The sequence below is a fragment of the Bombina bombina genome, chromosome 9, assembly GCF_027579735.1.
Source record: "Bombina bombina isolate aBomBom1 chromosome 9, aBomBom1.pri, whole genome shotgun sequence".
Classification (NCBI taxonomy): domain Eukaryota; kingdom Metazoa; phylum Chordata; class Amphibia; order Anura; family Bombinatoridae; genus Bombina; species Bombina bombina.
The window spans coordinates 106,448,307-106,520,395 of NC_069507.1; the positions used below are offsets into that span (position 1 = coordinate 106,448,307).

At 40.3% G+C, this 72,089-nt stretch overlaps 1 protein-coding gene across 1 annotated transcript; it reads right to left on the bottom strand.

Annotated features, from left to right (window-relative positions):
* Window positions 1-1,523: 1,523 nt before the first annotated feature.
* Window positions 1,524-60,047, bottom strand: PATL1 (PAT1 homolog 1, processing body mRNA decay factor). Its single transcript, XM_053692309.1, has 18 exons — window positions 59,938-60,047; window positions 57,656-57,746; window positions 55,138-55,331; window positions 52,061-52,138; window positions 51,714-51,917; window positions 51,066-51,125; window positions 48,132-48,215; window positions 47,770-47,963; window positions 47,607-47,690; window positions 47,168-47,348; window positions 40,055-40,178; window positions 38,664-38,761; window positions 38,028-38,087; window positions 37,491-37,639; window positions 36,732-36,891; window positions 36,344-36,484; window positions 36,174-36,262; window positions 1,524-2,366 (listed from the first exon to the last, which is right to left on the bottom strand). Exons 1-18 carry the CDS (start codon window positions 59,950-59,952, stop codon window positions 2,213-2,215), a joined length of 2,160 nt encoding a protein of 719 aa, XP_053548284.1. The 5' UTR covers window positions 59,953-60,047; the 3' UTR covers window positions 1,524-2,212.
* Between the last annotated feature and the right edge of the window lie 12,042 nt (window positions 60,048-72,089).

The window sequence follows — 72,089 nt, forward strand, 5'->3', positions numbered from 1 at the left end:
TTAGAGGCGCGAAAATGAGGCTCTGTCTATGACTAGAAAAGGCCCCCAGTGAAAAAGGTGTCCAATACAGTGCCTGCCGTTTTTATTAAAACAATCCCCAAGATTTAACAACTATTAAAAGTAATAATCTGCCAAATATACTTAGTAAAGTAATCGTTTTAGCCCAGAAAAATGTCTACCAGTTTTTTAAGCCCTAATGAAGCCCTTTATTCTTTTACTTAAACTAAGAAAATGGCTTACCGGTTCCCATAGGGAAAATGACAGCTTCCAGCATTACCGAGTCTTGTTAGAAATGTGTCATACCTCAAGCAGCAAAAGTCTGCTCACTGTTTCCCCCAACTGAAGTTAATTCCTCTCAACAGTCCTGTGTGGAAACAGCCATCGATTTTAGTAACGGTTGCTAAAATCATCTTCCTCTTACAAACAGAAATCTTCATCTCTTTCCTGTTTCAGAGTAAATAGTACATACCAGCACTATTTTAAAATAACAAACTCTTGATTGAAGAATAAAAACTACATTTAAACACCAAAAAACTCTAAGCCATCTCCGTGGAGATGTTGCCTGTACAACGGCAAAGAGAATGACTGGGGAAGGCGGAGCCTAGGAGGGATCATGTGACCAGCTTTGCTGGGCTCTTTGCCATTTCCTGTTGGGGAAGAGAATATCCCACAAGTAAGGATGACGCCGTGGACCGGACACACCTATGTTGGAGAAATTGTATATCTTCTCAGTACTCTAAAATTTATATATATATATATATATATATATATATATATATATATATACACACATATACATACACACACATATATATATATATATACATATACATACACACATATATATATATATATATACATATACACAATACACATATATATATATACATACATACATACATACATACATACATATATACATATATATACATACATACATATATACATATATATACATACATACATATATACATATATATACATACATACATATATATACATACATATATACATATATATACATACATACATATATACATATATATACACATACATATATACATATATATACACATACATATATATACATACATATATATACATACATATATATACATACATATATATACATACATATATATACATACATATATATACATACATATATATACATACATATATATACATACATATATATACATACATATACATACATATATATACATACATATATATACATACATATATATACATATATATACATACATACATATACATACATATACATACACTTTACATATACACATATATACATACACACAATTATGGTATATAATGAGAAAAGAAAATGGGGATCCCCTTCATTGTACAAAATATTGATCTCAGGTTACAGGAATAGTACTTGCTCAGTTCTCATAAGAGCATTATTTTAAAAAAGCCCCCTTAGCTATATATGAACTAATTTTATCACAACTTATTTATGAAAACCATAGATTGATACACACAATGATTTAACAGTCTGGTTTAATAATACTTTATATTTATTTACATTGAGCTATATAAAAAGAAATCAGAATCCTCCTTCGATGGAGATGTCTCACTGTTTAAAATCATACACAAAAAAATGAGACTTGTTCCAGCCGGTTTCCCAGTGCCTCAAAGTGACACAGTTGCTTCCTCTTGAATTTGGATTCTGTTATTTGAAACAGCTTGGCTACGGTGTCTTGTGCAACAGGAGGAGAGTGGCCATCCCTCCTTTTCAAAATATTAGTCTCATTGTAACTTAAAATTTCACATAAAATGTTTGAAGCAAGACAGGGTTGGTTTTTAGAAGGGATCCTGGATAATTGCTCTTAGAACTATAAAAAGCAGGAGACTGGCACACTTGTCATGCCCGGTGATAGACCCGATTGTGGCAATAAAACCATAAAAACTGAAGAGGCCAGCCAAATGAATTTAGCTCTGCTCTCCCTGCCAGTTTACCAATAATGGCCTACATACCACTTCCTGGGCAATTATAAATTACTGAGAGCATTTGCAGGTCAGCTCAGGTTGTCCAAGTCAATACACTGAACATGCTGCCCCAACAATGTATTACCCTTTTCAGAACTCCAAGAATCCTTCCTTTCTTCATAAAATGTGGTCTCCTTTTAAGCATTTTCAATACCAACCATTAAATGTGTATTACACCAAAGCCAACACCCTGCCATCCTCACCTAAGCTTAGACTGCAAAAGGCTTAAGTTCTCGGCATCAAGGTATCGTGAGAAGTGAGCTAAGACCGGGAGTGGTGAGCAAAGAGGCTGAGGCAGTGAGAGAGCAGGGGCATGTAAAAGGCTCTGGGCAATCTGCACAACTAGAGGATTCCTGGCAAACAGAAAAAAAAGAAAAAAAGAAAAGAACAATTGCATTAAATCTTTACAGTAAAAATGTATCTGGTAAATTTGATCACTTTTATTACAAAGTCAGATAACTTTACTTAAAAAAAAAAATAAAAAAAAAAATTGTTCTTATCATCTAGTTCACAGAACTACACTTCATACCAAAGCACACAAGGACAGGAAAAAAACAAGACAATCATCCAATTTTTTTTTTTTTTTTTTTTAAATTGAACCCACTGCTGCTGTATTTTTTGTGTTTTTATTATTAGGAACAGGAGAAATACAGCCTTATTGTGAATGCATCTCCCTACTCTTTCTTCCAACCCAAATCATCAAGATTTTGACAGACACTTCAATAACAAAATTGATTCCATCAGAAACTAAATCATCTCTCACCACAGTAACAGTGTTGCTTGCAATCATCCAAAACCCATATATGCAACAATTTTGCCCCTGTTACGGAGGAATATGTTCCTGCGCTTATACTGTCCTCTTACCTCAATACCTGTCCCCTCAATCACTTTCTCTCACAGCTACTCTCCTCCCTCTCTCCTACCCTTAGCCCTATCCTCACACACATTTTTAACCTTTTAAGCACCAATATATTTCCCTCATCTGCTAAACATACACTGGTCACACCTAACCTCAAAGAAAAAAAAAAAAAAATCTCAATCCAACCTCGGCCCTATTTCCTTACTACCTCTCGTCTTAAAACGTATAAAAACGCTAGTATACACACACACACGTCTATCCCATTTCCTTACATTAAACTCCCTCCTTTACCCACTGCAATTTGGATTTCGCCCACAGCACTCCAGAGACCGCAATTGTTAAGGTTACGAACAACATACTTGCAGCAAAATCAAAAGGCTACTTTTCTCAGCAAACCCTCCCCGATCTGTCTGCAGCCTTTGATACTGTTGACCACCCTCTTTTGCTCTAAACCCTCCAATCCTTCTGCATTTGTGCCACAGACCTCTTGTGGTTCTCTGCCTTCCTGTCTAGACGTATCTTTAGTGAAGCCTTCTCTGGTACATCCTCTGCCCCCTTTACCACTTTATGTTGGGGTACCACAAGGCTACATCCTTGGTCCTCTTCTCAATCTATAGGTCATCATTAAATTTCTAAATAATTAATCAAAACTGAACTCCTTGCCCCCCCCCCACCTTCTTCCAAAATCTCCACCCTCATTTTCCTATAACGGTTAATAATTCCGTCATTATGCAAACTCGCATAACACTATGTCTTGGGATAACACTTAACTCAGATTTTTCTTTTAATGCTCACCTTTAGTCTTTGGCCAATTCCTGCCACTGCCACCTTAAAGTGATGGTAAATCTTAGCGTTTTTTGAATGCTAGGATTGACCAGTGTTAGAAATAACAGAATTTATGTTTACCTGATAAATTTCTTTCTCCTACGGGGTGTCCGGTCCACGGCTTCATCCTTACTTGTGGGATATTCTCATTCCCTACAGGAAATGGCAAAGAGAGCACACAGCAAAGCTGTCCATATAGCCCCCCCTCTGGCTCCGCCCCCCAGTCATTCGACCGACGGTTAGGAGAAAAAGGAGAAACTATAATAAGGTGCCGTGGTGACTGTAGTGTACAGAAAAATAAAAATTTTAAACCTGACTAAAAGCCAGGGCGGGCTGTGGACCGGACACACCGTAGGAGAAAGAAATTTATCAGGTAAACATAAATTCTGTTTTCTCCTACATTGGTGTGTCCGGTCCACGGCTTCATCCTTTACTTGTGGGAACCAATACCAAAGCTTTAGGACACGGATGAAGGGAGGGAACAAGTTAGGTAACCTAAACGGAAGGCACCACAGCTTGCAAAACCTTTCTCCCAAAAATAGCCTCCGAAGAAGCATAAGTATCGAATTTGTAAAATTTGGCAAAAGTATGCAGAGAATACCAAGTCGCTGCCTTACAGATCTGTTCAACAGAAGCCTCATTCTTGAAGGCCCATGTGGAAGCCACAGCTCTAGTAGAGAGCTGTAATTCGTTCAGGAGGCTGCCGGCCGGCAGTCTCATAAGCTAATCGGATGATGCTTTTTAGCCAAAAGGAAAGAGGTAGCAGTAGCTTTCTGACCTCTCCTCTTACCAGAATAGACAAACAAAGAAGATGTCTGTCTGAAATCCTTTGTTGCTTCTAAATAGAATTTTAAAGCACAAACTACATCTAGGTTATGTAACAAACGTTCCTTCTTCGAAACTGGATTCGGACACAGAGAAGGAACAACTATTTCCTGGTTAATATTCCTGTTGGAAACCACCTTTGGAAGAAAACCAGGTTTGGTAAGTAAAACTACCTTATCCGTATGGAATACCAGATAGGGTGAAGTACACTGCAAAGCAGATAATTCAGAAACTCTTCTAGCAGAAGAAATAGCAACCAAAAACAGAACTTTCCAAGATAGTAACTTAATATCTATGGAATGCAAAGGTTCAAACGGAACCCCTTGAAGAACTGAAAGAACTAAGTTTAGACTCCATGGAGGAGTCATAGGTCTGTAGACAGGCTTTATTCTAACTAACGCCTGTACAAACGCTTGTACATCTGGCACAGCTGCCAGACGTTTGTGCAACAAGACAGACAGAGCAGATATCTGTCCTTTTAGAGAACTAGCTGACAAACCTTTATCCAAACCCTCTTGGAGAAAGGAAAGTATCCTAGGAATCCTAATTTTACTCCATGAGTAACCCTTGGATTCGCACCAACAGATATATTTTTGCCATATCTTATGGTAAATTTTCCTAGTCACAGGTCTTCTGGCCTGAACCAGAGTATCTATAACAGATTCCGAAAACCCACGCTTAAATAGAATCAAGCGTTCAATTTCCAAGCAGTCAGTTGCAGAGAAACTAGATTTGGATGTTCGAATGGACCTTGTACTAGAAGGTCCTGCCTCAAAAGGTAGCTTCCATGGTGGAGCCGATGACATATTCACCAGGTCTGCATACCAAGTCCTGCGTGGCCATGCAGGAGCTATTAGAATCACCAAAGCCTTCTCCTGTCTGATCCTGGCTACTAGCCTGGGAAGGAGAGGGAACGGTGGAAACACATAAGCTAGATTGAACGACCAAGGCGCCACCAATGCATCTACTAGTGTCGCCTTGGGATCCCTGGATCTGGACCCGTAGCGTGGAACCTTGGAGTTCTGACGAGACGCCATCAGATCCATATCTGGAATGCCCCATAGTTGAATTAACTGGGCAAAGACCTCCGGGTGAAGTTCCCACTCCCCCGGATGGAAAGTCTGACGACTCAAATAATCCGCCTCCCAGTTGTCCACTCCTGGGATGTGAATTGCAGATAGATGGCAGGAGTGATCCTCCGCCCATTTGATGATCTTGGTTACCTCTCTCATCGCCAGGGAACTCTTTGTTCCTCCCTGATGATTGATGTACGCTACAGTCGTCATGTTGTCCGACTGAAATCTTATGAATCTGGCCTTCGCTAGTCGAGGCCAAGCCAGGAGCGCATTGAATATCGCTCTCAGTTCCAAAATGTTTATCGGGAGAAGAGACTCTTCCCGAGACCATAGACCCTGAGCTTTCAGGGAGTCCCAGACCGCACCCCAGCCTAAGAGACTGGCGTCGGTCGTGACAATGATCCACTCTGGTCTGCGGAAACTCATTCCCTGAGACAGGTGATCCTGAGCCAACCACCAGAGGAGTGAGTCTCTGGTTATCTGGTCCACTTGAATCTGGGGAGACAAGTCTGCATAATCCCCATTCCACTGCTTGAGCATGCACAGTTGCAATGGTCTTAAATGAATTCGAGCAAAAGGAACCACATCCATTGCCGCAACCATTAGTCCTATTACCTCCATGCACTGAGCTATGGAGGGCTGAGGAATAGATTGAAGAACTCGACAAGCGTTTAGAAGCTTTAACTTCCTGACCTCTGTCAGAAAAATCTTCATTTCCACAGAGTCTATTATTGTTCCCAGAAAGGGAACTCTAGTGGACGGGGACAGGGAACTCCTCACCTTCCACCCGTGAGATCTGAGAAAGGCTAAAACAATGTCTGTATGAGCCCTCGCTTTGGGAAGGGACGACGCTTGAATTAGAATGTCGTCTAGGTAAGGTGCTACTGCAATGCCCCTCGGCTCTCGGCCTTAGGACCGCTAGAAGGGACCCTAGCACCTTTGTGAAAATTCTGGGAGCAGTGGCTAAACCGAACGGAAGAGCCATGAACTAGTAATATTTGTCCAGAAAGGCGAACCTCGGGAACTGATGATGATGATGATGATCTTTGTGGATAGGAATATGCATCCTTTAGGTCCACAGTAGTCATATATTGACCCTCCTGGATCGTTGGTAAAATCGTCCGAATGGTTTCCATTTTGAATGATGGAACTCTGAGGAATTTGTTTAGAATTTTTAAATCCAGAATTGGTCTGAAAGTTCCTTCTTTTTTGGGAACTACAAACAGGTTTGAGTAAAACCCCAGACCTTGTTCCGCTGATGGAACTGGGTGTATCACTCCCATCTTTAACAGGTCTCCTACGCAATGTAAGAATGCCTGTCTCTTTATCTGGTCTAAAGATAAACGAGACATGTGGAACCTTCCCCTTGGAGGAAGTTCCTTGAACTCTAGAAGATACCCCTGAGAGACCATTTCTAGTGCCCAGGGGTCCTGAACATTTCTTGCCCAAGCCTGAGCAAAGAGAAAGTCTGCCCCCTACTAGATCCGGTCCCAGACCAGGGGCTACTCCTTCATGCTGTCTTAGTAGCAGCAGCAGGCTTCTTGGCCTGTTTTCCCTTGTTCCAGCCTTGCAATGGTTCCATGCTGGTTTAGGCTGGGAAGCGTTACCCTCTTGTCTAGAGGCTGCAGTTAGAAGCCGGTCCGTTCCTGAAATTGCAAAAGGAACGAAAATTAGACTTATTCTTAGCTTTGAAAGGCCTATCCTGTGGGAGGGCATGGCCCTTTCCCCCAGTGATGTCTGAAATAATCTCCTTCAATTCTGGCCCGAAAAGGGTCTTACCTTTGAAAGTAATATTAAGCAATTTTGTTTTGGACAACATCTGCCGACCAAGATTTTAGCCAAAGCGCCCTGCGCGCCACTATTGCAAAACCTGAATTTTTCACCGCTAATTTAGCCAATTAAAAAGCGGCATCCAAAATAAAGGAATTAGCCAACTTTAGTGCGTGAATTCTGTTCATGACCTCATCATATGGAGTCTCCTTTTGGAGCGAATTTTCTAGTTCATCAAACCAAAAAGACGCCGCCGTGGTGACAGGAATAATGCACGAAATTGGTTGAAGAAGGAAACCTTGCTGAACAAAAATCTTTTTAAGCAATCCTTCCAATTTTTTATCCATAGGATCTTTGAAAGCGCAACTGTCTTCTATAGGAATAGTTGTGCGTTTAGCTAATGTTGAAACTGCCCCCTCTACCTTAGGGACCGTTTGCCATGCATCCCTTCTGAGGTCGACAATGGGGAACATTTTCTTAAATATAGGAGGGGGAACAAAAGGTACGCCTGGCTTCTCCCACTCCTTAGTCACTATGTCCGCCACCCTCTTGGGTATCGGAAAAGCGCCAGCGTGCACTGGGACCTCTAAGAATTTGTCCATTTTGCACAACTTCTCTGGAATCACCAAAGTATCACAATCATCAAGGGTAGCTAGCACCTCCTTAAGCAGAGCGCGGAGATGTTCTAGCTTAAATTTAAATGCCACGATATCAGGTTCTGCCTGCTGAGAAACTTTTCCTGAGTCAGAAATTTCTCCCTCAGACAGACCCTCTCTCACTGCCAACTCAGATTGATGTGAGGGTATAACAGATAAATTATCGTCAGCGCCTACTTGCTCATCCTCTGTATTTAAAACTGAGCAATCACGCTTTCTAGGAAATGTTGGCAGTTTGGATAAAAGAGCTGCTAGAGAATTATCCATTACTGCTGTTAATTGCTGCATAGTAACAAGCATTGGCGCGCTAGATGTACTAGGTATCGCCTGCGCGGGCAAAGCTGGTGTTGACACAGAAGGAGAAGATGATGAACTATCTCCACTACCTTCATTTAAAGAATCATCTTGGGCAACATTATTAAATGTGACAGTACTGTCCTTACTCTGTTTGGACGCCATGGCACAATTCGCACATACATTTAATGGGGGAACCACCTTGGCCTCCATACACACAGAACATAGGCTATCTGAAGGTACAGACATGTTAAACAGACTTAGGCAGGTTGTTAATGCAATAAAAACAATTTTAAACAAAACCGTTACTGTCTCTTTAAATAATAAAAAGAGCACACTATTCCTGAATGATCGAAAAAACATCAAGGAAATATCCGATCTTTATGAAATTTATACCCCAGTGTCTTAATGCTTTAAAAGTATTGCACACCAAATTTCAAGACTCTTAACCCTTAAATGACCAAACCGGAGCCAATAATCCCACTTGACCGGTTTAAACACACTACAGTCCCTGCCACAGACTTTGCTGCAGCCTTTACCTTCCTTAGGGGTTATTAACAACAGAAATAAGCCTCTCTGAGTCCTTTTCTAAGCCACTGGACCTCCTCACGTGAAGCTGCATGCACTGCCTAGAGAAAGTAACTGCGCAACTGAGGCGCGAAAATGAGGCCTCCTCCCATTCCAGAGTGAAGGGGCCTTTCTGACAAGATTAGGTGTCTAAACAACTGCCAGGCGCAAATAAACGTCCCCAAAAGTGTTTCAAAGTTTGTCAAACACTCCAAATGTCAAATAAAGATGATAAAAATCAATCGATTTAGCCCACAATAGTGTCAACCAGCATAGAGCCTAAGTTATAAGCCTTAATTCTGTAACTGAGTCTAAGAAAATGGCTTACCTATCCCATAAGGGAAAACTGACAGTCTTCTAGCATTACAAGGTCTTGTTAGAAAAGTGACTGATCATACCTGAAGCAGATAAGCCTGCTAACTGTTCCCCCCAACTGAAGTTCTCTGGTTTCAACAGTCCTGCGTGGGAACAGCAATGGATTTTAGTTACTGGTGCTAAAATCATACTCCTCTTTTAACAGAAATCTTCATCACTTTCTGTTGTAGAGTAAATAGTACAAACCGGCACTATTTTAAAATAAACTCTTGATAGAAGAAATAAAAAACTACAACTAACACCACATACTCTTTACCATCCCCGTGGAGATGCTACTTGTTCAGAGCGGCAAAGAGAATGACTGGGGGGGCGGAGCCAGAGGGGGGGCTATATGGACAGCTTTGCTGTGTGCTCTCTTTGCCATTTCCTGTAGGGAATGAGAATATCCCACAAGTAAGGATGAAGCCGTGGACCCGACACACCAATGTAGGAGAAATAGGGGACTTTAACTCATGAAGTATAAACTACTTCATACTGAAAGTTTATTTGCCTGCAGGGTATGCCATGAAAGCCTCCGGCAAAATGCTATTTTCTCAATGAGGTCATTTTAGCCAATAGTGTGCTAGCCATACAGCAGAATGCCAACTGGGTCATATGGCTATTGGCTAAGAGGTGGAAACATCACCTCATTGAAAAAAATAGCATTCTGCAGTGGGAGGGGTGAAGCGCTCAGCGCAGCATAGGCTACAGGCAAACAAAGGAACTTTTATACTTCATGACTGAAACCGCCTTTATTTCTAACAATGGTAAATCCTAGCATTTTAAAAGGCTGGGATTTACCATCACTTTAAAAACATCTCCAAAATTAGACATTTCCTCACACAAGCACAACTGAGATTTTAATCCACTCTCATCCTTTCCTGCCTTGACTTCCACAACTTCATCTTCTATGGTCTCCTTACTTGCCATCTAGCTCCTTTACAATCCATAATAAATGACTCTGCAGGCTAATCTTCCTTACAATTCACTCTTCATCTGATGCACCTCTCTGCCAATCCCTTCACTGGCTTCCTCTAGCCTCCAGAATAAAACCCAAAACTCTGACTGACATACAAGGCCCGCAATAGCACTGCTCCCTACTATATCTCAAACCTTGTCTCCAGATGCTCTCCCTCCCATCCTTCGCTCTGCTCATGAGCTCCTCCTCCAGTTACCTCCTCACATTCCAGTAAACAAGACTTCTCCAGAATGGCCCCTATTTTATGGAACTCTCTGCCTTACTCCACAATACTCTCCCCTAGTTTTGAAAATTTCAAGCGCTAGCTAAAGAGACTCTACAGTTCAGGGATGCATACAACCTATGCAAACCTTTACTAACCTCAGTTCCTCTTCTATTTGGCTATACCCTTGAACCCCTAAGCATGTAAGCCTATGAGCCCAGCTGTTTGTAGATCACCTTCATGAGAGCTAACTACAACAGTGCAACTCTTGGCAGGGCCCTCTACCCACTTGATCCCTATAAATGTTAACTGCATATCATGCTTATATTTGTAGCAACATGGGTTAAGAGCATTCACAGTGCAGTGCAACCAATTTTTAAATTACAATAATTAAAGGATTTGTCAATTTTTATTGTGGCAGCTGCAATGCAAGTCAAGTTAATATATTTTTTTCAGAAAAAAACAAACACTTACTTGCATTGTAGCTGCCACAATAAAAATTGGCAAAACCCTTTAAGAATGTCCCTTTAAAGAGTGTGCTCAAGGCACCCCATGTACAATATGCTCTACAATAGGAGCACCAAAACTTTGTTTTTATTGCTGATTACCATAGTTGGAATGGCTAGATTACATTATGCTGCTATATAAAAAATATATTGTTTTTCACATTAGTTAAAATGACATAAGAAAACAATTTATATAAGAACTTACCTGATAAAGTCATTTCTTTCATATTGGCAAGAGTCCATGAGCTAGTGACGTATGGGATATACATTCCTACCAGGAGGGGGCAATGTTTCCAAAACCTCAAATGCCTATAAATACACCCCTCACCACACCCACAATTCAGTTTAACGAATAGCCAAGTAGTGGGGTGATAAAATGAGTAAAAAAAAAAAAAAAACATACAAAAAGAGAAACTGGAAATATAATTGTGCTTTTATACAAAAATCATAACCATCAAAAAAAAGGGTGGGCCTCATGGACTTGCCAATATGAAAGAAACAAAATTTATCAGGCAAGTTCTTACATAAATTATGTTTTCTTTCATGTAATTGGCAAGAGTCCATGAGCTAGTGACGTATGGGATAGAAATACCCAAGATGTGGAAGTCCACAGAAGAGTCACTAGAAAGGGAGGGATAAAATAACTATTTACACTGAGAAATTAAATCTACACAATAAATAAGTCTCTCATAAATTTCAAGAAAAAAAAAACTTAAATCATAAGCAGAAGAATCAAACAGACAGCTGCCTGAAGAACTTTTCTACCAAAGCCTGCTTCAGAAGAAGCAAATACATCAAAATGGTAAAATTTAGTAAATGTATGCAAAGACCAAGTTGCTGCTTTGCAAATCTGATCAACCGAAGCTTTATTCTTAAAAGCCCAAGACGTGGAGACTGATCTAGTATCTGTAATTCTCTAAGATGGAGACTGTCCCGTCTCCAAATAAGCCTTGTGAATCAAACGTTTTAACCAAGATCCCAAATAAATGGCAGAGGCTTTCTGACATTTCCTAGGACCAGAAAAAACAACAGACTAGAAGTCTTCCTGAAATCTTTAGTAGCTTTGACATAATATTTCAAAGCTCTAACATCCAAAGAATGTAAAGATCTTTCAAGAGTATTCTTAGGATTAGGACACAAGGAAGGAACAACTTCCCTACTAATGTTGTTCGAATTCACAACCTTAGGAAGAAATTTAAACAATATTCAAAGAATGCATAGGCTCAAAAAGGAGGAGCCTGCAAAGCCTTCAAAACCAAATTAAGACTCCAAGGAGGAGAGATTGATTCAATTACAGGCTTGATACGAACCAAAGCCTGAACAAAACAGTTAATATCAAGAAGTTTAGCAATCTTTCTAAGAAATAAAACAGAAAGAGCAGAGATCTGTCCTTTCAAAGTACTTGCAGACAAACCTTTATCCAAACCATTCTGAAGAAACTGTAAAACTCTAGGAATTCTAAAAGAATGCCAAGAGAACTTATGAGAAGAACACCATGAAATATAGGTTTTCCAAACCCGATAATAAATCTTCCTAGAAACAGACTTACGAGCCTGTATCAGAGTATCAATCACTGAGTCAGAGAAACCTCTATGACTAAGCACTAAGCGTTCAATTTCCATACCTTCAAATTTAGCGATTTGAGATCCTGATGGAAAAAACGGCCCTCGAGACAGAAGGTCTGGCCTTAAAGGAAGTGGCCAAGGTTGGCAACTGGACATCCGAACAAGATCCACATACAAAAACCTGTAAAGCCATGCTGGTGCCATCAGAAACAAATGAGATTGTTCCATTATGATCTTGGAGATCACCCTTGGAAGAAGAACTAGAGGCGGAAAAATATAAGCCGGTTGGTAAAACAAGGAACTGCTAACGCATCCACCATCTCTGCGTAAGGATCCCTGGACCTGATAAAGGTACTTGGGAAGCCATCAGATCTATTTCGGGAAGACCCAACATCTGTACAATCTGACAAAATACATCTGGATCGAGAGACCACTCCCCTGGATGTAAAGACTGACGACTGAGATAATCCGCCTCCCAATTGTCTACACCTGGGATATGAATCCCCGAAATTAGACAGGAGTTGGATTCCCCCCAAGAAAGTATCCAAGATACTTCTTTCATCGCTAAAGGACTGTGAGCCCCTCCCTGATGATTGACATATGCCACTACTTACTGAAAGACACTCATCCACATATAGCCAAACCAGTACTGAAAACTATCAGCAGAGGTAATGGTATATAAGAGTATATCGTCAATCTGAAAAGGGAGGTAGGAGATGAATCCCTACGACCGATAACGGAGAACCCTTGAAATATTTCCCGCAAGGAAAACCATAAAAAAAAAAAAAAAAAAAAAAAATCAATAGGCGATACTCTGAGTACAGTGTTTTACAGAGGGATGTGAACAGAGGAATTGGGCTTCAGAATGCTTAGAAGCACTTATCTTAGAGGAAATCCTAAAAATCAAGCACAAAAAAACTTACTTCACGGGGGCGGAGCTAGCCATCGTGGAGGAAAGACGTATCTTAATAGAGCTCCTGGACAATATGTGCTTTTATTGGACTTTTTTCACAAAATATTGCTGATAGTGCAAAGTAAATTGTACAACTGAAACTGGCAGACAGAGCGCTAGTCACAGCTTCAAACAATAGTTATTCAGATCGGAAGTTTAACCTGAGCTCTGTGAACTACTCCTACGCAGCCATTTTTAGCTGGTCCCTATCGACTTTCAACGCTATTTGTGCCAGAGTTCTGAGAGGATAGATGATGGAACCTAGGATTTCTACAGTACTGAAGCCACTGGAGGACCTGATATGCAGACGCTTAGATATGTTTGAAAATAATATCCAAGCGGCATTACGGGGAGATCGCAGTGAGGGAATGCAGGTCTGTGGCCCAGCGGCTCCAGAAAACATTTCAACTGCGCAACTGACAGTGATGATGCACCCGTGTACGAATGCAAGACCCACTTCACAGCCTGACCAAGGAAATATAGTACAACCACATACGGCTAAGAAGGAAAGAAATCAGGCCAAGTAGTAAGCTGTACCGACTTCAGTCCGGAGGGTAAGGAGCAGGAGGGACACTAAAAGATCCTAGCTATTTGAGTCATCAGCGGACTATAGTTACCGAGTGCATGGCGGGACAAAGCACCCAGAATGGCGCCATGGTGACACATTGCCCTGTAGGGCCTCCACAGTTACTGTTAACGGCTTTGGAGAGTTTGAATAGACTTGGCATCGGTTAGAGATCTGCTAGTTTGTACAAACGTTTTTTGCAGTTCGTTAACGTGACTACATCCAGGTCTTATGATATATGATGGCTCGCCAGCCTAATCTACCTGCACATATCATTCTGTATTAGGATATTGTATTTATAATGTTCACATACATGTTGTTCTTATAACTGGTTAAATGTTTTATGTTATATAAGATACACCTTGGGGACCATAGTTTGCTTGTTCTCTTTTTGACCGGTCAGTTCTGGGCCTCCCCTCTGTGGGGGTGGGGTCCATGATATGCGGGTCTATATGACTCCTATGTTTATTATTAAACCCTGAAAGTTTAGTTGCTAATTCTCTCCATATACCCTTGTCACCAATCAGCCAATACTGTGTGCAAAATTATGTGGGTGAGTGTAAATCAATGTTTGAGTTACTGCTAGGTCTGGGACATTCCAATATTTGTTTATCTATTTAGCGATTTGAGATCCTGATGGAAAAAACGGCCCTCGAGACAGAAGGTCTGGCCTTAAAGGAAGTGGCCAAGGTTGGCAACTGGACATCCGAACAAGATCCACATACAAAAACCTGTAAAGCCATGCTGGTGCCATCAGAAACAAATGAGATTGTTCCATTATGATCTTGGAGATCACCCTTGGAAGAAGAACTAGAGGCGGAAAAATATAAGCCGGTTGGTAAAACAAGGAACTGCTAACGCATCCACCATCTCTGCGTAAGGATCCCTGGACCTGATAAAGGTACTTGGGAAGCCATCAGATCTATTTCGGGAAGACCCAACATCTGTACAATCTGACAAAATACATCTGGATCGAGAGACCACTCCCCTGGATGTAAAGACTGACGACTGAGATAATCCGCCTCCCAATTGTCTACACCTGGGATATGAATCCCCGAAATTAGACAGGAGTTGGATTCCCCCCAAGAAAGTATCCAAGATACTTCTTTCATCGCTAAAGGACTGTGAGCCCCTCCCTGATGATTGACATATGCCACTACTTACTGAAAGACACTCATCCACATATAGCCAAACCAGTACTGAAAACTATCAGCAGAGGTAATGGTATATAAGAGTATATCGTCAATCTGAAAAGGGAGGTAGGAGATGAATCCCTACGACCGATAACGGAGAACCCTTGAAATATTTCCCGCAAGGAAAACCATAAAAAAAAAAAAAAAAAAAAAAAAAAAAAAAAAAAATAGGCGATACTCTGAGTACAGTGTTTTACAGAGGGATGTGAACAGAGGAATTGGGCTTCAGAATGCTTAGAAGCACTTATCTTAGAGGAAATCCTAAAAATCAAGCACAAAAAAACTTACTTCACGGGGGCGGAGCTAGCCATCGTGGAGGAAAGACGTATCTTAATAGAGCTCCTGGACAATATGTGCTTTTATTGGACTTTTTTCACAAAATATTGCTGATAGTGCAAAGTAAATTGTACAACTGAAACTGGCAGACAGAGCGCTAGTCACAGCTTCAAACAATAGTTATTCAGATCGGAAGTTTAACCTGAGCTCTGTGAACTACTCCTACGCAGCCATTTTTAGCTGGTCCCTATCGACTTTCAACGCTATTTGTGCCAGAGTTCTGAGAGGATAGATGATGGAACCTAGGATTTCTACAGTACTGAAGCCACTGGAGGACCTGATATGCAGACGCTTAGATATGTTTGAAAATAATATCCAAGCGGCATTACGGGGAGATCGCAGTGAGGGAATGCAGGTCTGTGGCCCAGCGGCTCCAGAAAACATTTCAACTGCGCAACTGACAGTGATGATGCACCCGTGTACGAATGCAAGACCCACTTCACAGCCTGACCAAGGAAATATAGTACAACCACATACGGCTAAGAAGGAAAGAAATCAGGCCAAGTAGTAAGCTGTACCGACTTCAGTCCGGAGGGTAAGGAGCAGGAGGGACACTAAAAGATCCTAGCTATTTGAGTCATCAGCGGACTATAGTTACCGAGTGCATGGCGGGACAAAGCACCCAGAATGGCGCCATGGTGACACATTGCCCTGTAGGGCCTCCACAGTTACTGTTAACGGCTTTGGAGAGTTTGAATAGACTTGGCATCGGTTAGAGATCTGCTAGTTTGTACAAACGTTTTTTGCAGTTCGTTAACGTGACTACATCCAGGTCTTATGATATATGATGGCTCGCCAGCCTAATCTACCTGCACATATCATTCTGTATTAGGATATTGTATTTATAATGTTCACATACATGTTGTTCTTATAACTGGTTAAATGTTTTATGTTATATAAGATACACCTTGGGGACCATAGTTTGCTTGTTCTCTTTTTGACCGGTCAGTTCTGGGCCTCCCCTCTGTGGGGGTGGGGTCCATGATATGCGGGTCTATATGACTCCTATGTTTATTATTAAACCCTGAAAGTTTAGTTGCTAATTCTCTCCATATACCCTTGTCACCAATCAGCCAATACTGTGTGCAAAATTATGTGGGTGAGTGTAAATCAATGTTTGAGTTACTGCTAGGTCTGGGACATTCCAATATTTGTTTATCTATTTTGCTGGGTTGCCTGCGGCCAGGGTGACCTAGTAAAGTTAATACACAGGTACTGTCATAGTTGTACTTTAGGGTATACTATATACACAACTCTACTAATGTCTCCTAGATCATTAACATTACGGTAAACAATTGTAGTATAGAGATTGTTTTGTCTAGCTAATTATTACCATAGCTATAGCTTTCCCAGTTGGGAAAGTATATATTATTTCTTCTATGCTACCATATAAGAGTAATCTAAGGCTATATATATCTACGCAATAAGCTATATATCTCTCTCTGTTCCTTATGTGCATAGCCAGGTCATAAACAATTTAAATGCAGGTAGAGGTTTGAGTGGTAATATCCCTACATGTTGGTAAGGCACTATAGGCGATCATAGTCTACTAGGCATTTTGCCATTATGGTACTCTCATTAGCAATAAATTCCATTCCTCCACAGTTAGAGTTGAAGCCTGTTAACTCAATATTAACACCTATAGGCTTGCTTGTTTTAATGGGACAAAGGATATATTTAGATATTGCCATACAAAGTTATTCTGTACTGTACAGTTTTACGTTGTTATTGTGTATTTCATGTGATTTGTTATGTGCCCCATATTCTCTTCTCTATCATATATAGGTACACCTGTCCAAAATAATTATATGGATATGCATTTTGACACAGCATTAAGGATGCCCCTCAAATGTCTCTCTCCTTGTTCTCCCAATATGAGTTATATACGTCAGTTGCAGATCCTCTTCCTCCATAGTTTTAGTGGACTAGTTATACGCTATGAGACGTTCCATTGGACTGGTCTCATTCTATAAGTTGGTTGGCTCCGCTTCCCCAACCCCCCGTAAGGGTCTTACCTGGACCCCTGTTTACTAGGTAAACTAAGGAACACAGATTCCATAAAATTCCCCGGCTTTTTATAATCTGTCTGTTACAATTAAGCGGCAGGTAATATTCCCACCCTTTTACTACATAAAGATAGCTTTGCTCTTCTCCTCTTTGTTTATTGAACATATATCCTAGTGGTTAGAGGCCCGCGGGCGGCCTTTATAGTTTGAGGAGATTGCTATAATTATGGGCTTATATATGGCCCTATATGATATATATTTGAAATCTTTTCATAACTATGGGTAATTATAGGTACATGGGCATTAAAGTGGCCCTCTATACTAAATTAAAAATCTGAGGGTTTTTTTTTGCTTTATATCCCTTAAACTACAGATAACCACTTTGTATCCAAGTCAGAACAGTTACTGTGTCAAAGCACTTACTACATAAGGGATAACAGAACATATCAATATTGGATTATACTAAATAAGCTACGGTTATGCATATCTGTTGGGAGATGGACTCAAATGGATCATGGATCTCATAGAACTCAGACTGGTATTTATAGGAACACCTGCCAGTCAAGATGGGTATTTAAACCCTTGAGTGCTAATGTATCCAAATAGAATGTCCATTTGGCCTCTCTTTGTAGCAGCACTTTGTTGCGATCACCCCCTCTGATCATCGGGAGAACATGATTTAAAGAAGTTCCCTTCTTTAAAGCCGTACGGATAGCGGAGCGATGATTAGCCATCCATGTCTGTAGGTCATCGGAGGTCTTTCGTATATAGAACAACCCACAAATGAAGGGCGAAAGAGGGTGAAAGAGCGCGAAAGAGCGCGAAAAAGAGCGCGAGAAAGAGAGCGCGAGCAAGAGAGAGCGAGAGCGAAAGAGAAAGAAAAAGAGAAAAGAAAGAGAAAAAGAGAAAAGAAAGAGAAAAAGAGAAAAGAAAGAGAAAAAGAGAAAGAAAAAAAAAGGGAGAGAAACAAAAATAGAGAGAGAGAGAGAAAAAGAGAGAGAAAAAAAAGAAAAAAAAAAGAGAAAGAAAGAAAAAAAAAGAAAGAGAAAGAAAGAGAAAAAAAGAGAAAGAAAGAGAAAAAAGAGAGAAAGAAAGAGAAAAAAAAGAAAGAAAAAGAAAAAAAAGAGAGAGAACGAGAAAAGAGAAAGAAAAAAGAGCGAAAGAGAAAAAGAATGAGAGAACGAGAACACGAGAGAAAAAAAAAAAGAGCGAAAACAGAATTTATGCTTACCTGATAAATTACTTTCTCTTACGGTGTATCCAGTCCACGGATTCATCCTTACTTGTGGGATATTCTCATTCCCTACAGGAAGTGGCAAAGAGAGCACACAGCAAAACTGTCCATATAGCTCCCCCTAAGGCTCCGCCCCCCCCAGTCATTCGACCGACGGTTAGGAGAAAAAGGAGAAACCATAGGGTGCAGTGGTGACTGTAGTTTTACAAAATAAATTTGAACCTGACTTAATTGCCAGGGCGGGCCGTGGACTGGATACACCGTAAGAGAAAGTAATTTATCAGGTAAGCATAAATTCTGTTTTCTCTTACTTGGTGTATCCAGTCCACGGATTCATCCTTACTTGTGGGATACCAATACCAAAGCTTTAGGACACAGATGAAGGGAGGGAACAAGTCAGGTAACCTAAACGGAAGGCACCACTGCTTGCAAAACCTCTCTCCCAAAAATAGCCTCCGAAGAAGCAAAAGTATCGAATTTGTAAAATTTGGCAAAAGTATGCAGTGAAGACCAAGTCGCTGCCTTACAAATCTGTTCAACAGAAGCCTCATTCTTGAAGGCCCATGTGGAAGCCACAGCTCGGGTGGAATGAGCTGTAATTCGTTCAGGAGGCTGCTGTCCAGCAGTCTCATAAGCCAATCGGATGATGCTCTTCAGCCAGAAGGAAAGAGAGGTAGCAGTCGCTTTCTGACCTCTCCTTTTACCAGAATAGACAACAAACAAGGATGATGTTTGTCTGAAATCTTCAGTTGCTTTTAAATAGAATTTTAAAGCCCGAACCACATCAAAATTGTGTAATAGTCGTTCCTTCTTCGAAACTGGATTAGGACACAGAGAAGGAACAATGATTTCCTGGTTAATATTCTTATTAGAAACAACTTTCGGAAGAAAACCAGGTTTGGTATGCAAAACAACCCTTTGCAAACGCCTGAACGTCTGGTACTGCTGCCAGCCGCTTGTGTAACAGGATAGACAGAGCAGATATCTGTCCCTTTAAGGAACTAGCTGACAATCCTTTCTCCAATCCTTCTTGGAGAAAAGACAAAATCCTGGGAATCCTAACTTTACTCCACGAGTAACCCTTGGATTCACACCAACAAAGATATTTCCGCCATATCTTATGGTAAATTTTCCTGGTGACAGGCTTCCTGGCCTGGATTAAAGTATCAATAACCGATTCAGAGAACCCACGCTTAGCTAGAATTAAGCGTTCAATCTCCAAGCAGTCAGATGCAGAGAAACTAGATTTGGATGCTTGAATGGACCCTGTATTAGAAGATCCTGCCTCGATGGCAGTTTCCATGGTGGAACCAATGACATGTCCACTAGGTCTGCATACCAAGTCCTGCGTGGCCACGCAGGCGCTATCAGAATTACCGAAGCCTTCTCCTGTTAGATTCTGGCTACTAGCCGAAGGAGAAGAGGAAACGGTGGAAAGACATAAGCTAGACTGAAGGACCAAGGCGCTACTAGAGCATCTATCAATGCCGCCTCGGGATCCCTGGACCTGGATCCGTAAAGGGGAAGTTTGGTGTTCTGACAGGACGCCATCAGATCCAATTCCGGAATGCCCCATAGCTGGGTCAGCTGAGCAAAAACCTCCGGGTGGAGTTCCCACTCCCCCGGGTGAAAAGTCTGACAACTCTGAAAATCCGCCTCCCAGTTGTCTACTCCTGGGATGTGAATAGCAGATAGGTGGCAGGAGTGATCCTCCGCCCATCTGATGAATTTGGCCTCCGCTAGTTGAGGCCATGCCTGGAGCATATTGAATATCGCTCTCAGTTCCAAAATATTTATCGGGAGAAGAGATTCTTCCCGAGATCATAGGCCCTGAGCTTTCAGGGAGTCCCAGACCGCACCCCAGCCTAACAGACTGGCATCGGTCGTGACAATGATCCACTCCGGTCTGCGGAAGCACATTCCCTGAGACAACCACCAGAGAAGAGAGTCTCTGGTTTTCTGGTCCATTTGTATTTGAGGAGACAAATCTGCATAATCTCCATTCCACTGTTTGAGCATGCACAGTTGTAGTGGTCTGAGATAAAATCGGGCAAAAGGGACAACGTCCATTGCCGCAACAATTAATCCGATTACCTCCATGCACTGAGCCACAGAAGGCCGAGGAATAGAATGAAGAACTCGGCAAGTAGTTAAAAGCTTTGACTTCCTGACCTCTGTCAGAAATATTTTCATTTCTACCGAGTCTATTAGTGTTCCCAGGAAGGGAACCCTTGTGAGCGGGGACAGAGAACTCTTTTCTACGTTCACCTTCCACCCGTGAGACCTTAGAAAGGCCAGAACAATGTCCGTATGAGCCTTGGCTCTGTGAAATGACGCCTATATTAAGATGTTGTCTAGGTAAGGTGCTACTGCAGTGCCCCGCGGTCTTAGTACCGCTAGAAGGAACCCTAGCACCTTTGTGAAAATTCTGGGAGTGGTGGCCAACCCGAAAGGAAGGGCCACGAACTGGTAATGCATGTCCAGAAAGGCGAACCTTAGGAACTGATGATGATGATGATGATCTTTGTGGATAGGAATATGTAGGTACGCATCCTTTAGATCCACGGTAGTCATATATTGACCTTCCTGGATCATCGGCAAGATTGTCCGAATGGTTTCCATTTTGAAAGATGGAACTCTGAGGAATTTGTTTAGAATTTTTATATCCAGGATTGGCCTGAAAGTTCCTTCCTTTTTGGGAACTACAAACAGGTTTGAGTAAAATCCCAGTCCTTGTTCTGCAATTGGAACTGGGTGTATCACTCCCATTTTTAGAAGATCTTCTACACAGCGTAAGAACGCCTGTTTCTTTGTTTGGTCTGAAGACTAACGAGAAATGTGGAACCTTCCCCTTGGAGGAGAGTCCTTGAATTCTAGAAGATACCCCTGAGCAACAATTTCTAATGCCCAGGGATCTGGAACATCTCTTGCCCAAGCCTGAGCAAAGAGAGAAAGTCTGCCCCCTACCAGATCCGGTCCCGGATCGGGGGCTACCCCTTCATGCTGTCCTGGTAGCAGCCGCAGGCTTCTTGGCCTGCTTACCCTTGTTCCAGCCCTGCAAAGGCTTCCAGGTTGCTTTGGGCTGGGAAGCGTTACCCTCCTGCTTTGCGGTTGCAGATGTTGAAGCAGGTCCACTCCTGAAGTTGCTTAAGGAGTGAACATTAGCATTGTTTTTGGCCTTAAACGGTCTATCTTGTGGAAGAGCATGGCCCTTTCCCCCAGTGATATCCGAAATAATTTCTTTCAATTCTGGGCCGAATAGGGTCTTTCCCTTGAAAGGAATATTTAATAGTTTTGTTTTGGACGACACGTCAGCCGACCACGATTTGAGCCAAAGCGCTCTCCGCGCCATAATGGCAAAACCAGAATTTTTCGCCGCTAACTTAGCTTATTGGAAAGCGGCATCTGTGATAAAGGAATTAGCCAGCTTTGGAGCATGAATTCTATCCATGACTTCGTCATATGAAGTCTCTCTCTGGAGCGACTCCTCCAGTGCCTCAAACCAGAAAGCCGCTGCAGTAGTTACAGGAATAATGCAGGCAATCGGTTGAAGAAGCAAACCTTGTTGAACAAATATTTTCTTTAGTAAACCTAATTTTTTATCCATAGGATCTTTGAAAGCACAACTGTCTTCTATTGGTATGGTTGTGCGCTTGGCTAGTGTTGAAACCGCTCCCTCTACCTTAGGGACCATCTGCCACGCGTCCCGCCTGGGGTCATTTATGGGGAACATTTTCTTAAAGATAGGGGGGGGGGAACAAAAAGTACACCTGGTCTCTCCCACTCCCTAGACACAATATCCGCCATCCTCTTCGGGATCGGAAACGCATCAGTGTATACAAGGACTTCTAGAAACTTGTCCATTTTACACAATTTTTCTGGGACCACCCTGGGGTCGCAATCATCCAGCGTAAATTTAAATTTAAACGCTAAGGAATCTGATTCTGCCCGCTGAGAAACCTTTCCTGCGTCAGAAATTTCTCCCTCGGACAGCACATCCCTCACTGCCCCTTCAGAGTGTTGTGAGGGTACAACAGATAAATCATCCAAAGCTTCTGATTGCTCATCCTCTGTTCTTAAAAACTGAGCTATCACGCTTTTTCAGAAAAACTCGCAGTTTGGATATAAATGCCGCAAGGGAATTATCCATGACTGCTGCTAATTGTTGTAAGGTAATAGGGGCCAATGCGCTAGAGGTACTAGACATCGCTTGCGCGGGCGTAACTGGTGTCGACACATGGGGAGAGGAAGGAGGAATATCCTTGTTACCTTCCGTTAACCCCTTAGTGACAGAGGACGTGCAGGGTACGTCTGAAAAAAAAAAGGCAGTTAACGCCTGACGACGTACCCTGCACGTCCTCGGCTAAAGTGAGTGCTGGAAGCGATCAAGATCGCTTCCAGGCACTATTACAGTACTGCAGGGATGCCTCGATGTCTGGGCATCCCTGCAGTGCTGTTACGGAGTGCCGGGACCGGAGTGATCACTCCCCCTTGAGTGATCACTTCCGGTTTTGCTCCACGTGGAGCCCGGCAGTGCAGCAGAGCATCGGAAGCGATCGGACACGCTTCCGATGCTCTGCTAGTGTGCTAAGTGCCTCGGTGGGTCGAGGCACTTAGTATAAAAATTGGGGGTAAAAAATAAAATATTAAATAAAAAAGCCCCCACATATAGCCCCCCCCCCTCCCCCATGAGGCTTCCAAAATGGCGATGCCCAGTGCATCATGGGGCCTCTGGGGGTGTCCCTAGCCTGTCTCACCATAGGGGCAAGCTAGGGTCACCCAATCTGAGCCTTCTTACAAAAAAAAAATAATAATAATAAAATCTCCCATTTGTCTGATCAGGTCAATATTTGTAAATATTGACTCTGATCAGTGTGGATCTCCCTCCCTCTCCTCACTTGCTATTTTGTTGGAGAGAGAGAGAGACCTGTATTTTAGCAGAGAGAGATTTATTTCTTTTATTTGTTAAAAAATTTAAAATCCAAAGGCTCTTTTCAGAGCCATTAACCCCTAGCTTGCCAGTGATCACTATAAATCACTGGCAGTAGCACAGCTGCACTTTTTTTTGCTGTCTGTGCATTTTTTTAGGGGTTAATTTTTGTTGTTGTATTTTTTTTTAAAAAACTTAAAGGCTCCTTTCAGAGCCATTTAGCTAATTTAATTTAAAGACTATTTAACCCCTAGCTTGCCAGTGATCGCTATACATCACTGGCATTAGCATAGCTGTACTTTTTTGCTGTCTGTGCATTTTTTAGGGGTTAATTTTTGTTGTAATTTTTTAAAAACCCAAAGGCTCCTTTCAGAGCCATTTAGCTAATTTAATTTAATGAGTATTTAACCCCTAGCTTGCCAGTGATCGCTATACATCACTGGCATTAGCATAGCTGTACTTTTTTGCTGTCTGTGCATTTTTTTAGGGGTTAATTTTTGTTGTAATTTTTTAAAAACCCAAAGGCTCCTTTCAGAGCCATTTAGCTAATTTAATTTAATGAGTATTTAACCCCTAGCTTGCCAGTGATCGCTATAAATCACTGGCATTAGCATAGCTGTACTTTTTTTTAAAAAAACCCAAAGGCCATTTAGTTAATTTAAAGAGTATTTAACCCCTAGCTTGCCAGTGATCGCTATAAATCACTGGCATTAGCATAGCTGTACTTTTTTAAAAAAAAACCAAAGGCCATTTAATTAATTAATTAATTTTGGTTTTCTGTGACAGATACAATAATGTCAAAGAAAACATATAGTGCTGAGGAGGCATATGCCATCCTTGCGTCAGAGTCAGATGCCTCTATGTCTGACTCAGACCCCAATTTTGACCCTGCCATATGCTCAGATACATCATTAGATGCAGTCTCAACTGATAGTGATGTATCTGTGGCTGCTAGCCCCCCTGCTAGAAGGAGGCGTGTTGCTGCCATTGCCGCTGAAGAGTGGGTAACGCCTCATCTCCAGAGGCCAGATATCCCACCCTTCACAGCAAATGCTGGCATAAATATAGATGTGGCAGGTTTTAGCCCCCAACAGTTTCTGGAGGTGTTTCTGGGTGATGATGTATTGGGGAACATTGTCGCCCAAACTAATTTATATGCCCATCAGTACCGTGCTGCAAAGCCTGAAACATATTTGGCAAAGCAGCAATGGGCCCCCATCAATGTGCCAGAATTTAAAAAATTCTGGGCATTGACTATGCTGATGGGCATCATAAAGAAACCCTCCGTTCGCTCCTACTGGAGCAGTAGCCCCATCTGCTCTACCCCCATTTTCTCCCAGAGTATGTCGAGGCAGAGATATGAAATGATTCTTCATTTCATGCACTTCAGCGACAACAGCCTGTGCCCCCCTAGGGAGCATTCCCAATTTGACAGGCTGTATAAAATCCGCCCCCTGATTACCCACTTTTCTGCCAGGTTTGCAGAGGCTTATACACCTGGAAGGAATATATGCGTTGATGAATCCCTGATGAAGTATAAGGGAAGGCTGGGATTCAAGCAGTATATTCCTTCCAAGCGCTCCAGGTATGGGGTAAAGGTGTATAAGCTCTGTGAGAGCGAGACTGGGTATACTCAGGCCTTCCGGGTGTATGAGGGAAAGGATAGCCACCTTGACCCTCCAGGTTGCCCAGAACATATGGCAACCACTGGCAAGATTGTCTGGGACCTGATATTACCCCTAATGAACAAAGGGTATCACTTGTACTTAGACAATTTTTATACAAGTGTCCTTTTGTTCAAGCTACTGTATTGCTTTGATACAGTAGCTTGCGGTACTATTAAAAAGAACCGCAAAGGTTTCCCAGGACAACTTGTACGCACCCGGCTACGAAGGGGGGAGACCTCTGCTCTGCGCCAAGAGGAGCTGTTGGCACTGAAGTACAGAGACAAGAAGGATGTATACCTTCTTACCACCATCCACACAGAGAGGACGGTGGCGGTCTCTGTACGTGGCAGAGCTGAGATCATAAGGAAGCCAGTGTGCATCAAGTCTTATAACCGACATATGGGTGGGGTTGATCTGGCAGATCAGCTGCTGCAGCCCTACCTAATTATGCGGAAGACAAGGGCCTGGTACAAAAAGGTTGCAATTTACCTAATGCAGATTGCAACCCACAACGCTTTTTTGTTGTTCAAAAAAGCAAACCCCGGAATGAAACTGACTTTTTTACAATTTCAGCTCCAGATCATTTCGGGGATTTTGTACCATGATGCACCTGCTCCCCGGGCGGTGATGGGAGAGAGCAGAGTTGGGGCTACTCATTTTATTTTTAAAATCCCCCCTACTGCCGCAAAGCAGAGACCACACAAAAAATGCAGAGTCTGTACCAAGAGGGGGCAGAGAAGGGACACTGTATATCACTGTCCTGATTGCCCTGGACAGCCTGGACTCTGCATTGGGGACTGCTTCAAGCGGTACCATACAATGGTCAATTTTTAAAAAATAAATACATTTGCTGTAATTTTTTTTTGTTATGTTTACTGTTAAATTTTTTGTTGTTATTTTTTTACTTTTAATGTGCCAGATTTTTACATTTCACTAATATATTTTTTTTTCTAAAATGGGGCTGTTCTTTTTTTTTTTTTTTTTAAAACCCCTGTCAAACCTATGCATGGGGGACATAGGTGTTCTCAAGGTGTCTTGCAGAAAACAACCTGTAGTATTTTTTTGCACTAACTTACAACAGTCTCTCCTAAATCATAGTCAAAAAGCAATGTGTGTGTAAAAATGAAAATTGAAAAATTGCCACCATACACTTTCTCCAATTTTTTTGGCTAAAAAGCCATCAAAGCACACCATATACAATACCTTGGGGTGTCAACATTTCAAAAATATGCACATTCATGGCAATAAATAAAAGTGGGGTTTACAATAGGCCCCAAACTAAAGATAGGCCTATCAGAAGAAATACTCTCACTTAACTAAAATCACAAGTCATAAAATTGTAACATAACCTTCCCAAAATCCTGGCAAACCTATGCATGGGGGGCATAGGTGTACTCAGGGTGCCTAGCAGAAAACAACCTGAAGTATTTTTTTGCACTAACTTACAACAGTCTCTCCTAAATCATAGTCAAAAAGCAATGTGTGTGTAAAATGAAAATTGAAAAAATGCCACCATACACTTTCTCCAATTTTTTTAGCTAAAACAGTTACTTCAAATGCATCAAAGCACACCATATACAATACCTTGGGGTGTCAACATTTCAAAAATATGCACATTCATGGAAACAAATAAATTGGGGTATGTTAAAATACCCCCAAAAAGACAATAGGCAAAGAAAATATGTTAAATGTGAAAAAAAATCACAAACGCATGTTGGACATTTGGCATTACACCCCCCGAACAAGCCAAGAAACTTATGCATAGGTGGTATCACTGTACTCAGGAGATGTTGGTGAACACATATTGGGGTCTTCTTTGGCAGTAACACATAACAGGAGCTGAGAATTCATGTCTAAAGTACAATGTGTGTGAAAAATAACACACAAAAAATTACTGCCTAATAGTTTGACAAAGAATTAGTGCATGGAAAGTGTTAAAATACCAGCATTTGAAATACCCTAGGGTGTCTACTTTTCAAAAATATATGGTTTGATGGGGGTAAATTACATTGGCCGGCTTCAGAAATGTCCTACATAGGACATGGGTGCATGGGATGTGAAAATTCCAAGTTGAAAAACTGGAATGCGCCCCCTAAAAATAAGGCCTTTTAGCCCCCAGAGAACCCAACACACCTATACATGGGTGGTATCACTGTACTCAGGAGATGTTGTTGAATACATATTGAGGTTTTTTTTGGCAGTAACACATAACAGGGACTGAGAATATATGCCTAAAGTACAATGTGTGTGAAAAATAATGCAAAAAAATGACTACCTAAAAGTTTGACAAAGACTAGTGGTTGAATTAGTGCATGGAAAGTGTTAAAATACCAGCATTTGAAATACCCTAGGGTGTCTACTTTTCAAAAATATATGGTTTGATGGGGGTAATTTACATTGGCCGGCTTCAGAAATGTCCCAAATAGGACATGGGTGCATGATGACAGATGTGAAAATTCCAAGTTGAAAAACTGGAATGCGCCCCCTAAAATTAAGGCCTTTTAGCCCCCAGAGAACCCAACAGACCTATACATGGGTGGTATCACTGTACTCAGGAGATGCTGCTGAAGACATATTGGGGTGTTATTTGGCAGTAACCCTTAACGTTCTCAGTAAATGTATTCTTGAATTGCTATTTTGTCAAAAAATCACCACTTTTTTTTTTTTTTTTTTCAAACTTTGGCATAGATTGGTGGTAAAATAGTTGCATGGAAAGAGTCAAAATACCCCATGTTTAATACCTTAGGTAGTGTTCTTTTAAAAAATATATATGTGAAGGGTTAATCAGGGATTCCTGACAGATATCAGTGTTCCAATGTAACTATCGCTAATTTTTTAAAAAATTTTTTGGAAATAGCAAAGTGCTACTTGTACTTATTGCCCTATAACTTGCAAAAAAAGCAAAGAACATGTAAACATTGAGTATTTCTAAACTCAGGACAAAATTTAGAAACTATTTAGCATGGGAGTTTTTTGGTAGTTGTTGAAGTGTAGGAGATTTTGAGGGTCAAAGTGTGTTTTTTTTCAATTTTTTCCTCATATTTTATAAAAATTTTTATAGTAAATTATAAGATATGATGAAAAACAGAATTTATGCTTACCTGATAAATTACTTTCTCCAACGGTGTGTCCGGTCCACGGCGTCATCCTTACTTGTGGGATATTCTCTTCCCCAACAGGAAATGGCAAAGAGCCCAGCAAAGCTTGTCATATGATCCCTCCTAGGCTCCGCCTACCCCAGTCATTCGACCGACGTACAGGAGGAAATATGCATAGGAGAAATCACATGATACCGTGGTGACTGTAGTTAGAGAAAATAATTCATTAGACCTGATTAAAAAAACCAGGGCGGGCCGTGGACCGGACACACCGTTGGAGAAAGTAATTTATCAGGTAAGCATAAATTCTGTTTTCTCCAACATAGGTGTGTCCGGTCCACGGCGTCATCCTTACTTGTGGGAACCAATACCAAAGCTTTAGGACACGGATGAAGGGAGGGAGCAAATCAGGTCACCTAAATGGAAGGCACCACGGCTTGCAAAACCTTTCTCCCAAAAATAGCCTCAGAAGAAGCAAAAGTATCAAATTTGTAAAATTTGGCAAAAGTGTGCAGTGAAGACCAAGTCGCTGCCTTACATATCTGGTCAACAGAAGCCTAGTTCTTGAAGGCCCATGTGGAAGCCACAGCCCTAGTGGAGTGAGCTGTGATTCTTTCAGGAGGCTGCCGTCCGGCAGTCTCATAAGCCAATCGGATAATGCTTTTAAGCCAAAAAGAAAGAGAGGTAGAAGTTGCTTTTTGACCTCTCCTTTTACCAGAATAAACAACAAACAAAGAAGAAGTTTGTCTGAAATCTTTAGTGGCCTCTAAATAGAATTTTAGAGCACGGACTACGTCCAAATTGTGTAACAAACGTTCCTTCTTTGAAACTGGATTCGGACACAAAGAAGGTACAACTATCTCCTGGTTAATATTCTTGTTGGAAACAACTTTCGGAAGAAAACCAGGCTTAGTACACAAAACCACCTTATCTGCATGGAACACCAGATAGGGTGGAGAACACTGCAGAGCAGATAACTCAGAAACTCTTCTAGCAGAAGAAATTGCAACCAAAAACAAAACTTTCCAAGATAATAACTTAATATCTACGGAATGTAAGGGTTCAAACGGAACCCCTTGAAGAACTGAAAGAACTAGATTAAGACTCCAGGGAGGAGTCAAAGGTCTGTAAACAGGCTTGATTCTAACCAGAGCCTGAACAAACGCTTGAACGTCTGGCACAGCTGCCAGCCTTTTGTGAAGTAAAACAGATAACTCAGAAATCTGACCCTTCAGAGAACTTGCAGATAATCCCTTCTCCAAACCTTCTTGTAGAAAGGATAAAATCTTAGGAATTTTTATCTTGTTCCATGGGAATCCTTTAGATTCACACCAACAGATATATTTTTTTCCATATCTTATGGTAAATTTTTCTAGTTACAGGTTTTCTAGCCTGAATCAGAGTATCTATTACAGAATCTGAAAACCCACGCTTTGATAAAATCAAGCGTTCAATCTCCAAGCAGTCAGTTGGAGGGAAACCAGATTCGGATGTTCGAATGGACCTTGAACAAGAAGGTCCTGTCTCAAAGGTAGCTTCCATGGTGGAGCCGATGACATATTCACCAGGTCTGCATACCAAGTCCTGCATGGCCACGCAGGAGCTATCAAGATCACCGAATCCCTCTCCTGGTTGATCCTGGCTACCAGCCTGGGAATGAGAGGAAACGGTGGGAATACATAAGCTAGGTTGAAGGTCCAAGGTGCTACTAGTGCATCTACTAGAGTCGCCTTGGGATCCCTGGATCTGGACCCGTAACAAGGAACCTTGAAGTTCTGACGAGAGGCCATCAGATCCATGTCTGGAATGCCCCATAATTGAGTTATTTGGGCAAAGATTTCCGGGTGGAGTTCCCACTCCCCCGGATGGAATGTCTGACGACTCAGAAAATCCGCTTCCCAATTTTCCACTCCTGGGATGTGGATTGCAGACAAGTGGCAGGAGTGATCCTCCGCCCATTGAATTATCTTGGTCACTTACTCCATCGCCAGGGAACTCCTTGTTCCCCCTGATGGTTGATATATGCAACTGTCGTCATGTTGTCTGATTGAAACCTTATGAATTTGGCCTTTGCTAGATGAGGCCAAGCTTTGAGAGCATTGAATATCGCTCTCAGTTCCAGAATGTTTATCGGGAGAAGAGATTCTTCCCGAGACCATAGACCCTGAGCTTTCAGGGGTTCCCAGACCGCGCCCCAGCCCACCAGACTGGCGTCGGTCGTGACAATGACCCACTCTGGTCTGCGGAAGCTCATTCCCTGTGACAGGTTGTCCAGGATTAGCCACCAACGGAGTGAATCTCTGGTCCTTTGATCTACTTGAATCGTCGGAGACAAGTTTGTATAATCCCCATTCCACTGTCTGAGCATGCACAGTTGTAATGGTCTTAGATGAATTCGTGCAAAAGGAACTATGTCCATTGCTGCAACCATCAATCCTATTACTTCCATGCACTGCGCTATGGAAGGACGAAGAACAGAATGAAGAACTTGACAAGAGCTTAGAAGTTTTGATTTTCTGACCTCTGTCAGAAAAATCCTAATTTCTAAGGAGTCTATTATTGTTCCCAAGAAGGGAACTCTTGTTGACGGGGAAAGAGAACTCTTTTCTATGTTCACTTTCCATCCGTGAGATCTGAGAAAGGCTAGGACGATGTCCGTATGAGCCTTTGCTTTTGACAGAGACGACGCTTGAATCAGGATGTCGTCCAAGTACGGTACTACTGCAATGCCCCTTGGTCTTAGAACCGCTAGAAGGGACCCTAGTACCTTTGTGAAAATTCTCGGAGCAGTGGCTAATCCGAATGGAAGTGCCACAAACTGGTAATGCTTGTCCAGAAAAGCGAACCTTAGGAACTGATGATGTTCCTTGTGGATAGGAATATGTAGGTACGCATCCTTTAAATCCACCGTGGTCATAAATTGACCTTCCTGGATGGTAGGAAGGATCGTTCGAATGGTTTCCATTTTGAACGATGGAACCCTGAGAAATTTGTTTAGGATTTTGAGATCTAGAATTGGTCTGAATGTTCCCTCTTTTTTGGGAACTATGAACAGGTTGGAGTAAAACCCCATCCCTTGTTCTCCTATTGGAACTGGATGAATTACTCCCATCTTTAACAGGTCTTCTACACAATGTAAGAATGCCTGTCTTTTTATTTGGTTTGAAGATAATTGAGACCTGTGGAACCTTCCCCTTGGGGGTAGTTCCTTGAATTCCAGGAGATAACCTTGAGAAACTATTTCTAGTGCCCAAGGATCCTGAACATCTCTTGCCCAGGCCTGAGCAAAGAGAGAAAGTCTGCCCCCCACCAGATCCGGTCCCGGATCGGGGGCCATCCCTTCATGCTGTTTTGGTAGCAGTGGCAGGCTTCTTTGCCTGCTTACCCTTGTTCCAGCCTTGCATCGGTCTCCAGGCTGGTTTGGGTTGAGAAGTATTACCCTCTTGCTTAGAGGATGTAGAAGTAGAGGTTGGTCCGTTTCTGCGAAAGGGACGAAAATTAGGCTTATTTCTAGCCTTAAAAGACCTATCCTGAGGAAGGGCGTGGCCCTTTCCCCCGGTGATGTCTGAAATAATCTCTTTCAAATCAGGACCAAACAGTGTTTTGCCCTTGAAAGGGATGTTAAGCAATTTTGTCTTGGAAGACACATCCGCTGACCAAGACTTTAGCCAGAGCGCTCTGCGCGCCACGATAGCAAACCCTGAATTTTTCGCCGCTAATCTAGCTAATTGCAAAGCGGCATCTAGAATAAAAGAGTTAGCCAATTTAAGTGCTTGAACTCTGTCCATAACCTCCTCATACGAAGATTCTTTATTGAGCGACTTTCCTAGTTCTTCGAACCAGAAACACGCTGCCGTAGTGACAGGAACAATGCATGAAATTGGTTGTAGAAGGTAACCTTGCTGAACAAACATCTTTTTAAGCAAACCCTCTAATTTTTTATCCATAGGATCTTTGAAAGCACAACTATCTTCTATGGGAATAGTAGTGCGTTTGTTTAGAGTAGAGACCGCCCCCTCGACCTTAGGGACTGTCTGCCATAAGTCCTTTCTGGGGTCGACTATAGGAAATAATTTCTTAAATATAGGGGGAGGAACAAAAAGGTATGCCGGGCCTTTCCCATTCCTTATTTACTATGTCCGCCACCCGCTTGGGTATAGGAAAAACATCAGGGGGCACCGGAACCTCTAGGAACTTGTCCATCTTACATAATTTCTCTGGAATGACCAAATTGTCACAATCATCCAGAGTAGATAATACCTCCTTAAGCAGTGCGCGGAGATGTTCTAATTTAAATGTTACAACATCAGGTTCAGCTTGTTGAGAAATTTTTCCTGAATCTGAAATTTCTCCCTCAGACAAAACCTCCCTCCTGGCCCCTTCAGATTGGTGTGAGGGTATGTCAGAAACGTTATCATCAGCGTCCTCTTGCTCTTCAGTGTTTAAAACAGAGCAATCGCGCTTTCTTTGATAAGTAGGCATTTTAGATAAAATATTTGCAATAGAATTATCCATAACAGCCGTTAATTGTTGCATAGTAATAAGTATTGGCGCACTAGATGTACTAGGGGCCTCTTGTGTGGGCAAAACTGGTGTAGACACAGAAGGGGGTGATGCAGTACCATGCTTACTCCCCTCATCTGAAGAATCATCTTGGGCACTATTATTATCTGTGGCATCATTGTCCCTACTTTGTTTGGACACTATGTCACAATTATCACATATATTTAAATGGGGAGACACATTGGCTTTCATACATATAGAACATCGCTTATCTGATGGTTCAGACATGTTAAACAGGCTTAAACTTGTCAACAAAGCACAAAAAAAACGTTTTAAAATAAAACCGTTACTGTCACTTTAAATTTTAAACAGAACACACTTTATTACTGAATATGCGAAAAAGCATGAAGCAATTGTTCAAAATTCACCAAAATTTCACCACAGTGTCTTAAAGCCTTAAAAGTATTGCACACCAAAATAACGGAACCGGAGCCGTTTTTACATTTAACCCCTATACAGTCCCAAGTATCTGCTTTGCTGAGACCCAACCAAGCCCAGGGGGGAATACGATACCAAATGACGCCTTCTATAAGCTTTTTCAGTGGTTCTTAGCTCCTCACACATGCATCTGCATGCCTTGCCTTCCAAAAACAACTGCGCATTAGTGGCGCGAAAATGAGGCTCTGCCTATGACTAGAGAAGGCCCCCATCTGAAAAAGGTGTCCATACAGTGCCTGCCGTTTTTTAACAACAATCCCCAAGATTATAATAACTATAAAGAGTTATAATCTGTCAAATATGCTTAGCAAAGTAATCATTTTAGCCCAGAAAAATGTCTACCAGTTTTATAAGCCCTTATCAAGCCATTTATTCTTTTGCTTAATCTAAGAAAATGGCTTACCGGTCCCCATAGGGAAAATGACAGCCTTCCAGCATTACAAGGTCTTGTTAGAAATGTGGCCAGTCATACCTCAGGCAGAAAAAGTCTGCCAACTGCTTCCCCCAACTGAAGTTACTTCATCTCAACAGTCCTGTGTGGAAACAGCAATCGATTTTAGTAACGTTTGCTAAAATCATCTTCCTCTTACAAACAGAAATCTTCTTCTCTTTTCTGTTTCAGAGTAAATAGTACATACCAGCACTATTTTAAAATAACAAACACTTGATTGAAGAATAAAAACTACATTTAAACACCAAAAAACTCTTAGCCATCTCCGTGGAGATGTTGCCTGTGCAACGGCAAAGAGAATGACTGGGGTAGGCGGAGCCTAGGAGGGATCATATGACCAGCTTTGCTGGGCTCTTTGCCATTTCCTGTTGGGGAAGAGAATATCCCACAAGTAAGGATGACGCCGTGGACCGGACACACGTATGTTGGAGAAATAATGGTATCTTTAGAAAGTCCATTTAATGGCGAGAAAAACGGTATATAATATGTGTGGGTACAGTAAATGAGTAAGAGGAAAATTACAGCTAAACATAAACACCGCAGAAATGTAAAAATAGCCTTGGTCCCAAACGGACAGAAAATGGAAAAGTGCTGCGGTCATTAAGGGGTTAAAGAATCATCTTGGGCTACATTTTTAAGTGTCACTGCATGGTCTTTAAAATGTTTAGATACCTTAGCACACTTTAAACACAAATGTAAAGGGGGTACCGCCATGGCTTTTAAACACATAGAACAAGGTCTATCAGTAGGCTCAGACATGCTAAACAAACTTAGACAGCACTCAAATACAGTAAAATACAATTTTTGAAAAAACGGTACTGTGCCTTTAAATAATAAAAAGCGCACACTTTACTAAATCTCCAAAAATCATCCAATCTTTATGAAATTTTCACCATATGATCCTAATGCTTTGAAATGATTGCACAGCAAATTTCAAGTCAATTAACCCCTTACTGCCCAAACCGGAGCAAATTAAAGTTAAGCACCATGCCACAGCCTCTGCTGTGGTCCTACCTTCCTTGGGGATTAGTTTTAATCGAAAATAAGCCTCTCTGAAGTCCTCAAGTAATCTCTGGACTCTTCACATGGAGCTGCATGAAGCTGTCTGTAAAATTAACTGCGCAACTGAGGCGCGAATTTCAGGCCCTCTCCCTCTTCACTCTGGGGATGTGGGGCCTTCCCAAGCCAAAATAGGTGTCTAAATAGCTGCCATGCAGAATAAACCCCAAAAAAGTGTTTCAAATGTAATATAAACTTGTATAAATATCAGATTTTTGTTAAAAAATAATCGATTGCCCCTTAACAGTGTCCACCAGTTTTTTGAGCCCTTTCAAATAAGCCTTCCTTCTATACTAAGTCTCAGAATATGGCTTACCTTTCCCACATGGGGATTCTTGTCAGTCTTCTAGCATTACTAAGTCTTGACTAGAAAAAATGACTGAAACATACCTCAAAGCAGTTAAGCCTGCAAACTGTTCACCCCAACTGAAGTTTTCTGATGCTCAACAGTCCTGTGTGGGAACAGCAGTGGATTTTAATTACAACATGCTAAAATAATTTTCCTCTCAGCAGAAATCTTCATCACTTTCTGCCACAGAGTAAATAGTACAAACCGGCACTATTTTAAAATAAACTTTTGATTGAAGAAATAAAAACTACAAATCTAACACCACATTCACTTTACCCTCCCGTGGAGATGCTACTTGTTAGAGCAGCAAAGAGAATGACTGGGGGGGGGCGGAGCCTGAGGGGGAGCTATATGGACAGCTTTGCTGTGTGCTCTCTTTGCCACTTCCTGTAGGGAATGAGAATATCCCACAAGTAAGGATGAATCCGTGGACTGGATACACCAAGTAAGAGAAAAAAAGAAAGAAAAAGAAAGAAAGAAAAAGAAAGAGAAAGAGAAAGGAAAAAGAAAGAGAAAGAGAAAGGAAAAAGAAAGAGAAAGAGAAAGGAAAAAAAGAAAGAGAAAGGAAAAAAAGAAAGAGAAAGGAAAAAAAGAAAGAGAAAGGAAAAAAAGAAAGAGAAAGGAAAAAAAGAAAGAAAGAGAAAGGAAAAAAAGAAAAAGAAAAAAAAGAGAAAGAAAAAAAAAGAGAAAGAGAAAGAGAGATCTCTATACACACACTGTATGTATGTATGTATGTATGTATGTACACACATATATACATATTGCTGTATTGCATCACTACCATGTGCCTTTAAACAAAATAATTCCAATACTCAATAGGATGCACAATGACATCTCTCACCACATGTTTTGGCTCATCGCTGTAAGACCTTCAGAGTTCAGCAGATCCTCTCCACGCTCCAAGATCTCATAAAGCAAAGTTAACCCAAACTGTGGAGGGATAAACAAAAGTTAATCACCTCAAGTTATTTATAAAGGAATTATATGGCCTGTGTACATTCTAAAACTTGCCTTATTCTGCAACACAGATGTAAGCTGATGTTGGAGAGAATTGACACCAGAGCCACACAGATTCTGCAGCAAAGAAGTGACTGCAGATGGATTAAGCTGACTGAGTATGGGATTACAAGGACCAGCAAGGCATGTCAGAGCCTAAGGATCAAATCAGTAACATACATTCACATATACAGTATTTCATCTAACTATAGAAAGAAAAAAAATATATTAAAAAGTGCACAAGTAAAGTAGATCATTAAGCCATGTGCAACTTCATGTTCAGGATATTTGGGGACATGCTTAACTAATGGATTTCCCTTTAAAAAGCAAATAAAGGTAAATATGAAAACAGAACACAGGAAAAGCGGATTGAATAAATTAAGGTGGAGTGAAGATTCTGTACCTGATCTTGCAAATCCTTCTTTATGAGGAAGGGCAGGTTGTGTGCTATAGCGGAGAGTATAGCTGCGCCTACTTGAAGTGGCAGGAGGGGTAGGATACGGGACATCATTCGCTTACCCTTCCTGATGCACATTATCTGAACAAATTGCTCTTCTGAAACTCTGCAAATAGGGAAAACAAAAAGGAGTGAATTACAGAGACTTACAGGTTTTTTCCTTGTTTATATAGAGAGATAGGAGATCTCAATTAGGTGCACTCTCACAAACCGATCAATACATACCAGGGTGCTAAAAAACAATCCCATAGCAAAAATAGATTTGAGGCAAAGTGAAAAAAACAAAAAACAAAAAAAAAAACCTTTATTTCAGGGTGCTCCATCAGACTAACAAGTGTAACGTGCAGTGCATCAATTTATAAGCACACAACACAGGAAATCCATATTCGCTGGATTTCTTTCCAAGTGAATAATGACTTTATTCAAATAGTGACGTTTCGGGGTCTGAGGAAGGGGAATCTAATCCCCAAAACGTCACTATTCACTTCCGGCAAGTGAGGATCTTCTATGTACCTGTCACCCTGGTAAGCTAAGTTTTTTAGGTGAGAGTGCAATTCCATACCTGAACTGATAGAGAAATCAATATAATATATACGTGTGTGTGTGTGTGTGTGTGTATGTGTATGTGTGTGTGTGTGTGTGTGTGTATATATGTGTATGTGTGTATGTGTGTGTGTATATATATATATATTTCCCTCATCTCACCTGTCACCTGCTTCTTTCCCTCTTAGAACATCACAGAGCTGTTGAAGTTTTTGCCTGCGCTCCTCCCTTAAAGCGTCACGTTCCTCTTCTTCACAGCTTAGTGCAAAGCGGCGCTCAAAGTCTTCCAGCTCTAACACTAGAGAGAACATCTGCAAAGTAACAAAAATGTTTATTTTAACTTCCATTTTTTTGCAACCAAAAGACAAATAAGCATAAAATATATTAATCATCAAGTATAATAAATGCTTTAAAAAGGGACAGTATACTGTAACATTTTCTCCCCTTTACTGTGTTCTCAATAATCCATTTTACCTGTTGGTCTGTATTAAATGGCTTACAAAAAGTAAATATATTTTAAATACAATGAACCCTTCTGCTGCTTTCCGGAATTTACTCTCCCTTTTATTACAGATATTAAAAACCTAGAAAGAATGTTTAACAGGCATGATGACACCCAAACATGCTTTCGCTATGGTTTATTGTTACTTATTAGCAAGAACAGACCAATGTTTTTAAGGACATATATTAGAGTAATACCTTCTCAATAATTACTAACGTCTGGCGCCTCTTGTCTCGCACCTGCTTTTCCCGGGTCTCCTGTAATGTAAAATAAATAAGCAGTTGTCATACAAATAGTTATATGGAATAGTTTGTATATAATATTATACAAAAACATATCTGTATCGCTGCTTCTACCATGCATAAAGCCAAATAATTTTCCTTGTTACATGTTTAGTTGATATGATTATTTTTATATTAAAAAGTGAGATCAAACCCGAAACTTCTCTCACGATTCAGATAGAGCATACCATTGTAAACAACTTTTCAATTTACTTCTATTATCTAATTTGCTTGGATCTCTTCTTATCATTTGTTGAAAAGCATACCTAAGTAGTCTCAGGAGCTTAGAGCCAGCTGCACATATATACCACTTATTGGTTTACTGATGTGTTCAGCTAGCTACCAGTAGTGCATTGCTGCTCCTTCACTAATAGGATACCAAGATAATAAAGCAAAATTTATTATAGAAGTAAATTAGAAAGTTGTTTAAAATCCATGTCCCTTTAAATCCCTATATTCTTTAAGCCTTTAGACTATACTGCTATGAAGAGTTCAAACAATATAAAGGATGGACTTTACTAAGTATTACATTACTAAGTATGATAAACTCACATCTTCATCAGAGCGAGAGGTTGCCACAGCATCAATCATTTTGCGAGGGTTGTTCACACTGGATATAGTAAGCTTCCCAAGAGATCCCTCAAACTGCACTGCGTTTGAAAAGAAAGAATAAAAGCAATACTAGCAACACGTTGAGATAACAGCAAAATTGGTTTGTACATAGAGCAAAACGTTGTTGGTAACCGATTTTATAGATATATAAAGAAATGTACATGCATACAAATCCCATTTTTACAACTGCAATTTCATACTCGTCCAGGATTAGTGGAAATTTTAAATCCCTGAACATACATACACACTGAAGAATCTAAAATAGTTTGATTTATTTTTGTAAATGTTATTGGTCACCATTTATTTAATTTGTGTTTCATAGTTTTAATGAGTTCACTTTTATCCTAAAAGGAAATAAGAAAAAGCCTTCTACAAGCAGTTGTATCTAAAAAGTTTATACAAATCACCTAATACATACATCTTTATAGTACTATAAAGTTACATTAATCACCCTAGAGCAGTAGTATAGTTAAAGGGAAACTATGTTTGTATCGTCTGTCAGCGCAATCTAGTTATTTGCAAAGAATTAAAGGGACAGACCAGTCAAAATTAAAACTTTCGATTCAGATAGGGAATGCATTTTTAAATAACGTTTCAATTTACTTTTACTGAGCTTAGGCTCCTCTTTTGCCCTTGGCAATGCAATAACTTAGGTGACAGTAGTGTAGCTAAAGCATGGTTGCACTGAGGTGTATGTGTAACCTCACTTATTTAACTCACTCATTTTTCTGACCTCAGTTCATCGTATGAAAAAAAACAAAAAAAAAACAATAGACACATTGCTAAATGGAGAGAAAGCAATAACTAAAGCAGAAAAGTGTTCACCTCACCCACTTGTTTCAACCTGATTTACTGCTAGTAAAGCAAAGGAGAAGCAGTAGCTGCAAGGATTACACAGACCAGCAAACACTAAAAAGAATTAATAACACTTACTATAGCTTTCTGCACTGATCTTTTAGCTTCCTTGAAGGTCCAGCCCCCTGTGTGGGAATTATCTGTGGACGCTTGAGATACTGCTGCGCCAGGAGCCCCTCATCCTCCCTTGTGTAGCTCCAGGATTGTGAGTCCCTCAATCCCACTCAGATTTGAGGGTACAACAGAGCGCCCCCCCCCCCCCCATGCTCCATCAGATATTATGGGCTTTTGGTAAAGTTTTTTTTGTTTTGTTTTTTTTTTACAAAATTATCTTTTTTTTAGCCCCTGCTTATGGTTCGTGTGCAAGCTGTTGCACGCATGCCATAGGTCTGCTATCTCTGCCCTAGAGGAATGTAACTACTGCAACAATAGCCCTATACAGAGAACAAATCACAACTTACTATCTTACTTCTCACCTGGTTTGTACGCATGCTCCAATTTAGCAACTTGTGGTGTGATTAGTTTTGTGCGTTCCTTTTTGGCACCGTCGCTAGGTCGATCCTGTGAGGAAGACATCTTATCCAACTTTTCAAAATAATTCTGCAATACACAAAACAAATGAATTTATTAAATTGATGCAATTAACCTCCATTATTTATTTGGGCTTAAAGGGACACTCAATCAAAATTAAACTTTCATTACTCGGATAGAGCATGCCATTTTAAACAACTTTCCAATTTACTTCCATTAACTAAATGTGCGCAGTCTTTTTATATTTTAACTTGTTGAGTATCCAGCCCCTACTGAGCATGTGCAAGAATAAGTGTGTATGCATTTGTGAATGGCTGATGGCCGTCACATGGTACGTGTATGCATTTGTGATTGGCTGTCACATGGTACAGGGGGAGTGGAAAAAGACATAACTTTTAAAATTGTCAGAAAAAAAAAATCTACTACTCATTTGAAGTTCAGACTAAGTGCTATTGCATTGTCTTGTTATCTTGCAATAGTTGATTTTGCAAATCTACTGTGTTGACTGGACCTTTAACTTCCTGTAATCTACCACTGACAATTTGAGGTTCTTTCACCGTGTCTAAAAAGGTTGGAGTGAATCTAGGACTTCACAAAATCTTAGCGATTGCTTTATCAGTGAAACAGAGCTCACTAAAGTATGCCTCTAAATGGTCACAGCAAATGAGGAGATAAACATTTAGGAGACTATAAATGGGTATATCCCTTAACTTTTGAGATTCCAACAATGTATACATTTTAAAAGCATTTGACTGCATGCAGATATTTTGCAATGTAGTGCTTAATTGCTGATATACACTAGCTTTTGGCGACTGCCAGATGAGCACCCAGAGCTGGGAGTTTGACCAGCAGCTTGGGATGTGTACCCACTCCAGTCCGAGTGCAATCCACCTTCATGTTTTGTCTCTAGAGAATTACAAATAGTTGTGTCACCTTTGTTTGATTAGAAGCTAGTAAGCAAGGCCTTAACGTGGCACTTGGGCCTACCCCCATGTTGACAGATACAGTAACTAACACTTCATCAAGTGCTTTTATACTAGGATGTGTGCATCTGAGTGAGTGCTGAACATCTTGTGGTTCTATTAACACTTTAAGGGGTCTATTTATCAAAGGCTTTGCAAGCCTTTGGACCCCCTACGACTGCAGGTTTTCACAAGAGAACCTGCAGTCTGTATTTAACGGACATCGGTCATCAGACCACTGCTTTCCTATCCTTTGGCCCCCTCTAAGGTGGCGAATTGCAATCTCCCCGGTCTCGTTCGACAAAGGAGATTGACAGCTCATGCCCGCGTGCAGGAAGGGGGCGGGATTGCACGCGAGCGCACAATAGCACTAGTGTGCAATGCTGAATTCCAGCAGGGGAATTCAGCCCGCCAGAGGCGAGCTGCCGCAGACAGGGGCATGTATATGTGCCACAGCTTGATAAATCGACCCCTTTGTTTTCTTTTATTACCTTCCTATCTCAGAGTTTGCCAACATAACAAGAGTATCATACTTTGGGCACATTATCTGACAAAATCATTTAAAGGGCCATAACAATCCAAGAAAATTAGATGAGGATGAAATGTAGGAATATAAATTTTTTAAAAAAGGTTTAAGCTAATAAAACACCTTGTTGTGAAAAAACACAATTTATGCTTACCTGATAAATTTATTTCTCTTGTGGTGTATCCAGTCCACGGATCATCCATTACTTGTGGGATATTCTCATTCCCAACAGGAAGTTGCAAGAGGACACCCACAGCAGAGCTGAAATATAGCTCCTCCCCTAACTGTCATAGCCAGTCATTCAACCGAAAACAAGCCGAGAAAGGAGAACCATAGGGTGCAGTGGTTACTGTAGTTTAAATTTAAAAATTACAGGGCGGGCCGTGGACTGGATACACCACAAGAGAAAAAAATTTATCAGGTAAGCATAAATTGTGTTTTCTCTTGTAAGGTGTATCCAGTCCATGGATCATCCATTACTTGTGGGATACCAATACCAAAGCTAAAGTACACGGATGAAGGGAGGGACAAGGCAGGTACTTAAACGGAAGGAACCACTGCCTGTAAAACCTCTCCCCCAAATATAGCCTCCGAAGAATCAAAAAGGTATCAAATTTGTAAAATTTTTAAAAAGTATGAAGCGAAGACCAAGTCGCCGCCTTGCAAATCTGTTCAACAGAAGCCTCATTTTTAAAGGCCCAAGTGGAAGCCACAGCTTTAGTGGAATGAGCTGTAATTCTTTCAGGAGGCTGCTGTCCAGCAGTCTCATAGGCTAAGCGGATTATGCTTCTTAGCCAAAAAGAAAGAGAGGTTGCCGAAGCCTTTTGACCTCTCCTCTGTCCAGAGTAAACAACAAACAGGAAAGATGTTTGACGAAAATCTTTAGTAGCTTGTAAGTAAAACTTTAAAGCACAGACTACGTCCAGATAGTGTAATCGACGTTCATTCTTCGAAGAAGGATTAGGACACAGGGATGGAACAACAATCTCTTGATTGATATTCTTGTTAGATACCACCTTAGGTAAGAACCCAGGTTTGTTACGCAGGACTACCTTATCCGTATGAAAAATCAGATAAGGAGAATCACATTGTAAGGCAGATAGCTCAGAGACTCTACGAGCCGAGAAAATAGCTACCAAAGAAAGAACTTTCCAAGATAAAAGTTTGATATCTATGGAATGCAGAGGTTCAAACGGAACTCCTTGAAGAACCTTAAGAATCAAATTTAAGCTCCATGGTGGAGCAACAGGTTTAAACACAGACTTGATTCTAACTAAAGCCTGACAAAATGTCTGAACGTCTGGAACATCTGCTTGTGCAAAAGAATAGACAGAGCAGAAATCTGTCCCTTTAAGGAACTAGCTGACAATCTTTTCCAAACCTTCTTGGAGAAAAGATAATATCCTGGGAATCCTGACCTTACTCCATGAGTAACCCTTGGATTCACACCAATAAAGATATTTACGCCATATTTTATGGTAAATTTTCCTGGTGACAGGCTTTCGTGCCTGTATTAAGGTATCAATAACTGACTTGGAGAAGCCACGCTTTGATAAAATCAAGTGTTCAATCTCCAGGCAGTCAGCCTCAGAGAAATTAGATTTGGATGGTTGAAAGGACCCTGATGTAGAAGGTCCTGTCTCAGAGGCAGAGACCATGGTGGAAAGGATGACATGTCCACTAGATCTGCATACCAGGTTCTGCGTGGCCACGCAGGTGCTATCAGAATCACCGATGCCGTCTCGTGCTTGATCTTGGCAATCAGTCGAGGGAGCAGAGGAAACGGTGGAAACACTTAAGCCAGGTTGAAAGACCAGGGCGCTGCTAGAGCATCTATCAGTGTCGCCTTGGGATCCCTGGACCTGGATCCGTAACACGGAAGCTTGGCGTTCTGGCGAGACGCCATGAGATCCAGTTCTGGTTTGCCCCAACAATGAATCAGTTGTGCAAAAACCTCCGGATGGAGTTACCACTCTCCCGGATGAAAAGTCTGACGACTTAGAAAATCCGCCTCCCAGTTCTCTACACCTGGGATATGGATAGCTGATAGGTGGCAAGAGTGAATCTCTGCCCAGCAAATTATTTTCGAAACTTCTAACATCGCTAGGGAACTTCTTGTTCCCCCTTGATGGTTGATGTAAGCTACAGTCGTGATGTTGTCCGACTGAAATCTGATGTACCTCAGAGTTGCTAACTGAGGCCAAGCCTGAAGAGCATTGAATATCGCTCTTAGTTCCAGAATATTTATTGGAAGGAGAGACTCTTCCTGAGTCCACGATCCCTGAGCCTTCAGGGAATCCCAGACTGCACCCCAACCTAGAAGGCTGGCATCTGTTGTTACAATTGTCCAATCTGGCCTGCGAAAGGTCATACCTTTGGACAGATGGACCCGAGATAGCCACCAGAGAAGAGAATCCCTGGTCTCTTGGTCCAGATTCAGTTGAGGGGACAAATCTGTGTAATCCCCGTTACACTGACTGAGCATGCATAGTTGCAGCGGTCTGAGATGTAAGCGTGCAAACGGCACTATGCCCATTGCCGCTACCATTAAGCCGATTACTTCCATACACTGAGCCACCGAAGGGCGTAGAATGGAATGAAGAACCCGGCAGGAATTTAGAAGCTTTGATAACCTGGACTCCGTCAGGTAAATTTTCATTTCTACAGAATCTATCAGAGTCCCTAGAAAGGAAACTCTTGTGAGTGGGGATAGAGAACTCTTTTCCTCGTTCACTTTCCACCCATGCGACCTCAGAAATGCCAATACTATGTCCGTATGAGACTTGGCAATTTGGAGGTTTGACGCCTGTATCAGGATGTCGTCTAAATAAGGGGCTACTGCTATGCCCCGCGGCCTTAGGACCACCAGAAGCGACCCTAGAACCTTTGTAAAGATTCTTGGGGCTACTAGATCCGTTACCGGATAGGGGGCTGTTCCTTCATGCTGTCTTAGAGGCAGCAGCAGGCTTTTTGGCCTGCTTACCTTTTTTTCCAGGTCTGGTTTGGTCTCCAGACCGTCTTGGATTGAGCAAAAGTTCCCTCTTGTTTAGCATTAGAGGAAGTTGATGCCGCACCTGCCTTGAAGTTTCGAAAGGCACGAAAATTAGACTGTTTGGCCCTAGATTTGGACCTGTCCTGAGGAAGGGCATGACCTTTTCCTCCAGTGATATCAGCAATAATCTCCTTCAAACCAGGCCCGAATAGGGTCTGCCCCTTGAAGGGAATATTAAGTAGCTTAGATTTTGAAGTCACGTCAGCTGACCATGATTTAAGCCATAGCGCTCTGCGCGCCTGTATAGCAAAACCAGAATTCTTAGCCGTTAGTTTAGTCAAATGAACAATGGCATCAGAAACAAAAGAATTGGCTAGCTTAAGTGCTCTAAGTTTGCCAAGTATGTCATCCAATGGAGTTGTTACCTGTAAAGCCTCTTCCAGAGGCTCAAACCAGAACGCCGCAGCAGCAGTGACAGGGGCAATGCATGTAGGATAAAACCTTGTTGAATAAATATTTTCTTAAGGTAACCTAATCTTTAATCCATTGGATCTAAAAAAGCACAACTGTCCTCGACAGGGATAGTAGTACGCTTTGCTAGGGTAGAAACTGCTCCCTCCACCTTAGGGACTGTCTGCCATAAGTCCCGTGTGGTGGCGTCTATTGGAAACATTTGTCTAAAAATAGGAGGGGAAGAGAACGGCACACCTGGTCTATCCCATTCCTTATTAATAATTTCTGTAAATCTTTTAGGTATTGGAAAAACATCAGCACACACCGGCACTGCAAAGTATTTATCCAGGCTACACAATTTCTCTGGCACTGCAATGGTATCAGTCATTCAGAGCAGCTAAAACCTCCCTAAGCAACACGCGGAGGTGTTCAAGCTTAAATTTAAATGTAGAAATATCAGAATCAGGTATCTTTCCTGAGTCATTAACATCACTCACAGACTGAAGCTCTCCTTCCTCAGCTTCTGCATATTGTGAGGCATTATCAGACATGGTTCTTAAAGAGTCAGTATGCTCTGCATCTTGTCTCACCCCAGAGATATCTCGCTTACCTCTAAGTTCAGGTAGTCTGGCTAATACCGCTGTCCATGACTGCCGCCATGTCTTGTAAAGTAAACGCTATGGACGCCCTAGATGTACTTGGCGCCATTTGAGCGTGAGTCCCTTGAGTGGGAGTCAAAGGGTATGACACGTGGGGAGAGTTAGTCGTGCATAACTTTCCCCTCGTCAGATTCCTCTGGTGATAAATTTTTTAAAGACAGAATATGATCTTTATTGCATAAAGTGAAATCAGTACATTTGGTACACATTCTAAGAGGGGGTTCCAACATGGCTTTTAAACATAAAAAACAAGGAGTTTCCTCTATGTCAGACATGTTTATACAGACTAGCAATGAGACTAGCAAGCTTGGAAAACACTTTAAATCAAGTTAACAAGCAAATATAAAAAACGGTACTGTGCCTTTAAGAGAAACAATTTTTGTCAGAATTTGAAAAACAGTGAAAAAATGCAGTAAATCAAACGAAATTTTTACAGTGTATGTAATAGGCTAGCAGAGCATTGCACACACTTGCAAATGGATGATTAACCCCTTAGTTCAAAAACCGGATCAAAAAAACGAAATAGACGTTTTTTAACAGTCACAACCAACTGCCACAGATTTCTGTGGCCCTACCTTCCCCAATAAACGACTTTGGAAAGCCTTTGGGCCCTTTAGAGATGTCCTATAGCATTCAGAGGGCCTTTGAGGGAATCTGGATGTCTTAGTCTGTAATTTTAACTGTGCAAAAAAGCGCTAAAATAGGCCCCTCATACTATAACAGTGGAAAGCCTCAGGAAACTGTTTCTAGGCAAAATTTAAGTCAGCCATGTGGAAAAAACTAGGCCCCAATAAAGTTTCATCACCAAAGCATATATAAAAACGATTAAACATGCCAGCAAACATTTTATATTGCAATATCATAAGGGTATTACCCCTGGGAGTAAGCATGATACCAGTCGTTATTAAATCACTGTATTCAGGCTTAACTTACATTAATCCGGTATCAGCAGCATTTTCTAGTGTTTTCCATCTCTAGAAAAAATTATAACTGCACATACCTCATAGCAGAGTAAACTGCACGCCATTCTCTCGCTGAAGTTACCTCATCTGTGTAATCCCCTCAGACATATGTGAGAACAGCAATGGATCTTCGTTACAACCTGCTAAGATCATAGAAACCTCAGGCAGATTCTTCTTCTATTTACTGCCTGAGATAAAATAGCACAACTCCGGTACTATTTAAAAATAAACTTTTGATTGAAAAAAATAAACTAGCTATATTTAACCACTCTCTCTTACGACCTCCTTGCTTGTTGAGAGTTGCAAGAGAATGACTGGCTATGACAGTTAGGGGAGAAGCTATATTACAGCTCTGCTGTGGGTGTCCTCTTGCAACTTCCTGTTGGGAATGAGAATATCCCACAAGTAATGGATGATCCGTGGACGGGATACACCTTACAAGAGAAATAAAAAAGGTTTCAAGAAAGTACATCAATATCTTTGTCTTGATAAGTCTACTGTTACCTGATAGTAGAAATCATCATGGTATGGATCAGTGCTTTGAAGCTGAAGTAGTTGGATACGACAGACCCACTCTTTTTCACGCAGAAGCATAAGTCCTGCATAAGGGTCTCTACGGTGCTCTTCTGCATGAGAAGATCTGCAAGAGCGTTCTCCACCAGATCCATTCACACCCCTATGCTGACTAAGAGAAAACATGCATCTTTTAAATATAAATGTGTGTGTATACCATAAATAGGCTTTACCACATTTTTTGTCAATCAACCTAAAGGTGAGGTCTTAACTCATTGGTAAGTTGGTTTCTACTGTGAGTGAAGATAAAGTGTTATGTTAACAAGAGGGCGCAAAATGGCATATCCCACACATGTGCCAATACATTTATTCAAACACTAATTTTGATGGTACGGCTTTATGGCCTAAAGTCCCTTTCTAAAACACTCACTTGCGGTTTTGTTGGCGCTGGTATAGTAAGCGTCTATGTTGAGGGTGCAGATGAGTGGTATCTGGCCGGAAATGCTGCTGAGGCCTAAGACGTGAAAAATTACAATGTCAGCTAAAGAGCCACTGTACTGGTGCCCCCACACATCCTCTGAACACACACTGACCGCATGTTTTTTAGGTGAGCTCCTGGAGCTGCAGGAGAAGTAACTCCGAAAAAGTGATGAAAACCCCCACCTCCTGGGGACACTATTTGTCCAACATGTCCTTGAAGGAGTTTCGGCGAAACAGAAGGCAGAGCTGAATTGTGCAGACCAGGAGCATGAACAAAGTGACTGGGAGACATCCGACCAGCTGCTGTCTAAGTAGAAGAAAAGGCATGAGACTGAGAAAAGTATTGTTGGAGAAAAAAAAAAAAAAAAAAAAAAATGTAGGAGGAAAAGGCAGCAACTAATAAATAAGTATGTTTCCATGAAGGGGTAGGAGAGAAAAATAAAAAAAAGCACTAAGAACGTAGGAAAGATTTTACCTGAGCTCCCCCAAGGAGCTGTGCTCTCTGAAGAGGGGAGAGGGCAGAAGGGAATGGGTGTCTCAGGAGGGAAGCCGGGTTGGTCTGCAGAGAGAAAAATACTAAGGACAAACAACTAAATCTAAAGATAGCAAAAGAGAATGCAAGTCAAAAGCAAGCTGAAAGTACAAAGATTCCAGAGTCTAAGCACAAAGAGGCAGGTTCCAATAAACAGTAAGATCACACACAGGCAGCAGTAGGAAAAGTTACAAGTGTTAAAGTGAAAACAAAAAAATTAAGAATAGTAGAACAGATGTAAAAACACAACTGGGCCAAGATAATTTAAAGAAAGACAGAAGTTTTAAAAAATGTAAAAGAAAAACAGTATGTTTAGAGATATCCTATTCACAAAGAGAAAAAAAAATGATGTTTGCACAATTTAAGTCAGATATTGTCCCACAGGACCCAAATAACATTCTGTCAACAAGGTACAGAAATGCATACTGAAAAGTGTAGTTACTCTGCTATAACTACATCACAATACAGAGCAGAAATACTTCGCATAATGAGGGCTCTGCCCATGAAGCGTATCCTATTACCTTAAAGGGATATGAAACCAAAGGGATCATACAATTTTAAATCACTTTTCAAAGTATTTCCATTATCTAATTTGATTTGTTCTCTTGGTATACCTTCTTGAAAAGCATACCTAGGTAGGCTTAGTCACTAGCTGCTGATTGGTAGATGCAGATATAGGCTGTCATAGGCTTTAAGCTATCTCCAAGTAGTGCAGTGTTTCAATAAAGGATACCAAGAGAATGAAGCAAAAAGGAAAAACAGGAATTAATACCAATTCCCCAGTTTTGTATAACAGTTATATTAATATACTTTTTACCGCTGTGATTACCTTGTATCTAAGCATCTTCTGACAGCCCCCTGATGACATGACTTTTTATTATATATTGACTTGCATTTAGTACTGTGTTGTGCAAACTCTTAAATAACTCCTCTGGCTTGAACACAATGTTATCTATATTGCCCACATGAACTAGCAGTCTCCTGCTGTGAAAAGCAAATAAAAAAAAGCATGTGATAAGAGGCTGTATGTAGGGGCTTAGAAACAGGCAAAAATTTAGAGGTTTAAATGTTATAAAGTATATTCCTATAACAATGTTGGTTGTGCAAAGCCGAGGAATGGGTAGTAAACGGAGTTATCTGTTTAAACAATAACAATTTTAGTGTAGACTGTCCCTTTAAAAAGGGATAGTCAAGTTCACAAAAAAACAACAACATTTCATGATTCAAATAGGGGGATGTAATTTTAAACAATTTTCCAATTTATTTTTATCACCTATTTTGCTTTGTTCTCCTTGTATTCTTAGTTGAAAGGTAAACCTAGGAGGTTCATATGCTAATTTCTTAGACCTTGAAGGCCGCCTCTAATCTAAATGCATTTTTGACAGTTTTTCCCCACTAGAGGGCATTAGTTCATGCGTTTCATATAGATACCATTGAGCTCATGCATTTACCGAGGAGCGAGCACTTATTGGCTAAAAATCAAGTCTGTCAAAAAAAAAAAAAAAAAAAAGCTGTAATAAGGGGGCAGTCTGCAGAGTCAAAGATACAAGGTAATTACATAGGTAAAACATGTATTATAACTGTTGGTTATGCAAAACTGGGGAATGGGTAATTTAGGGATTATCTATCTTTTAAAACAACAAAAATTCTGGTGTTGACTGTCCCTTTAAGTCTGGATCATACAAAGATATATTGTTTATTTTAAGAAACTATATGTAATCAGCAGTCAATTTATTTGTGCCAGCCTCTGGTCACCAGATGTGCAAAACTGTTTTTTTTTTTACTTTTAAAAAAGGTGAAAAGGTTGGTGATCCCAAGTTGAAGTGGTTGCTATTGACATATCACTTATATTAGTTTTGTTTTTTTAATCAAAATAAAGATAACTTCAATGGAGCAGGAGCTGTGTATCTTTCTAAGCACTCCATCAAGTCACTTAAAGGGACAGTTAACACCAGAATGTTTGTTGTTTTAAAAAGATAATCCCTTACCCATTCCCCAGTTTTGCATAACCAACAGTTATAATACACCTTTTACCTCTGCAATTAACTTGTATCTAATCCTCTGTAAATGGCCGCCTTATTTCAGTTCTTTTGCCAGACTTGCATTTTAGTCAATCAGTGCTCACTCCTCAGTAAATTCACGTGCATGAGCTCAATGTTATCTATATGAAACACAAACTAACGCCCTCTAGTGGTGAAAAACGGTCAAAATGAATTTAGATTAGAGGCGGCCTTCAAGGTCTAAGAAATTAGCATATGAACCTCCTAGGTTTTGCTTTCAACTAAGAATACCAAAAGAACAAAGCAAAATTGGTGATAAAAGTAAATTGGAAAATTGTTTAAAATTACATGCCCTATTTGAATAATTTTTTTTGGACTTGACTGTCCCTTTAAAATAAAAAAGCCTGAACATGAAAAAAAGGGTGGAGTCTCTGAAGAAGTTATCTATATTTGAGGAGATGCACACCCATTATTTTTCACGTATATACTTGATAAAATATTAAGAGAAAATGCAAATCACTATATTATTTGGGGGGGGGGGGGAGAAAATTGTGACAATGTATGTGCAAAATTGTTAGGAGTTACAAGTTGTGAATTAAAAAAAAAAAGACTTAAAATGGACACTCAAGTCAAAATTAAAGTTTAATGAATAGACTTGTTTCCATTAAGAAAATCAGCACAGTCTTTTTATATTTACACTTTGAGTCACTAGCTCCTACTGAGCTGGGTAAAAACTCGCATCATAAAACACATTTGTGGCTGATGGCTGTCACGTGATATAGGGGGAGTGGAAATCGACATAACAGAAATTGGTCAGACATTTGTTGATGGTACTGTATTTACTGGTCCTTTAAGATCAGAAAATTAAGTTACTCACTGTGTGGTTACTGAAGGGAGATGAAGAGGCTCGAATGTGAATGGGATTGGGGCATAAAACCTGAAATAAAAAAAAAAAAATTAAAAAAAAAAAAGTTTAAAATGAATGTATTTTCTTTAGGCGCATTGTACAAAACTACCAGTATAGTTATATTCCTCATTATGGCCATTAAAAATGAAACAGTAAGGGTATAGCAATAAATGCAACTTGAGCTGGGATAGTAAACAAAATAAACATACAGCATATTTTCTACCAACCAAATAAATCATTTAGCCAAGGATTAAAGGGGCAATAAAACTGCAAGAAAATGATCAAACGTGCTATTTGCAAACAACAACACAATAATAAAATGCTATCAATTTAGTGGTTGATCACAAATTGTGCTTGTTTTAACTGGATAACTATTTCTGAACGTTGGTTGGTATCGTCAGTGCATTTTTACAGCATTCACAATCCTAAAATGACTCTGCATTTTACTCCCTTAAAACCAGAAATCATGTCCCAAAAACATTCCATTATGGAATAGATCCAAGCATCTGTACACCATGACAATAAGGTTATATCACTATACTTTCTAATGGCCACTTTGTATCTTTCAGACATGTATTGATACTTTTTTTTTTTTTTATCACTCAGACTAGTTGATACCTGGGTTTGATTAAAGGAAGGGTTAACTCCATGTTTTGGTGGGGTCCCTATAGGCACAGCTCTCACAGGGGGGCTCCCAATGACCGGGGATGTTGAACGTCGTGGAAGGGCTCTTTCTGAAGCATCTGTCTCTGCGTCATCTCTACTACGAGGTGGTGTTGGTGCCAAGCCATACTCATGCAAGATGGAAAGGGGGCTCATGTCCTTAAAAGAAAGTAAAAATAATCATACTTTCTGGCATAAGAATGCTGTCCATATAAATCTGAAGAAGATTATTTTTTTCTTACAAGACTTCATTATCACACATCCACAAAGCCAAAGTGATAGAACCCTTAAGTACCACCTACCTCAGTGACTAACGGCCCTCTGATAGGTCTTAGAGTTGAGGAACTATCCCATATACTATTATTCATTCCAGGAGAAAGCTGAGAAAGAAATTAAAACCAGTAGTTAAAAAGATAACCATTATGAAGCAGGGAAATCAATACTCCAACAAGGGGTATCACGTCATCCTATGACTGTAGTGTGCTGAAAGATTTTGGGAAGCTATGCAATCATGTATTTACAGTTAAAGGGCCAGTGCACATAGCTATCACAAGTATAGTGATAGTCAATGCACTAACTAAATAAAAGGAGACGTGTTTCAGGCTAGTACGCCCACCCTCCAACCGTAGGCCAAATGCAAATCTGCCCTGCACAGCATCAACAACCTAGACACACGCTATCTCACAAAATGGGTCCTGGGAGTGTACAAGAACTCGTGCAAGGAGACTTACAGTGAATGCTGAAATCCCGACAGCTTGATACGGAGCTCCCACAGTCTCTGTAGCAGGCAGTGAGAATCTCAGCTGTTAAAGAGCAATGTGTTTCTAATCGCATACATAAAATAAGCAATCCAGTGTTTAAATATAATCTTACACAAATACATGTGCACCACATTTAAAAACATAAGCGCTAAGTTTAAATTGCAATACAGCATGTTGAGTAGTCAGCTCAGGAAAACAATTGTCAGCAGTAAATCACTGCTTGCAAATCCACTCTTGCTTCTTCTCAAAATGCTACACCGCTGACAACTACGATACTTTTCAGCTCTACTGTGAGCGGAGCACTGAAGATCAGTAAGAGTGAGCAAGCAGGGGAACTTGCAGACAATTGTATACATTAAAGTATATAGGGCTTGGTAAGTCTTGATGAAAACCGCAACATTGTAGTTAAAATTGTAATCTTTTTAGCTTTCTGATAAACAATTTAACGGAGCATAATTTAAATATTTAGCAACAGAAAAAAAAAAAAAAAAATCAGTACATAATGTCCCTTTAAATAGTTTATGAAAAAGGTTTTTGTTGACTATGCATAATATATCTATATACAAAATTCTTGCTTTATAATAAATTTAAAGCTAAATTAGCTGGATACTGTAAATCCAGAGTTGTTACAAAATAAACCCCAACGACCGTCTCAGTAAAAAGAGTCCAGAGCTCCTGCTTTGGTCCCTGAATGATGAGGGATACAGTAGAGAGGTTCTCACCAACAGAGGCAAGACAACACAGATCTAGCCCCTTGGAGGCTACCCCAGGCAAGAGAGATCATATGCCCATCACTGCCAGACATCAGGGATGCCTCCATGTATTCAGACAAATGGCTGTCAACATTACGTCTCTGCCCTCTATCTTCACTGGCTTAAAAGAAAATTAAACCCAAATTTTCCTCTTTCATAATTCAGATAGAGAATACAATTTTAAACAACTTTCCAATGTACTTCTATGATCTAATTTGCTTCATTCCCTTGATATCCTTTGTTAGAATCCATATCTAAATATAAGCTCAGTAACTGCCGGTTGGTGGCTGCACATAAATGCCTCATGTGATTGGTTGGCTCACCATGTGCATTGCTATTTCTTCAACAAATGATATCTTAAGAGTGAAACAAATTAAATAAAACAGAAGTCAATTGGAATGTTGTTTAAAACTGTACTCTATCTGAATCATGAAAAAATGTGGGTTTCATGTCCCTTTAAGAGTTAAGTACAAAAATTAGGGTACAATGCAATTAAAAATAATTTTGCTCTGTGCATTAACCTTTTAACGCCGTTATATTCCGTCATATTTACACTGGGCTTTAAAGCCGTTATGCCGTTCTATTCCGTCATAACAAACGGCTGTCCTGAAGCCTTCTGCGCTTCAAGGACTTGATCGCGGTCTGGAGGGCGTTCCTAGGGTTGTAGGGACGCCCCCCAGATGCGATCCAATAATTTAAATCTCGCGATCGTATGCACGATCGCATAGTTTCAATTTGTCTACATCGGAACAGGTGTTCCGATGTAGACACTTTAACCCTGTCACGAAAGGGTTAAACGCCAAGACAGGCTTTTAGATACACCTAGAACTGATCCACAAGTATACACTGATTGCAAATGATAATTATGCAATGTGCACACACATGACTATCAACAAACCCTATGCACAGTACATACACACCAATACGTGTCTATGCATGCTCTTATAGCTGATACTGGAGAAAAATAAGTATAAAATCAGTCTATTTTTATTTCAATATCAATCACAACACTATCTTCAGGCTGAATAATTCTATTTTTACAATTTCACATAATTATATAGCCACATCAACATTTTAATTCATAATAAAAGGATTGTTTGGTGACATTTTAACCCCTTAAGCCAAAATGGACGTTGGTGCTACGTCACAGAGTACTTTGCCCAGCATACCCTGCTGACATTGCACCCACATCCAACAACCTGGCTTATGCTGCGGTCCTCGCTGTCAGCTTTGACAGCGGAGATTGCAGCCAGGGGCACAAGGCATCTGCCTTCATATGGATAAGTAAGAACTGATCATTGTTTTTTTACCATATGAAGCCAGATCGCCGACACAGAAAGTGACACCCTGTGTCATAGTCTGTATCGACTTAGTGACGCTGTGAGTGGTGTGGGATGGTTAGGAGGGAGGCAGACAGCACATCATTTCCAGCCTCTCTGGTGGAATAGGGAAAAAAATACAATATCAAGAGGAAAACTTTTTAAGGCTAACAGGCAAATAATGGACGTTTTTTTTTTTTTTCTTAACACCACATAACTGATTTTATGAGGGATTTAATTAAGTTTAATGTCCCTTTACAATATATGTGAAGACGTGCATTACAATAAATATTCATATATTTATTTTTCCTAAAAACATGAGGATGAATGAATTTAATGTCCCAATACTGCTACTTAAAAAATATCCAAAAATTTTAGACATGCATAAGATCATACAATTTCACAGTATACCAGAATTAAGAGGGGGGAAAAAAAAAAAACAACAAAAAAAACTATATAATAATAATAATAATAATAATAATAATAAACTACAGAACATATATTTCAACATATATTCCAAAATTGCTTGCCCTAGGCCATCTCTAACCTTATGTGTTCCCCTGGGGAGGGTTAGTTCTTCACTTTCCCGAACAAGTTGGTTCAGGCTATTCTCCAGTTCTTCCTGTTGTTCCCCCAGTGGGTCACTTATGGGGGAGGAGGTTCCAGGGGCCAAGCTATGGGAGCTTGGGATTTTATCCACCATTTCTGCCAAGCGCTCATGTGCTTCCCGCCAATCATCATCTAGATAATCATCAGAATGAGGAATACAGGTGATCATTTAGAAAGCGCAAAACTGGTCAGAAAGAATGTGAAACACATCAAGTACCATAGCAAACTATTTTAATTGGTCTATTAAAAACCAAGTAGTGGTTGGGGACAGAGTGGATATTAAAATGACAGAAAACAGTAGAGAAAATTTACTAAGATCTCTCCAGCCGATTCAACTCTACCAGTTGCTATGTTGTTTTATGCAGATGATTCACTAAAGAATGTTACGTTACCAACTAATTTTTGTAACCAGATAATTTTACTTTAGCAGCTCATTTCCAAAATTTCCATAATTGGCCTCAGCAGTAGTTAAACAGGGCAATGCCCATTACTATATAGAAACAACAACAACAAAAAACACTATAGTATTCTCAGGGTAATCTTTTGGTCTGAATGTGTTGACGTCTCTAGCAGTTTTTAGTATCCTTTTAAAATTACAGGAAGGGGGCAAAATAAATAACGAAAGTATATACATTTTTTTTTTTTTTTTTATTATGCATAAACTGTTTCAGGTTCTTTTAACTGACAAAATACTGACCCAAATTATTTTTAGTTTGTAGTGACTGCCAGTCAGATGTGAAATGCCAAATTCAACCATTCCAAAGTTAAAAGCTTCTGAAAAAATTACAACATTTAACATGGAATTCATATTCTCACTAAATATATTAAATAAAAAAAAAATATATAAATCATATACATACTTTCCCCTTTGTATAAACAGATCCAGAATGTTAGCATTTTTTAGATGGAGTTTAATTTATCAGTTGTAATGAAGATACTATATAATGTAGCACTGAAATTCAGATACCCACGCTCCATCCGCCCACTTCAAAAGTACATTTTTCTTGTGAGCTAACGGTTTGAACTGTTCTTCAAATCAGCGCTCCAGCCATACAGCAGCTCACAAAAAAAAACTTTTTAAGTGGGAGGCCGGAGCACGGGGAATTTGAATTTCAGTTCTATATTAAAAAAGTTAAAGCGTACCTTCATTACAACGGATGAATTAACATCTAAAATATCGCTACAATCACCAAGTTCTCCTAAAAATTATGCGATCACATAATTTCATGATCATTTTGGTACTGCCTATGATGCTAGGCACGCCCCCCCCCCCCATCCGATTTCTGATTCTGAAAGTGCAGAAGGATGCAGGATGCCAAATTGATTTGGACGTTCCATGCCATCCTAACGGCGTTAAAACCCAAGTCTGTTAGGATGACATGGAACGTCCTAACGGCGTTAAAGTGAAGGTAAACTTAAGAATGAGTGCCGATTTTTAAAAATATTAAAAACAGGGGCACTTCATGAAAGTTTACATTTCACCCGTTTTCTTAAAATACTTACCTTTTCTTCTTGAAGCCGCTCCAGCGATTCACCAGCCCGTCGCAAGCCTCTTCATACATCAGCAATGACTATTCCGGCATCCTACAATCACGGTTTCCCCCTGAGAGAATCATTGCCTGAGGCAACGCCGTGATTGGAGAAAGACGGTTTCGTCAATGCTGGGTAAGTTAACCAGGAAGAAGTAGGCGGGGGCCTCGTTTCAGAACGGCAATCCAGCATTTCAGAAGAAAAAAGGTAAGTATTTTTAAAATCCGGTGCAAAGTCAATTTTCATGAATGAAAGTGCCCCTTTTTTTAATAGTTTTTTTTTTTTTTTTTTTTAAACCGGGCACTTTCACATGAAAATTGACTTTGCACCGGATTTTAAGAGGGTAAGAAATATGTGGTAGAGCTCATACAGAAATGGCCATTTGAATTATTCACATATGTAATTGCATAAGAGGGTTTGTTGGGAAAACAACAACACACAATTGCAAAAAGAAAAAAAAAGCTTGGATGGCTTAGCTTAAATATTGATCATTCTGCGTGTAGGAACCTTTATTTGACATGACACCCAAAATTTGATGATTCAGACAGGGAATACAATTTTTTTTTTTTTAAAGTTACTTTTGTCAAATTTGATTAATTTTAATTGAATTCTTTGTTGAAGAGTATAGCTAGGAAGGTAGTGTGTAAAATTGGATGCTCTATCCGGAATCGTGAATATTTAATGTTGACTTTACTGTTTGTAATATCTAGTCATAAAAGAACTGGTTTTAGCAGTCTCTTAATGGATAATAATAAGAAATTCCATGACCAACGATGGTAAATCATAATTTTGAACCGTTTATTATTAGACAAAAACCTTCTAGATAAGGAGTCATTATGACAAGTGAGGGGGAATCCCACTAATCTAGCATTGGTAGAGCGTAAACCACAGAAACCTAAAAACTCCTAAATTGTAATAACTCTCACCAATTGCTCCAGCTCCAAATGTGTCATCATTAAACTGATCAATTTCTTCATCCTCATCCAAGTCAGGAAACCCATCGCCATCTTCAAGAGACTGAAACAGAAGCAATGGTAAATAATGAGGAGGACCTGATCTTAAGAACTTACAATAATCAACTTAGATTCAGATATATAAAAGGCCAGGGCTTGACAAATTTCAGACAACAATTGGCCGCAACTACAAAACTTGACTTCAGGCTCCAACTTTTATATTATACTACACACTTCAATATATAAACTCCTCAGCAGGTTTCTTGATTTCCTTTCTGCCATATTATGTTTGGATACATTTAGCACCCCTTGCAATCTCTTTATATTTTCATGAAATGCCTCCATATAAATAACTAAAAAAAAATAAAAAAATATCTCTCTCTCCTCCTCTCTATCTCTTCCCACCCTAAAGCGTTTCCATTCTTACTGCATCAAGTTGATAGAAATAGACTGTGAAGCTGTTCAGTTAGGAATATTGCTTTCTTGAATTATAAGAATATTTGGTCCTACAAACAAATTCAAGGCCATCAAAAAGCAAATCAATGTCCTGGTTCTTTTCAATAAGTTTCAAGTAGTTTTGGCAGAGTTCATAACACAATAACTATTTACTTGTGCAGAGTATACTGCCTGACTCTATAGGTATTAAAAAGTACTTCTGCTCCCCATAATAATCTACTACCTTTAACATAGGTACAACAATTTTAAATAAATAAATAAAATAAAAAATAGGGGCTGCACATATTTTCAAAGGCAAGGGTTTAGCAGCTATAAAACAAACAAGCAGGCACGTTAAGAAAATTGTTTTTTGGTTTGGTTGAAAATGTACGATAAACTATGATAAATGCAATGTCTGCTACAAGGGACAGAATCACAGTTATTTAAGCGGACAGAAAGTCAAAATTAAACTTTACTGATTCCAATAATGCACGTTATTAAAAAACATACAATTTAATTAAACTATTGCATTTTCTTTGTACTCTTAGTATCTGTTGAAGAGTAAACCTAGGTAGGCTCAGGAGCATCAATCTAGTACGACTTGGAGCTAGCTGAACACATTGAGTGAGCCAATGACAAGATGCCTAAATCAGCCACCAATCACCAGCAAGCACCCATTAGTGCATTGCTGCTCAAGACTACCTATGTATGCTAGGATACCAAGAGAACAAGGCAAATGTGATAACAGTGGAAGATGTCTAAAAGTACATACTATCTTAATCATAAAAGTTTGATTTTGACTTTACTATCTTCTTATAAAGAATGATTTGGTTGGTTGTAAATAGCTATTTTAATATTTACAGTATTCTAAAAAATAATAAGATGAAAACAACATTAGCAGACTCCGAAAGCAATAACTGCAAACTTCTGGGAACTTGAGGGAGCATATGCAGTCTATCATTGCCCTTAAATTACCAACTTAAAGTGCTTTTAAACATTAAAGAAACATTTCCATTAAAAAAAGAAGAGACCCAGTGTCTACAAATATAACTAGGTATATGATGAAACTAGCATTTCCTTGTATACACAGTTCCACCCTTCTACATCACAATAGGAGCTTGGCTCACCATTCCATGGAGAATACTTTACAAAAACCCAGGTTAGCTTTACAATGTGAATCAATATTGTGAAACTGATAGTAGGTTGCGATATGTATTGGCAGTGAAACAAAATTCTGTTTTTAAATGTATGATCATGAGTCATTTGTATAAATATTATTCATAGCTGTACATTAGTCCCAAAAGGAGAAACACATTCATGCTTCTCTGACAGGCTTGGGTTTAATATAAAACTATAGTTGATCTTTATGGTTTTCTTTTGCCAGAGCACAACTAAGTGTTGGCCTACACTCCTCTTGCATGAATATGTATGGTCAAGTATTCCCCAACTTTTTTCAGGGCTACAAATTATGACCGTCCTATACAAATAAAGTACATAGTTTAACCGGTCTATCATAGCTTATTATGTATTTCCTCCTTTTGTTGCCTACTAAATGCCTCTTAGAAACTATAGTTTATTAACACGAAGCCTTTTACATCTCCACATAAGAGCTTTCCATGGAAGTATTCTTTACGCCCTACTCATGCAGCAGTGGCAAATTTTTTTTAGTCTTCGATATTCCTCCAACTACCTGTGTATTGTACCTACTATTTTAAGAAGCTTGCTTGGCGTGATTATGCAATTCCTTGCTTCGTCTGTAAGTAATCACTGACTTAACACTGAAACTCAGTGTCTATTTACCACCCAACTCAATTCCTCACCTGAAACCGCAACATGTCTCTGACCGTCTACCTCTCGCGCTCTGTGCGGGGCGCGCGCCTGTTCCTCTTGCAGTTCCTGTCTCTTGACTGGCTACCAGTCTCGGCAAAGTCTCTCAGCACCAATCTCTGATTGGATCTTTAGGATCAGCTGAAATTGATGCGCGTGCGCGAACCATTCCGTCACTGAGCTCGTGACTTTCAGCGCGCTCCGTTGCCCAGGTGACCTCTGCCCAACGTCATGACTTCTGCGTCAATTCTAAATGATGTAACTTTATTGATAAACGTTGTAAACAGAATTACACAAGCAACTAGGAATCCACGTTTTTATTTTTGATGTGAAAGAGCACCAGTAAAGGTTTTGATGAAATCATGTTACTGCTAAATACTTTATAGATAAAGACATTGACTTTATCAAACAATATAACTGTTAAAGGTTTAGTGAAAGTTTATTTTAGAAATCTAGACTATTGTTACTCTAATGATCAGGAAAATTAGTACTCAGCCTAATTTTAGTTATGTTCTCTTCAATAATACGAACAGGATCCTATATTTGTAATGAGGATTTGAAATATTTATTAGGTTTTAGGAAGTCAGTTCTATGCCTGCAGATTCTACTCAGTGTTATATTTGGGGTGTTCTAAAGTTTTTACCTTTTTTAAAAAAAATGGTATCTTATATTAATCACTGGAACATAATGTATCTTTGTGTTGCGTTTTGTTCCACTTTTCCCTCATATTTTATATTTTTTTATAGCAAATTATAAGATATGATGAAAATAATGGTATCTTTAGAAAGTCCATTTAATGGTAAGAAAAAACGGTATATAATATGTGCGGGTACAGTAAATGAGTAAGAGGAAAATTACAGCTAAACACAAACACAGCAGAAATGTAAAAATAGCCCTGGTCCTTAAGGGAAAGAAATTGAAAAATGGCCTTGTCCTTAAGAGGTTAATACACTTTTTCTAACTTTGACCCCCAAAATCTGTTACACATCTACAACCACCAAAAAACACCCATGCTAAATTGTTTCTAATTTTTGTCCTGAGTTTAGAAATACCCAATGTTCACATGTTCTTTGTTTTTTTTTGCAAGTTATAGGGCAATAAGTACAAGTAGCACTTTGCTATTTCCAAACCAATTTTTTTTTAAAAATTAGCGCTAGTTACACTGGGACACTGATATCTTTTAGGAATCCCTGAATATCCCTTGACATGTATATATTTTTATTTAGAAGACATCCCAAAGCATTAATCTAGGCCCATTTTGGTATTTTTCATGCCACCATTTCACCGCCAAATGTGATCAAATAAAAAATATTGTTCACTTTTTCACAAATTTTTTCACAAACTTTAGGTTTCTCACTGAAATTATTTACAAACAATTTGTGCAATTATGGCACAAATGGTTTTAAATGTTTCTCTGGGATCCCCTTTGTTCAGAGATGGCAGACATATATGGCTTTGGCGTTGTTTTTTGGTAATTAGAAGGCCGCTAAATGCCACTGCGCACCGCACGTGTATTATGCCCAGCAGTGAAGGGGTTAATAAGGGAGTATGTAGGGAGCTTCTAGGGTTAATTTTAGCTTTAGGGTAGAGTAGTAGACAACCCAAAGTATTGATCTAGGCCCATTTTGATATATTTCATGCCACCATTTCACCGCCAAATGCAATCAAATAAAAAAAATCGTTCACTTTTTCACTAACTGGGTTTCTCACTGAAATTATTTACAAATAGCATGTGCAATTATGGCACACATGGTTGTAAATGCTTCTCTGGGATCCCCTTTGTTCAGAAATAGCAGACATATATGGCTTTGGCATTACTTTTTGGTAATTAGAAGGCCGCTAAATGCCGCTGCTCACCACACTTGTATTATGCCCAGCAGTGACAAGGTTAATTAGGTAGCTTGTAGGGAGCTTGCAGGGTTAATTTTAGCTTTAGTGTAGAGATCAACCTCCCACCTGACACATCCCACCCCCTGATCCCTCCCAAACAGCTCTCTTCCCTACCCCACCCCACAATTGTCCCCGCCATCTTAACTACTGGCAGGAAGTCTGCCAGTACTAAAATAAAAGGTTGTTTTTTTTTTTTTAATTGTTTTTTTTTTTAAATCATATTCTGCTGTGTAGGATCCCCCCTTAGCCCCCAACCTCCCTGATCCCCACCAAAGAGCTCTCTAACCCTCCCCCCACTAACTATTCCCCACCATTTTGGGTACTGGCAGCTGTCTGCCAGTACCCACTTTGCAATAAAATATAATATTTTTTATAAAAAACCCTCACTTTTTCTGTAGTGTAGCTGCTCCCCTCCATACCCTCCCCCTCCCAGATCGCTTTTTAAAAGTAACCCCCCTCCTCCTCTGCCACCCACCACCCTCTCTCCCACTGCCCAGCACTTTGAATTTTTAAAAGGTTCTCTGCTAGATCGCGGGTGCGCGCACACCCGCCCCTAACCTCCCGTGCCTACTCCTGCGCGCACCGGACATCTCTGCTGGCCAGAAGGAAGTTCCCAAGCGATGGGCTACCCACCCGCCTCCCTGAAATGGCTCCCACCCACCAACGATCGGCATCATCGCTGGCCAATGCAGAGAGGGCCACAGAGTGGCCCTCTCTGCATCAGTGTGCCAAAAAAGGTATTGCAGTGATGCCTCAATATCGAGGCATCACTGCAATACCTTGAAAGCGTCTGGAAGCGATCAGGATCGATTCCAGCCGCTTGAGACCCTTAACCACGTACAGGGTACGTCGCTGGTCTTTAAAGACCAGTTTGTGTGTGACGTACCCTGTACGACATGCGTCGTTAAGGGGTTAAAGTGCAAAAATCACATGCTTTAATTTGTGGAACTTTAGATGAGTAACCCGTTTTCTGGGGGTAATCATTACATCAACATTGATCACCTGGCTATTTACATCCCTAAAAACTTCCCTTATTATGAAAGAAGAGCTTCAAGTCTTCAAAGTAAGTCTTGGGGAGGGTCTATAGGAACATTTATTAAATTGGTTGACCCACAGTTTAAATCACTTATGCACAAAAAGGACTATTCTAAGTTTAAACACTCTAACCTGACAAACACTGAGAAACAAATATTGGGTGATTTGGAAAATGATAGATCCATTACTATTAAACAAACCGATAAGGGCAGAGCTAATGTCCTGAAAATACAATGCTGAGGTATATCGCCAACTAAATAACAAGGAGGTATATGAACAACTTAGTATGGATCCCACACTTAGAATCAAACAACAACTGAAATCTATTATAGATCAAGCCCTGGAAGATTTGATTATCAGTAAAAAAAAACTATATGACTTTGTTAAACAGCCCATTACACCAGCGTTCTATGTTACCCTAAAAATCCATAAAGACCCTATAGCTCCCCCTGGGTGTCCAATTGTGGCAGGGATTGGATCCTTATTAAGTAATGCAGCTAAATTCTTGGATCGTGTTTTAGCCCCTTTGGTCACACAAGGTAGATTTTATGTCAGAGATACCAATGACTTTCTAGACAAAATAAAAGGACTCCGTATTGGAGATGATGTTGTATTGGCCACATGGGACGTAACAAGTCTGTATACGGTCATCCCCCTTGATACTCTCCAAGTATCCTTTATGGGTGATCTTTTAAAATTGATTTTGAACAACAATTATTTTTTGTTTGATGGGTCTTTTTACCTTCAAAAAACAGGCACAGCTATGGGGTCCAATGTGGCCCCATCATATGCATGTCTTGTGATGGATCAGATTGAAAATGATTTTGTATATACTAACCCCATCTTCAAAAATAATTGTATTACCTGGTTTCGCTATATAGATGACCTTTTTATCCTATGGCGTGGATCACAAGAATCCATTGATGAATTTAAAAAAAGTATAGCTATCAAAATATAAAGTTTCTTGATACTTTGATATACAAGGTGGATGGTTCTTTAAAAACAAATCTGTATGTTAAACCAACAGACAAAAATACATTGTTACATAGACAAAGTTTTCATCCTCCAAGTATATTCAAAAGCGTCCCTAAATCACAGTTTATTAGGTTTAATAGGATTTTATCTGTCTCCATAGACAGAGAATCAAAACGTGAGCAAAGATATACATCGGATTCTCACAAAAAATTGGCAAATTTTACAAACCACTTGCCCAGACATTAAGGTATTTAAAGATATACTGAGGGCAGCATATCGAAAGGGCAAAACATATAGGAAGAAGTTAGTGAGGGCAGTTCCCCCTCCAGATGGTGATAATGCTCCATTTTTTGGTAAGCCAAAGAATGGAACATATCCCTGTCTTGGATGTGCACACTGCAACAATGTTATTAAAGGAGCATATATATCTCACCCATATACTGGCAAAAAATTCAAAATAAATGTTTTTTACACATGTAATTCATCATATGTTGTATATGACCTTAAATGCCCATGTGGGCTCTTATACATTGGTGAGACCAACCAGCGTGTAAGAGACCGCATAGGCCAACACAAATCGAATATCAGGAATCCTGATCTTAAACACCTCCCTGTACCCAATCATTTCCACACTATGGGTCATCAAGTAACCCAATTACAATTTATGGTGCTAGATAGGGTTAATTAAAAAGGTTAGAGGTGGAGATAGACAGAAGGAACTTTTATATAAAGACGCAAAATGGATATGGAAGTTAGATACTATGTATCCAAAGGGAATGAACAAAGATTTTCATCTGACTCCATTCATTTAGCAATTGTCTTTTTATATCTCCCTTGAAAGGGGGAGGCACCGCTGCTAGCTGCCACACTTTCCTCAGGCTCCTGACCTCTTCTGGATTTATCTTAATTTTAACCTTCTTACATTCAAAATTCATCATAATTATTTCAAGGACCAATACCAACTCCACATAACGCACAACTAGACTCGTAAAGATTGAACGGATGACATTACTAAAGTGAGATACTCAACGGATGGAAATATACTCCCACCGGACCATCTTACTACCAGAAAGAGATACCTTCAGCTGAACACCACAAACAAGGTACACTTAAACTAAAATTAAATTTAAAAAAAAAAAAAAAAACACAGACTCAACCCATGCACAAATTAGTTTTGGATTTCATCATCCATTTAGCAATGCTCAGATTTCATTTCTAAACACAAGAAAAACTAATTGATGAAGTCTATTTTACTAAAATACATTGGTTTTAAAACCCCTGCATGCTTTCTTATCTGTTATCTACAATGCAGCCTGAAGTGCAAAATCTCACACCTCACTCTGGCCTGAATCCTATAGAGCAGGGCAATGTAACCAGCCCCCACTGCTAACATTCCTACAAATAGTAGAAGCTATTTTAACCCCTTCACTGCAGAGAGAATGACCACCTATACGCCCTCACATCTGCATTCCTTAAGACCCCATAAAGCGGTCGCAGCACTCAGTCCCTCACTAGTGGCTACCCTAAAATCACTCAGCATTTTCAAAGGGACCGACAGGGGCTGTCGTGGAGGAAAATCAAAATTTAAAGTTCTATATCGTGACACTATCACAGCTGCCCCACCACCCTGTCCACCGGCAAGCCCAATTGAAGTGATCCAACCTAAAAGCCACAAAAACCGCACTATCAAATCAAGAAAATCTCTTTGTTGGATCCCTATTAGAAGACACATTGTCTCATAAGTACAGAGCAAAAACTCAGAATCCCAAGACTGTCCTATCAGAGCAATCCTATGCAATGCCAGATCAATAAAGAACAAAACAGCTATTATTTCCAACCTTATTGAAACATGCGAATTAGCATGCATCACAGAATCATGGTTAGATGAAAATGCAGGGCCTATTCTAGAGGCAGCTATTCCAGACAATTACACAGTGTTCCACCGCCCGAGACAAGATCGCAAGGGAGGCAGAGTTATGATCTGTGCAAAATCATCCTTTAATTTCCAGACCAATATCAGTCCACAAAACTTTTGAATGTGTAGCTGCCAGCCTCTCAATAGAGAGAGGATTCAGAATACTGCTAATATACAGACCCCCAGGAGATGGGAAGAGATTTCTTCAGGAACTCCCAGACCTTTTGGCTGGCTTAATCCTTGAACACCCCAGATGGCTTATATTAGGAGACTTCAACACTTGGATTGACAACACCCTATCCCTGCTTGGGCAGGATCTCCTCAGCTTGATGAGTACACTCGGCTTTACACAAATCGTCACCACTCCCACCCACAGAAAAGGTCATACACTTGATCTAGTGTTTCAGTCTGGACTAGAAGTGTCACCAGTAACTGTAAACCCAGTTACCTGGTCAGACCACCACTCCATTCACTTCTCCATTGTATCACAATCAACCAGACACCAGCCTCAGAACCTGGTCAAACACCGCTCATTAAAAGGGGTGACACCACTGGATGTAGCATCACATATGGATCTAAGTGAACTAATGAGCACCTGCGAAGACCCCAGCTCCTTAGTCCGACTCTACAACAAAACCATGAGAGACACCCTAGAAAGCATTGCACCATCTCGCATACGCACTGTCCAAACCCACAACAATGCACCGGGGTTTGATAGCTCCATCAGAGAAATGAAAAGAACAGGACGTAAGCTTGAGAGAAAGTGGCGCACAACACATGATCCAGAGGATAAAGCCGCTCTTACCAAACATCTAAATAGATATCAATCCAAGATAACTCAGAAAAAATCTTCATTTTTATCACGCAAAATTGCACTCTTCCACAATAGACCCAGGCAACTGTTTCGCACAGTAGAAAGGCTCTGCAAACCAGCATGCATGCTTAGCCCCACCAACTTTTCTCAGGATAAATGTGAAGCATTTGCAAACTTCTTCAGAGACAAGATTTCCTCAATCCGAACCGCTATCACAGCAGGCCAAACAGTTACACACCAGAACCACTACAATGGAATGCCAGATTGCCCCAGTTTATGGTCCACTTTTACAAATGTGCATATAAAAGGAGTTAAAAACACCATACAAAAGTTGCACCCTACTACGTGTGACTTAGACCCTGCTCCAACTCAGCTCATATCTGGATGCATTGAAACACTCGCCCCAGTCCTCACAAAAATAGTGCAGTGTTCACTAAAAACAGGAGACTTACCAGATCCTCTAAAAGAAGCTGTGGTAAAACCACTCCTAAAGAAACCTTTATTAGACCCAGACTGCATGACTAATTACAGACCAGTATCCAACCTCCCATTTCTGGGGAAAATAATTGAAAAAGTAGTGGCAACTCAACTGGAAGCCCATCTATCACGCCTAAACATATTCAATCCTTTCCAGTCAGGCTTCAGATGCTGCCACAGCACTGAAACAGCGCTAGTCCGAGTGCTAAATCATCTCCTCATGGCAAGAGACAAAGGTAATTACTCCATTCTAATACTCCTGGATCTCTCAGCTGCATTTGACACCATTGACCATAGGATTCTAATAGAGCGCTTGCAGTACATCTGTGGTCTAGGAGGCACAGTCCTTAACTGGTTTAAATCTTTCCTCGCTGGTAGATCACAGAGAGTAATATCAGGATCAAGCTCATCAGCACCAACAGAACTGGCCTGCGGAGTTCCACAAGGATCTATCCTGTCTCCCATGCTATTCGCAATTTACTTACTACCACTGAGGGACATCATTAACTGACAAGGCCTAAGGTATCATTGTTACGCTGATGACACACAACTCTACTCCTCCTGTGCTCCAGATACTACAGACCCAGCATGCCGCATAAACAGTTGCTTAACAGACCCCATAGAATGGATGAATGCTAGCTGTCTCAAAGTGAACCCGGACAAAACAGAGTTACTCTTGGTGAGGGGACCCCGGGCATCAAAAATATCCCACAATCACCCAACTGGCCTGGAGCTTGGAGGCTCTGAACTCGTTAGTTCAGCAAAGGTACGAAACCTCGGAGTGCTGATTGACGCTGGACTATCTTTTAAACAGCAGATTTCCTCCATAATAAAATCTGCCTACTTTCATCTGAAAAACATAGCCAGGATACAACACTTAATTCCACCGGATGATATGCCAACATTAATCCATGCATTTGTATCCTCTAGGCTAGATTACTGCAATGCACTTTACTTGGGCCTCCCAAAAAAAGAACTCCATCGCCTTCAGACAGTACAAAACGCAGCAGCTAGACTATTGACCAATCAAACTCGCTCCTGCCACATAACACCTATTCTCCACTCCCTGCATTGGCTTCCAATTAAATGGTGAACATATTTTAAAATTGGCCTGCTGACCTTCAAAGCCTTAAACAACCAAGGCCCACAGTATCTGAAAGAGCTCTGACACCCTACATCCCATCCCGTTCACTTAGGTCAGCCAACACATCCCTCCTCCCAGTGCCAAGAATAAGGACAAACTCAGGCTCCAGAGCATTCGGCCATGCTGCCCCTACTTTCTGGAACTCTTTACCATGCGCAATCAGAGAGGCACCGTCCTTACAGACTTTTAAAAAAAAGCTAAAGACCCACCTCTTCCATCAGGCATTCAGTCCGTTTATCTGACCTTCAGAAACTCCTAACTTTTATGTCTTATGTTGGTATATTTGTAAAGTGCTTTGAGTCTCACAAGGAGAAAAGCGCAAATTATTATTATAATTATTATTATTATAATTATTATTATTGTCTATCTGGTTCTAGTAGTATTTCCTGCTTCTCTTCTATTAGTTTATTTTTAATCTTTGGGCCTTTGTAATGAGACTCCTGTGTGAGACTCTTCAGGGAGGTGCAGGCCAGGGTTAATTTAATGTAATTTAAAATGTATGTTAACCATTATGCTTTTGTTCTCTCCCCCTTTGTTGTGATTGTCTCATTGTTTTAATTGGTTGGGGTATATGTATATGGTGTCTTCACTGTGGTTTTAGCTTGAGAAAGGGGCAGGAGCCCCGAAAATGTTGCTGATTAAAAGTTATTTTCACCTTTATGAGAGTGCAGCCTTTGCGTTGGTTCTTTTACAGATTAGATTTTGAGTTTAGGGATTCCTCTGAAGGCTGGCACCCACTGAATCTATGTTTGTATTTAATTTTGGATATTCAGATATGGAGTGCATACTTACCCAATACCGCCTAGTTCATCAAGGTCTGTCACAGGAAAACACCACATCACTTATAAGGTGCAAGAGAGCTAAACACTAACTCATTTTCTATATACTAGGACAATACACAACAATTTGCCCTCACCATACAAATAATCTGTAATGCCCAATAAGAAAACCAACAAAGTGAACAGAGGACCTACCTCCAGGATGTTAAACCATTACTTCTAACTTGTGGAACTACTGGAAACCTCACCCAAAGACCAAGCTAGCAACAAACTATAACAGCGCAGGTACACTGCTCAAATAACCTTCCACCTAACTATCAGCTAGATTATGAGTTGAGCGTTATGAGTCAAATAGCAGCGTTGTGGCCCATAATGCATAATTTTCCCTAACACAGCCATTACGAGTCTTGTTGGTATAGGTGTACCGCAAGCCTTTTAGCCTGTAACGCAACGTCAGTACCGCACTCTTAAAAATTACGTTTATTAATGGGATTTCCATAGCGCTGGTATTACGAGTTTTGCGTTCTGGCTAAAAAAACGGAGTTACAGCCTAAAATGACAAGATCTGTAACGCCATCTAAAGTCAGTAGTTATGAGTTTTACTCTACAAATCTGTAATATAAAACTCATAACTAAAGTGTTATAAAGTACACTAACACCCATAAGCTACCTATTAACCGCTAAGTCCGAGGCCCTCCTGCATCGCAAACGCTATAATAAACTTATTAACCCCTAATCTGCCGCTCCTGACATCGCCGCCACTAATAAAATGTATTAACCCCATTTCTCCACTCCCCGACATCTTTACCACTATGCTAAAGTTATTAACCCCTGAATCGCTGCCCTCCTGCATCACAAACACTATTTAAATATTATTAACCCCTAATCTGCTGTCCTCCAACATCTGCCATCCTCCCACTATACTTAAGTTATTAAGCCCTACACCGCCGCCACTATAATAAACCTATTAACCCCTAAACTGCAAGCCCCCCCACAACGAAATATACTAAACTATTAACCCCGAAAACAAAAGCCCCCCACATCGAAATAAACTAAATTAAACCAGTAACCCCTAAACCTAACACCCCCTAACTTTATATTAAATTTACAATTTCCTTAGCTTTAATTAAACTAAAACTTACCTGTCACATTAAAACAACTAAGTTTAAACTATGAAACTAATATAATTATTAAACTAAAATTAAACTAACTACCAATTAAATAAACTAAACTACTAAAATCCTAACACTACTCTAAAATTTACAAAGTATCTAATTACAAAAACAAAAGTAAGTTACAAAAAATAACAAACACTAAATTACGGAAAATAAACAAAATTATCAAAAATAAAAAAGAATTACACCTAATCTAATAGCCCTATAAATATAAAAAAAGCCCATCCAAAAAAAAAAAAAAAAAAACCTAGCCTACAATAAACTACCAATTGCCCTTAAAAGGGCCTTTTGTGGGGCATTGCCCCAAAGATATCAGCTCTTTTACCTGTAAAAAAACACAAAGACCCCCCCAACAGTAAAACCCACCACCCAACCAACCCCCCAAAATAAAAAAACTAATTCTAAAAACACCTAAGCTACCCATTGCCCTGAAAAGGGCATTTGTATGGGCATTGCCCTTAAAAGGGCATTTAGCTCTTTTACTGCCCAAACCCTAAACTAAAAAAAAAAACACCCCAAAAAACCCTTAAAAAAAGCCTAACACTAACCCGCGACGATCCACTTACAGTTTTTGAAGTCCCGCTTGAACGATTTTCATCCCGGCAGCGAGAAGTCTTCATCCAGACGGCCTCTTCAATCTTCATCCAGGCGGCATCTTCTATCTTGATCTTGGCGGCATGGAACAGGTCCATCCTGAAGACATCCGGCGTAGAGCATCCTCTTCATACGTACACTAAATCTTCAATGCAAGGGACGCGATTCAAGATGGCGTCCCTTGCATTCCTATTGGCTGAAAAATTTGAATCAGCCAATAGGAATTAGGGCTGCTAAAATCCTATTGGCTGTTCAAATAAGCTAATAGGATTTAAGCAGCTCTTATTCTATTGGCTGCTTGAATCCTATTGGATTAATTATGTTAACATTAGGGGGTGTTAGGGTTAGGGTTTACGTTAGGGTTAGGTTTAGGGGTTAATAGTTTAATTTAGATTTTTGCGATATGGGGGCTGGCGGTTTAGGGGTTAATAGATTTATTTAGTGGTGATGTGGGAGGCCAGAGGTTTAGGGGTTAATAACTTTATTTAGTTGCGGCGATGTCGGGGAGCAACAGAATAGGGGTTAATAACTTTAATATAGTGGCAGCGATATCGGGAGCGGCAGATTAGGGGTTAATAGATTTATTTAGGTGGCAGCGATATCGGGAGCGGCAGATTAGGGGTTAATAGTTTTATGTAGGTGGCGGCGGAAGATTAGGGGTGTTTAGACGTGGGGTTTATGTTAGGGTTACACGTTAGTTTTCTTTCCCCATAGACATCAATGGGGCTGCATTACGGAGCTTTTTTTTCCACTATCGCAGGTGTTAAGTTTTTTTCTGACACCTTCTCCCCATTGATGTCTATGGGGAAAGCATGCACGAGCACGTCAAAACAGTGCTTGTTTTTGGTGCGGTATGGAGCTCAACGCAGTCATATCGCCCGCACAAGCCGGGCTTTTAAAACTTGTCATGACTGCGCTACAGGGGGTTAAATAATGCAAATTTTGTTGCGTTCATTAATTTCCCTATCGTGCTCAGAACTCCTAATCTAGCCGTATGTCACTAAAGTGGACTTGAGACAACTTTCTTCAAAAAAGGACATAAAAGTTGTTATGCATGAGGTCCGTTCACTTTATAAAGAACTGCACAACTACCTCAAAAATTTCTGTACTCACTACTAGGATATCTTCTCAGGACGAGATTATACACTATCGCTTAATGATAAACTCGAAGATTTGGACAACCAGAGTCACCGCAACGATCTATGCATAAGAGGTATACCTGAATCCGTCCTCCCCACAGCCATGGGGGGATATCTACAAGATCTGTTCAGGACCATTAAAGGCACTCCTAACTCACCAGATATCCATATTGAAAGAGCACACAGGGCTTTACATGCTGAACCACCC

Bases quoted from the DNA above. Each gene is read 5' to 3' on its own strand.
- PATL1 (XM_053692309.1), bottom strand. The intron at 38,088-38,663 runs GTGAGTTTATCA...TTTACATTACAG, and splicing joins CCTCTCGCTCTGATGAAGAT to GAGACCCGGGAAAAGCAGGT. The intron at 36,892-37,490 runs GTGAGATGAGGG...CCCTATTTGCAG, and splicing joins GGGAAAGAAGCAGGTGACAG to AGTTTCAGAAGAGCAATTTG.